At 46.5% G+C, this 72,089-nt stretch overlaps 1 protein-coding gene across 1 annotated transcript; it reads left to right on the top strand.

Moving 5' to 3' along the window:
- The first annotated feature begins 1,969 nt into the window (after positions 1–1,969).
- Positions 1,970–49,690, top strand: LOC310797065 (pyrin domain-containing protein 1-like). The gene is made up of 3 exons (XM_083659351.1): positions 1,970–2,090; positions 24,931–25,209; positions 49,124–49,690. The coding sequence occupies exons 2-3, from the start codon at positions 24,957–24,959 to the stop codon at positions 49,228–49,230; spliced, it is 360 nt and encodes a 119-aa protein (XP_083515477.1). The 5' UTR covers positions 1,970–2,090; positions 24,931–24,956; the 3' UTR covers positions 49,231–49,690.
- Positions 49,691–72,089: the final 22,399 nt, after the last annotated feature.

Here is a 72,089-nt window from a genome sequence, read left to right on the forward strand (position 1 = left end):
GGAATGTAGAGGGGTGTAGTCACGACCAGGGTTCCAGTTATAGTCAGATAGCTATGGGGTCCCCTTAAGTCGGTGGCCAAAGGGGGCCACCGAGAAAAAATTGGGACTTTTTTTTCTCAAATTGTGGCCGTTTGAAGCCAGATTTAGAGGAATGTCTCATTTTAAATTAACATTCAGTTTAGACTGTTGTGTGATGTGATACAAAAATGTATCTGCTGTTTGAAAGTGAAAGTAGGCTATGCTCTCTGTTCCCCGTCTACTCCAGTTTCTTAGACGGGAGGCCATCCGTTTCCATAGCGAGATTGAGTCAAACGTATATTTGAGGCCTTCTAATCTTGACATTGAACTTCCCTTTTCCTTACAGCCTTGACGTGGAACTTCCCTTTTCTTTAAAATTGACCTGATCATTTCTCTAAATTCTAACTTTCTCTAAAAGTTCAGTAGACAGTCACATGGTTTTTCTAATTTGACAACCATGACCAAATAAGCTGTGTTTCCTCTTCTTATCATTTGTGTATAATATCAATAATTTCATGCTTGTGGTTAGAGTTCCTCTCTTGATAGAAATATATAGCATCAAAACGTTTTTTTTTTGAAAAACTGAAAACATGTTTCTTATTTAGCCTATTTATCTAGTTAACATAAATAATACTAATTCTTACATCGAAAAATGTGTTATTTGGAAAAAAAAAAAAAAAAAAGTTATATTTGTGGGGGTCCCACAGGTGTTCTGGACTATGGGGTCCCAGACTCTATCTATGGGGTCCAAGACCCCATAGGTCCCCCCATAACTCGAACCCTGGTCACGACGCACCCCTCTTACAGCTAAGCCCCTCTTATGTTTCCTGCAGCTATTGTCCTTCATGTTGTCCTCCTTTTCCTACCACCTTTTATTAGTGTACACGCCTGACCAGATGAACATTGTTTTTATATTTTGTACTTTGACACTGTAGCCTACCTTTTTTGAGCGCCATTTTATTGTACTTCAGCCCCGTCAAAAAAAAGCCCACATCCTCCGGCCACTTGAAAGGCTGTGGCAGATATAGCTGTCCCTTGTTGAAGTGCCTAAAGTGTGCTTTTGATTGCTTTAGATGAAGTTAATAATCACGTGTGAAATTACTGTGGAGTGCAAGCATTGCCCCCCTCCCCCCTTCAACTTTCCATAGTAGGAAGCTAAATACCCAAGAGGTTCTTAAATCACGTGTGAAAATTGCAGTCATATTTTGTAGTGTGGTTTCCTTCTTTTTTTGGCCATTGTTCTGGACAAATTCTGACCACTAGCTGGTTTTGCCATCTCCCTCGGGAGCCTGGGCCTCTCCCCAGTCAAGTGACTTGTCTCATTATTCCCCCGTAGCTTCCTTGGAGGTGTTCGGAACACGGACAGAGTGGACAGAGGACACTGTGGGACCTACCGGTACTACACTTGGACTGTGGGCTGGGGTTTTTAACATTTTCTATTTTGTAATAAAGATTATTGTGTATCCTGCTCCTGGTGTCCTGTCTGATGGTTCTGGTTGGCTCCCCACTTGTATAGCTCATGTTTGTAACACCTGTTGGCCACTGGTCACATTCTTCCTGAAAGTTTCAGCCCGATCGCGCGTAGAATGGCATGCATAGCTGTGGCCGATCAAAATTCTGCTCTGTGTTTTGGGGAATTTTTGACCATGTTGATCAATTCTCAAGTGATCAAAATGGCTAAATCTACCACCAGATCTGTGCAACAAATGGGATCAACCCCACCATTTAATATGAAATCATAGACTTTATATGACATCATAGACTTTCAGCACGCCAAAGCTCACTGACTCCAGAGTCTCTGCATGTTGTGGAATGTGGCCACACCTCAAAAGGCAGGTCTTTCCATGCCTTTATTATTTGGCCTTTGCCCATTATGGGCATGGTTAGAGAATGTTGTTGCACATCATCTACTGTAACTGCCACGCCCCCTGTTCACTTCCTCTTTTCTGCATCTTAAAGCTGTAGGCGATCTGACAACAGGCACAGACTGACTGAAAACTCTGTCTATGTTCTCTTCATTAAAACCAGGGCAGATGTCCATCCCATCTCTATAGGCCTCTAGAGAATGTCAGGTAAGATCTGTGCAATTAATGAGTGTATAATGTTGCTATTCTTATTATATGTTTTTCTTATTGTATTTATGGGAGAGAAAAATAAAAGGACCCACTGACTGCCCCCCTGCAGCTACTGTGGCCAGACAGAAGATTTGGAGACATTAATTTGCAGGCAATCAAATGCATTTGCACTGTAAAATGTTTTTTTATGCCTAGAATAATATGTCTGAAACTTAGAATTATCTTTTCATTGTTTTCTCTCATAAGTGCTTCAAGCCAAGTTTGAAGAAGCTAAAGACTCAAACCAATGATTCAGTGACCTTTACAGGAAGCTTGACCGTGTTTTGAATTTGAATTATTTTGTTTTGGACAAGGGATGTTTGCACATACAAGGAAACCGACTTGGTGTGGTTGGTGCACAAGTTACTGTCTGGCGGAAACATCATATCTCAAAAACAGCTATTTTTCACACGCAAAAAAACATTCAGATTTTAACATAGTGTAATAATGCCAATAGTGTAATGGTGCCCTCTGGTGGCCATGTGCTACACAGGTTTTTTAGTTCATGGAGTGGTACCTGATCTTCTGCTATCTGTTGTGTTAGCTCCAGTCATCAAAGATAAAGTGAGGAAGCTGAAGAGCTCAGATAATTATAGGCCAATATCTCTGGCCAGTTTCATGTCCAAAGTGTTGGAGAGACTTATTTTGAGTAGACGAGAGGTTCATCCTGTCTACTGACAACCAATTTAGTTTTAAACTGATGGCACGGATCTATGTATTTTTGCACTTAAGGAAATTGTAGATAAATATAATAGGCAAAACTCTACAATATTCATTTGTTTTATTGATGCTTCAAAAGCATTTGAATGTATTAATCATGAGAAACTATTTGTAAAATTAACTAAAAGTGGGGTCCCTAGTTTTTTAGTTAGAATTCTGGCGTATTGGTATGCGCATCAGACAATGAGAGTGAAATGGGGGAATGTGACATCTGCTCCCTTCCATGTGTCCAACTCTGTTCGCCAGGGTGTTATTCTGTCTCCTGCACTTTTTAACTTTTATATGAATGCCTTATCTGTGTTCTTAAATGCATGTGGTACAGGCTGTAGGGTTGGGGACTTGTTAGTCAACCACCTTATGTATGCAGATGACCTGGTCATCCTTAGTCCATGTAGTGCTGGTCTCCAACAGCTTCTGAGAATATGTTCACAGTATGGTGCTGATTCTGATATAATATATAATGCTAAAAAGAGTAAGATCATGATTGTCAGAAGTAGAGAAGACAGGCATTCAACCTTTCCTGACTTCTATCTTGCTGGCACTTCACTCAGTGTGTGCAGTGAGATCACTGGGTCATATTATCTCAGATGACCTGTCTGATGACAAGGACATCTTTAGACAGCGTCAGAAACTGTATGCTCAAGCGAACATGCTGTGTCGCAAGTTCAGCATGTGCTCTGTACCGGTGAATATCTCACTTTTTAAAGCATACTGTACACCTTTGTATACTGCCCACCTGTGGTGTCGTTTTAAACAAAGCAGCATCAGAAAGCTCACAGTGGCTTATAATGACAGCATGAGGCTGCTGTTGAGAGCTTCAAGAAGCTCTAGCGCGAGTCTGTTTGTTAGTATCGGTGTACCTACCTGCTCTGCTGTCCTGTGGAATCTAATGTTTAAATGTATGTGTAGGGCATCTGTCAGAAAATTACCTCATTGCTGTCCTGACTATCCCTGTACGCAGTTCTGTCAGATTCTTTTCCAGACTGTGGAACCATTGGCGAACATGTCTGTATGTTAAGCATTGAGCATTGTGGAAGGCCTTGCTTGTTTTCATCTTGTTATTTTATTTTTATTTTGTACTGTGCTGTTTTTACTATTTTTATGTGATATGGATCTCCCTGGGTCTGAATTAAAGAATTGAATTGAATTAAATAACAACTTTAATAACACGTAATATAACATATTTTGCTGGGCCAAAAAATACCTGAAACTTTCACAGGTTATTTTCTACCTACTAAATCTTAAATCCATTTATGAAAATGTCAGGAACTCTGTGAACTCGGTTTTGTTATTCTTGTGTGGCCTGCTTCCTCCTGGTCACTTACAGGCTGTGTGTAAAGGCTGCTGAGATGTTTGGAAAAGCTGATCTTCTGGTTGCACATCTTTGTGCTCAGTGTCTGGCCATTATACAGTATGTCAGTACAGTCGTTGGTTTGTCTACACATTGCTATTAATAGCTGTGCCAGGCAGCTTTCATGTCAGTGGCACAGCTCAGTGATTAGGACCCTCTCTAATTGATGACAATAGGTTTTGGTGTCTCAACATTTCATCCTATAGACCGTTATTCGCATGCAGTCTTATTTCAGACAATGACTACTAGACAGTAAAGTATAGCTTTTGTTATTATTGTCTGTATAGTCCTTGTGTACTGTTTCCCCCACCTGTTGCATATCTTCCCTCGTTAGTCTGTCTTTCCCCCCCACCTGTTGCCCATGTTCCCTCGTTAGTCTGCCTTTCCCCCCCACCTGTAGCCTATGTTCCCTCATTAGTCTGCCTTTCCCCCCCACCTGTAGCCTATGTTCCCTCGTTAGTCTGCCTTTCCCCCCCACCTGTAGCCTATGTTCCCTCGTTAGTCTGCCTTTCCCCCCCACCTGTAGCCTATGTTCCCTCGTTAGTCTGCCTTTCCCCCCCACCTGTAGCCTATGTTCTCTCGTTAGTCTGCCTTTCCCCCCCACCTGTAGCCTATGTTCCCTCGTTAGTCTGCCTTTTCCCCCCACCTGTTGCCTATGTTCCCTCGTTAGTCTGCCTTTTCCCCCCACCTGTTGCCTATGTTCTCTCGTTAGTCTGCCTTTCCCCCCCACCTGTAGCCTATGTTCCCTCGTTAGTCTGCCTTTTCCCCCCACCTGTTGCCTATGTTCCCTCGTTAGTCTGCCTTTTCCCCCCACCTGTTGCCTATGTTCTCTCGTTAGTCTGCCTTTCCCCCCCACCTGTAGCCTATGTTCCCTCATTAGTCTGCCTTTTCCCCCCACCTGTTGCCTATGTTCCCTCGTTAGTCTGCCTTTCCCCCCCACCTGTTGCCTATGTTCCCTCGTTAGTCTGCCTTTTCCCCCCACCTGTTGCCTATGTTCCCTCATTAGTCTGCCTTTTCCCCCCACCTGTTGCCTATGTTCCCTCATTAGTCTGCCTTTTCCCCCCACCTGTTGCCTATGTTCCCTCATTAGTCTGCCTTTCCCCCCCACCTGTTGCCTATGTTCCCTCATTAGTCTGCCTTTTCCCCCCACCTGTTGCATATGTTCCCTCGTTAGTCTGCCTTTTCCCCCCACCTGTTGCCTATGTTCCCTCGTTAGTCTGCCTTTTCCCCCCACCTGTTGCCTATGTTCCCTCATTAGTCTGCCTTTTCCCCCCACCTGTTGCCTATGTTCTCTCGTTAGTCTGCCTTTTCCCCCCACCTGTAGCCTATGTTCCCTCATTAGTCTGCCTTTTCGCCCCACCTGTTGCCTATGTTCCCTCGTTAGTCTGCCTTTTCCCCCACCTGTTGCCTATGTTCTCTCGTTAGTCTGCCTTTTCGCCCCACCTGTTGCCTATGTTCCCTCGTTAGTCTGCCTTTTCCCCCACCTGTTGCCTATGTTCCCTCGTTAGTCTGCCTTTTCCCCCACCTGTTGCCCATGTTCCCTCGTTAGTCTGCCTTTTTCCCCCACCTGTTGCCAATGTTCCCTCCTTAGTCTGCCTTTTCCCCCCACCTGTTCCCAATGTTCCCTCGTTAGTCTGCCTTTTCCTCCCACCTGTTGCCGATGTTAACTCGTTAGTCTGCCTTTTCTCCCCACCTGTTGCCCATGTTCCCTCGTTAGTCTGAATTTTCCCCCCACCTTTTGCCCATGTTCCCTCGTTTGTCTGCCTTTCCCCCCCACCTGTTGCCCATGTTCCCTCGTTAGTCTGCCTTTCCCCCCACCTGTTGCCTATGTTCCCTCGTTAGTTTGCCTTTTCCCCCACCTGTTGCCCATGTTCCCTCGTTAGTCTGCCTTTTCCCCCCTTCTGTTACCAATGCTCCCTCGTTAGTCTGCCTTTCCCCCCCACCTGTTGCCAATGTTCCATTGTTAGTCTGCCTTTTCTTCCCACCTGTTGCCGATGTTAACTCGTTAGTCTGCCTTTTCCCCCCACCTGTTGCACATGTTCCCTCATTAGTCTGCCTTTTCCCCCCACCTGTTGCTTATGTTCCCTCATTAGTCTGCCTTTCCCCCCCACCTGTAGCCTATGTTCCCTCGTTAGTCTGCCTTTCCCCCCCCACCTGTAGCCTATGTTCTCTCGTTAGTCTGCCTTTTCGCCCCACCTGTTGCCTATGTTCCCTCGTTAGTCTGCCTTTTCCCCCACCTGTTGCCCATGTTCCCTCGTTAGTCTGCCTTTTTCCCCAGCTGTTGCCCATGTTCCCTCGTTAGTCTGCCTTTTTCCCCCACCTGTTGCCAATGTTCCCTCCTTAGTCTGCCTTTTCCTCCCACCTGTTCCCAATGTTCCCTCGTTAGTCTGCCTTTTCCTCCCACCTGTTGCCGATGTTAACTCGTTAGTCTGCCTTTTCTCCCCACCTGTTGCCCATGTTCCCTCGTTAGTCTGAATTTTCCCCCCACCTTTTGCCCATGTTCCCTCGTTTGTCTGCCTTTCCCCCCCACCTGTTGCCCATGTTCCCTCGTTAGTCTGCCTTTCCCCCCCACCTGTTGCCTATGTTCCCTCGTTAGTTTGCCTTTTCCCCCACCTGTTGCCCATGTTCCCTCGTTAGTCTGCCTTTTCCCCCCTTCTGTTACCAATGCTCCCTCGTTAGTCTGCCTTTCCCCCCCACCTGTTGCCAATGTTCCATTGTTAGTCTGCCTTTTCTTCCCACCTGTTGCCGATGTTAACTCGTTAGTCTGCCTTTTCCCCCCACCTGTTGCACATGTTCCCTCGTTAGTCTGCCTTTTCCCCCCAACTGTTGACTATGTTCCCTCATTAGTCTGCCCTTTTCCCCCACCTGTTGCCAATGTTCCCTCGTTAGTCTGCCTTTTCCCACCACCTGTTGACTATGTTCTCTCGTTAGTCTGCCTTTTCCCACCACCTGTTGACTATGTTCCCTCGTTAGTCTGCCTTTTCCCACCACCTGTTGACTATGTTCCCTCATTAGTCTGCCTTTTTCCCCACCTCTTGCCAATGTTCCCTCGTTAGGGTTAGGGTTGACATAAGGCGCAGCCATCCTATAATAGTGTAGTTAGTATAGCACATGAGGTTACTATTCCTAGCCCCCCCCCCCCTCCAACTAGTAATAGTAATCTAATTTTCATCCCCCTCATTAATGAGTCATCTCACGATCCTGGCGTAAGCAGTATCAAAGCCGCTCTCCTCAATGTTAGATCCCTATCCAATAAATCTCTTCTGATCAATGACCTAATCATCAGCCACAAACTGGACCTAATGTTCCTCACTGAAACCTGGCTGGATTTGAATACTCGTATGGCTGTTTTGACTGAGACTGCTCCCGTGGGCTACAGCTTTGTTGACACTCCCAGGGCTGGAAAGAGGGGAGGGGGTGTCGCAATCATTTTCTCTGATTTGTTTCAATGTAAGCAGGTGACATTTGGAGACTTCCCCTCATTTGAATACCTTGCTGCTAATTTGAAATGTTCTACTACCATCTTGCTGTTGAATATCTATAGGCCCCCTAAATACTCTACTAGCTTTCTCTCTGAATTTGCTGATCTGCTCCCGCTCATCTTCATTGATTATGACTGTATAGCTATTGCCGGGGACTTCAATGTCCATATTGATAACCCCAATAACAATTTTGCCAACGATTTGAACTGTTTACTTGACACCTTTGATTTGTGCCAACTTGTTTCTGGGCCCACTCACAGCAAGGGTCACACCTTGGATTTGGTCATTACTAAGGGCTTCAAGTCCTCCTCTGTGTCGACCGTTGATGTTGCACTGTTTGATCACTTCTGCATCTTTTTCGAAATGGAGATCTCCCATGAGATCATAAATAGGTCACGTACCGTTAGAAAGCGACACATCAACGCAGGCACCAGCACACTGTTTATGGAAAAACTTTCCTTATCCCCCCCCACATCAGCCTCTGTCAATGACATCCTCGATAACTTCAACTCAGCTATCCTGTCTGCCATTGATAGCGTGGCACCTGTAAGGTCAAGCACGCTGTCTGGCAAGGCTAAAGCACCCTGGCGAAACTCTCCATCCGTTAGATGTAAAAAAAAACAGATCCGTAGGAAAGCGGAACGTATGTGGCGGAAAACTGGTCTTCATATTCACTTTGAAATCTATAAAGAAAGCCTCCAATCCTACAACCTCGAACTGAAAAGCTCGAGGCAATCGTTCTTTTCTAACATCATTAGCAAAAATGTGAACAATGCACGTGCTTTATTTTCCACCGTTGACAGACTGACCAACCCACCCCACAGTGTACCACCTGAGCTTCTCTCCACTGTCAAGTGTAATGAGTTTGCCGCCTTTTTTACGGACAAAATTGCTAATATCAGGCTGGCTATTACCAGTGGCTCCACGCTAGCAAATGCTGGGGCTTCATCCTTTCCACCGATCCTTAGCCTGTTAAAATTGTCCCAGTTTGATACTATTGACCCCAAGCTTTTGGAAGAAACCGTGCGAGGCCTTAAATCATCGTCATGCTGCCTCGACATCCTTCCAACGAGCTTTTTTAAGAACGTTTATAACTGCCTTTCGTCGGACCTACTTACCTATAGTTAATACTTCTCTCCTGACCGGCACCTTTCCTGAGTCACTGAAAACTGCAGTTGTCAAACCCCTATTAAAAAAGCGTAGCCTAGATGCTTCCATTCTCAATAACTACAGACCAGTATCTAATCTCCCCTTTATAGGTAAAATAATTGAAAAGGTTGTCTATCAGCAACTCAACAAATTACTAACCTCAAACGCACTTCTAGATAAGCACCAATCAGGCTTCCGCCAGCATCACAGCACAGAAACCGCAGGACTTGACCGGTCTTGAGTACCTCATCTCCAGCATCGCTTCCCGGACAGTTACCTTGGTCTAGCCATGGCCAAATTCAACATGATTTACATGTATTTTATTTTAGCTTTTATCACCATGACTTCCCCACCCGATATGCATTTAAATGATCTGTATGTCCCTGCGCATTTGCCTAGCGATAAAACGGACACTGTCAGTCAAGGTAACTCTAACTTTACTACGGTTGGTCTGTTTAATTTACTCATAGTAGATCACATAAGATCCGTTTTTCCTCCTGCTCTACTGGTGTTAAAATCTTTTATCCTGCATGAATCTATGTCTGTTGAAACATGTAATGCTAAGGTTAAACGTCCAAAAAACGGTATTAAAAATGCCTTAACCCGATCAGCAATTTTATTACTCCTTTTAGTATCTGGTAACATCAATGTTAATCCTGGCCCCGTAGCTCAGATGGAGAGCCCAACCCATCCTTCTTCCCAAATCCCCCCACCCCCGGCTGACAGTTTGTCCATGTCTTTGGACGGGCTGTGGTCGGCTCGGGGGTTGCATATTATACACCTCAATGTTAGGAGTCTAGTAAACAAAATTGATGAAATTAGGCTGCTCTTTGCGAGCAACAAGGCCCATATTATTTCGTTCTCTGAAACGTGGCTGGATAGCTCCATAAACGATTCAGAGATCGAAATTAAAAGTTATACAATTATAAGGAAAGACAGAAACAGGAGAGGGGGGGGGGGGTGTGCGGGTACATGCGATCGGACATTTGTTTTAATGTGAGGTCGGATCTAGAATGTGCCCATTTAGAGGCGGTTTGGCTGGACATTTTAATGCCTAAAACCAAGCCCCTTTTAGTCGGGATTTTATACCGTCCACCGTCCCAGTCAGCCTTTTATGAGTATCTGGAGGAGTCATTTTCCAACGCTATTGACCACGGTAAACGCGAAACAATTCTCATTGGAGATTTGAACACAGATATGCTTAAACATGACTCCTCTAGCTTCAAAGCCCTTAAGGCGTTTTGTAAACTTTTTAGTCTACATCAATTCATTTCCCAGTTTACTAGAGTGTCCCCCACGTCAAATACCATTATTGATCTTGTGCTTACTTCTGACAAGTCCAATATTTCCAACAGTGGTGTAATCGAGTATGGCATAAGTGATCATTCACTCATTTATTGTACACGCAAAACTCAGAGACCAGTAATAAACTGCCACCATACGGTCAAAATTAGATCCACGAGGAACTATAATAAGGAGTCCTTAGAACACGAGCTTGGAAAATCGGACTTGTCACAGGTGCTCAATATGTCAGCGGCAGAGGATGCATGGTGCCTGTTTAAGATTACATTTTTAGGGGTCATTAACCGGCTGGCCCCGGTCAAATCGGTCAGGTTTAAAACTGAACCCTGGATAAATGCAGATATCATCGAAGCCATTAAGGTTAGAAATGATAGCCTGCAGAAATTCAAGATTATAAAAGATGAAGCCTCCTTCGGCCTATTTAAAAAACACCGAAATGAAGTAAATAGGCTAATCAAAAAGGCAAAATTAGAGTACTATAATGAGGTAATTGCAGAGAATAAGGATGATCCCCAAAAGCTCTGGAAATCCTTAAATCAATTGGGCTATAATAACAAACTTAAAACTAGATCTCTTAACGTGAACTTAAACTCGAAAGGCACCTTAACATCTGATAAATCCCTTGTCGCTGGCATCTTCAATCGCTTCTTTACAACCATTGCGAGCACCTTGGTTAGTAAATTACCCTCCCACTCTGGACGGTATGGTAAAGACCACATTGAGAGTTTTTACTCAAACTTAGGAGTTCGGCCGGACGACTTCCAGTTTCAGGAGGTGTCAGAGGAGGTGGTGCTGTTGAAGCTCAGGGCCCTCAAGCCGTCTAAAGCTACAGGTATTGACAACATCCCAAGCAGGTTCATCCGAGATGCAGCTGATTTGATTTCACCGTATATTACTCATATAATCAATCTGTCTATTAAAGAAGGTCATGTCCCCCATGATTTCAAACAAGCCAGGGTAATCCCCCTTCATAAAAAAGGAAGTAAACTTGAACCAGGAAACTATCGCCCAGTCTCAATCCTCTCCTCCATCTCTAAGTTAATGGAAAGAGTCATTTTTGAACAAATAGACAGTTATCTTGCATCTCGGGAGCTCCTGTTTAAATTTCAGTCTCGGTTCAGAAAATCTCATTCAACTGACACCTGTTTGCTCTTTCTAACCGATCACATCAGAAAGGAAGTTGACGCTGGCAAATACTGTGGTATGGTCATGCTGGACCTACAAAATGTCGGGATCGGTGTTAGACATGTGGATCTATTCGCGGGTAGTTGAGGGCCACGGGAAACTTGGTAGGTCTTGAGAAGCTGGGGTGTTGTGGAACTTGATGGCTGGGGCTGCACAGTTCGAGGTTTGGGAACGGTCGCAGAGATTGCAGAAGTTGCAGGTTGCAGAAGTTGCAGGTTGCAGAGGTTGCTGTGATCCTTGATGTGAGTTTATGAATCACTCGCCAAGACCTGCAGGAGCAGGCCCTTATAGACCCGAATATGACATCACCTGTGTTATGACATCACCAGCGAAAGGCATGAAAGACACTTATGAATCATGACATCATCAGTGATCGATGACATCATAGTAGGAATGACGACGTCAAAGTAGGAATGATGACGTCATCCTAACAGTACCCTCCCCTCAACGGACGCCACCTGGCGTCCAATGAGGCCATCAAGGATGGCATCTGGGAGACAAAAAATCTGCAGGTTCTGGTGGAGGTGCTCCTCCGCAGGTGGTCAGACGCAGGTGGTTAGGCCCCAAAGGGGGCGCAGGAGAGTGAGGTGCTCTTCAGCAGGTGGTTAGATGCAGGTGGTTAGACCCCAAAGGGGGTGTAAGAGAGTGAGGTGCTCTTCAGCAGGTGGTTAGATGCAGGTGGTCAGACCCCAAAGGGGGTGTAGGACAGTGGAGGTGCTCCCCCCTAATACTGGATATCGAAGCCATAGATGGACCGATACGTAGACAGAACTTCTACCGGGTCCGGTGGATCCTCTGGGGCCGGCCATCCCCTGGGGCACGATCCAAACACGGGAGGCTGGAGACCATCAAAAGGGTCAAATGCCGCCGTCTCCGAAGGCAGAGCCACAGGGGGATCTGACTCAGCGAGGCCTGCCCTCCCGACCTGTAGTTTGGGGAGGTCACCCACCGTCTCCTCCTTTAACCCTTGTGTGGTGTTCGGGTCTGTGGGACCCGTTTTCATTTTTTATTAAAAGAAAAATGATACAATTAATTAATTTTTCAAACTGAGACTCACTGACTTTGGCTCATTTTCTGTGAAGAACATATATCAGAATACATATTTAATGACCACACACCATACACCCCCCCTACACATTTCTATTACATATAAGATGTTCGGGTCCACTGGACCCGGGGCTAATAGAAGTGTGGAAATTGATGTTCTGTGTACCAGACACACACCCACACACGCACACGCACACACACACACCCACACACACACACACACACACACACACACACACAGCAGGCCTAGACAGGAGGAGGACAGAGTGTAGGTACACAGAACATCAGAGGGTCAAATGTGCGAGAAAATGAGAGCAGACAGTGTTGACAAACAATGTTGCAACCTTGTGTGGGAACCGCAGGTGCAGAAACACAAAAGAAGCAGTTCCCACACAAGGTTGCAACATTGTTTGTTGTCTGCTCTCATTTCATTTTTGTCTGCTCTCATTTTCTCGCACATTTGACCCTCTGTCTTGCGGGAATCTTTATTTTCTCACACTCTATCTGCTACAAATTGGAGGCGGGACACTATAATTATAGCTTTGCCAGTGTGGTTTCTTATCACAACCGATCAAGATGGCCAAAAGGTACTCTGCGCAGAGGGCCCTGCAATTGATTTTGGAAGAGAGAGAAGTTTTTGATGATGATGTAGAGGGAGAGGATTCAGAAGAAGAGGTTTCAGAATTTGAGGATCACATTTCTGAAAATTCTGAGTCTGACAGTGAAGTTATAAATGTGACCTAACAAAGGTAAAGGGCAAATATTAACCATATATATTGTTTATACTGCTTGTAATTGGGATAAGGTAAACATCTGTTCAGTATTTTAACATAAAAGTGTTTGATTGTGAGGCATTAAAAGCCACAAAATGCAACGGGTCCATCAGACCCACAAACACTGGCTGAGTAACAACAATATGAACATTACACAAGGGTTAAACGCCTCTTATTTCTTCTTGCTCTTGACCGAGGGCTGACGACACTACGGGAACCTCCCAGCATGAAGCTGGAACCTACGTGTGGGTCAAGGACAGGAATTGGCTGCTGCTGGGGTACGGGTTCAGACTCGGCGAGGGGAAGGTCCACAGGTTGTGCCTCAGGTACGGGTTCAGACTCGGCGAGGGGCAGGTCCACAGGTTGTGCCTCAGGTTGTGCCTCAGGGCCAGCAGACTCGGAGGCCCCCTGCGGGGGGACGGAGCCGATCTGCAGGCAGCGATTGAACTTCCCAATGAGACGATCGACAGTCCTCTCCAACTCGTTAACCCTCTTGGAGACACACTGCCACTCCTGGGTCCTGCAGGGAACGCTACCCAACCGTACAGATTTTTCGGCTGGACACGTAGAGTCTTGATCCACTGAGAGTACCACGGGCCGGCGAGCGGTGGGACCACTTACTGGACGCCGGGAACAGGAGGAGAGGTAATGCCCGGCTCGACCACAGTACAGGCAGCTCCGGGTGTCCAAACAGCGCTGCCTCTCCTCTGGTGTGGCGCGAACCCTGCCGGTCAGATCACGGTACAGATGGCTGCTGGGACTCAAATGTGGCTGCCCCTGCTCTGGGATGACGCGAACTCCCCCCCAGAATATGCCCTTAGCAGCTGGAGGCGGCCGAGAGGCAGAGCTAGAAGCAACGGCCGCTGTGGACGGGGGAGTAGCAGGTCTGGAAACCTCCGGAACGGCGGTGCGCTCGGAAGCTGGGGCAGGAGGGGCAGAAGGCTGCGGAATGGCACCCTGGGGGCCTAGCCCGTCGAGACGACCTAGCCGGCCAATCAAGAGGGCGTGCCGATCAGCGGCTTTGGAAGCCAGAGCCTGGATTGCTTTTTCCTGCTGGGCGTGCCGATCAGTGGAACTTGATGGCTGGGGCTGCACAGTTCGAGGTTTGGGAACGGTCGCAGAGATTGCAGAAGTTGCAGGTTGCAGAGGTTGCTGTGATCCTTGATGTGAGTTTATGAATCACTGGCCAAGACCTGCAGGAGCAGGCCCTTATAGACCCGAATATGACATCACCTGTGTTATGACATCACCAGCGAAAGGCATGAAAGACACTTATGAATCGTGACATCATCAGTGATCGATGACATCATAGTAGGAATGACGACGTCAAAGTAGGAATGATGACGTCATCCTAACAGTACCCTCCCCTCAACGGACGCCACCTGGCGTCCAATGAGGCCATCAAGGATGGCATCTGGGAGACAAAAAATCTGCAGGTTCTGGTGGAGGAGCTCCCCCCTAATACTGGATATCGAAGCCATAGATGGACCGATACGTAGACAGAACTTCTACCGGGTCCGGTGGATCCTCTGGGGCCGGCCATCCCCCAGGGCACGATCCAAACACGGGAGGCTGGAGACCATCAAAAGGATCAAATGCCGCCGTCTCCGAAGGCAGAGCCACAGGGGGATCTGACTCAGCGAGGCCTGCCCTCCCGACCTGTAGTTTGGGGAGGTCACCCACCGTCTCCTCCTTTAAACGCCTCTTATTTCTTCTTGCTCTTGACCGAGGGCTGACGACACTACGGGAACCTCCCAGCATGAAGCTGGAACCTACGTGTGGGTCAAGGACAGGAATTGGCTGCTGCTGGGGTACGGGTTCAGACTCGGTGAGGGGAAGGTCCACAGGTTGTGCCTCAGGTACGGGTTCAGACTCGGCGAGGGGCAGGTCCACAGGTTGTGCCTCAGGTTGTGCCTCAGGGCCAGCAGACTCGGAGGCCCCCTGCGGGGGGACGGAGCCGATCTGCAGGCAGCGATTGAACTTCCCAATGAGACGATCGACAGTCCTCTCCAACTCGTTAACCCTCTTGGAGACACACTGCCACTCCTGGGTCCTGCAGGGAACGCTACCCAACCGTACAGATTTTTCGGCTGGACACGTAGAGTCTTGATCCACTGAGAGTACCACGGGCCGGCGAGCGGTGGGACCACTTACTGGACGCCGGGAGCAGGAGGAGAGGTAATGCCCGGCTCGACCACAGTACAGGCAGCTCCGGGTGTCCAAACGGCGCTGCCTCTCCTCTGGTGTGATGCGAACCCTGCCGGTCAGATCACGGTACAGATGGCTGCTGGGACTCAAATGTGGCTGCCCCTGCTCTGGGATGACGCGAACTCCCCCCCAGAATATGCCCTTAGCAGCTGGAGGCGGCCGAGAGGCAGAGCTAGAAGCAACGGCCGCTGTGGACGGGGGAGTAGCAGGTCTGGAAACCTCCGGAACGGCGGTGCGCTCGGAAGCTGGGGCAGGAGGGGCAGAAGGCTGCGGAATGGCACCCTGGGGGCCTAGCCCGTCGAGACGATCTAGCCGGCCAATCAAGAGGGCGTGCCGATCAGCGGCTTCGGAAGCCAGAGCCTGGATTGCTTTTTCCTGCTGGGCGTGCCGATCAGTGGCTTCGAAAGCCAGAGCCTGGATTGCTTTTTCCTGGTGGGCAATCAGGCGTCTTGACTCAAGTGCGAGGTCTTGCAGAGGCTGCGGGGTGACACCCTGGGGGTTTAGCCCGCTGAGATGATCTAGCCGTTTTACCAGGAGGGCGTACCGATCCTCGGCCTTGGAAGCCAGGGCCAGGTGGGCCTTGTTTGCTTCTTCCTGTCTGTCGAGTAGTTCCTGAAAATGGAGCGTTTGCTGCATTTGCTGCCGTTGTGCCTCCGTGAGTACCACACCCAGGCCGGAAACAAGCTCTGCGGTCTGTGTTTGTCGGGACTGCCACGATGACATCGCTGCCAGCAAGGTCTCCAAGGTGAGAAGACCCCTCATTGATTCGCCTGGTGGTTCACCTGAAGCGGCCGGCGGGAAAACTGGCGTCTCAGGGTCTTCCTCCTTGATTGGGGGGAGAAATTTGCCCGCTAAATCCATTTCTGAGTGATTCATACTGTCGGGATCGGTGTTAGACATGTGGATCTATTCGCGGGTAGTTGAGGGCCACGGGAAACTTGGTATGTCTTGAGAAGCTGGGGTGTTGTGGAACTTGATGGCTGGGGCTGCACAGTTCGAGGTTTGGGAACGGTCGCAGAGATTGCAGAAGTTGCAGGTTGCAGAAGTTGCAGGTTGCAGAGGTTGCTGTGATCCTTGATGTGAGTTTATGAATCACTCGCCAAGACCTGCAGGAGCAGGCCCTTATAGACCCGAATATGACATCACCTGTGTTATGACATCACCAGCGAAAGGCATGAAAGACACTTATGAATCATGACATCATCAGTGATCGATGACATCATAGTAGGAATGACGACGTCAAAGTAGGAATGATGACGTCATCCTAACACAAAAAGCATTTGACACCGTTAACCATGATTTTCTTCTGTGTAAGCTCGGGGCTCTGGGCTTCAACAGCACTTCCCTCAACTGGGTTAGGTCCTACCTGGAGGGTAGGGAGCAGGTGGTGGACGTAAATGGAACGATGTCATGTCCCCTCCCCCTGACGTGTGGGGTCCCCCAGGGAAGTATTTTAGGGCCTTTATTCTTTTTAATTTATATTAACGATATGCAATCGGCCTGTGATTGCAACCTGTTCCTTTTCGCGGACGACTCCGCCCTCTTGTTCTCGCACAAGGACAAGGGGGAGATCGAAAGGAAATTGAGCAGTGAGCTTCACAGTGTTAGTGAGTGGCTCTCGGATAACAAATTATCACTTCATCTGGGGAAAACGGAGGCCATTTTATTTGGGTCAAATTTTAATTTAAAAAAGTCCCCCGAGTTTAAAATCATGGTTGGTGACGTAGTTGTTAACACCAAGGAGGAGATTACGTACCTTGGCTGCATTTTAGATAACAAACTTTCAGGAGAAAGCATGGCCTCAAAAGTGATTTCCAAAGTTAGTCAAAGAACCAAATTCCTAGCCAGAATTTCTTCTTTCATTGACAAGAGCGCCCTTGAAACCTTGGCAAATGCTCTGATTCAATGTCACTTTGACTATGCTTGCTCCTCCTGGTTCACGGGAATCACCATCAAACTCAAAAACAGGCTTCAGACCTCCCAAAATTAATTCGGGTTATTCTGAAGCTTCATCCCAGAGTCCATCTCCTCCCCTCCCACTTCCATAGCCTCAGGTGGCTCAGAGTGGAGGAGAGGGTTTCCCAAATCAAATTGTGCATGGTTTTTAGGATTTTTAAACGGGAGGCTCCTCGTTACCTCGCTGACTACTTTTGTAAAGTCAGTGAGGTACATGGCTACTCCACAAGAGGAAGCACCTCCAACATTGTTCCCCCCAAATTTAAAACCCTAAAGGGTAAATGCACCTTTTCCTACTCAGCAGCTATTTTATGGAACAAACTCCCTGAGAGTATTAAGACACTTAACTCCAGGTTCTCTTTTAAGCTTGCCTTGAAAAAATGGCTGGTTGGCTCCCAAATGTGGTCCTAAACCTTTTATTTTCCTTTTCTTATGTCCCCTGAATAGGCGGGGCTTTTAAATCCCTAGGTAGGTTCCTGTTTTTAGTATATGAGCTGGTCTCTATCTTATTATTTATTGATTGATGCATTTTTATTAGGTATCTAATTAACCATTCAAGGTTTTTGAGTTTTTGATTTGAATGTTAAATGTTATCATCTGTTTGTGTATGTTCTTGTCCGCGCACACACGCGCTCATACCTGCATACAGATTCACTCGTCTTGTCCCACACACAAGGACCACAATGGAAACAAGCCCTCGGGCTTTATTGTGTTTTATTCCTTTTGAGCAATATGTTGATGTTGTGTTTGTCTTGTACATACCTGCTATTATTGTTTCAATAAAGTTATCAATCAATCAATCAAAACCAAAATCATAAACGACATCAGAATGAACACAGACACAGGCCAAAGTACAGTTCTAGTACTACTGGATCTGAGTGCGGCATTCGATACCATCGATCACGCACTTGACAGGCTAGAGAACTGGGTTGGGCTCTCGGGCGCGGTCCTAACCTGGTTCAGGTCCTACCTCCGCGACAGAAAATACTTTGTGTCCATGGGCAACAACAAATCGGCCATAACTAGTATGACCTGTGGGGTGCCGCAGGGATCTATAATGGGGCCTGTTCTCTTCAACCTCTACATGCTCCCTCTCGGCCTAATTATGCAGAAAAACAATGTGGCCTATCACAGCTATGCTGACGACACGCAATTCTCTCTTCAGCTGACTACTCTCCAATAGACTCGCTCTGCCGGTGCATTGACCAAATAAATGTCTGGATGAATCAAAACTTCCTGCAGTTGAATGGAGACAAAACGGAGGTGATCGTTTTCGGACCAGAAAAGCAGAGGCTCAGAATTGCCGCGCTCCTCGAGTCGCGATCCTTGAAGCCCAAGGACCAAGTCAGGAATCTTGGTGTTATTATCAATTCCGACCTGACCTTTAACTCCCACATTAAGTCTATTAGGAAATCAGCCTTCTATAATTTAAAAAATATAGCAAGAATTAGGGGCTACATGTCCAGACAAGATTTAGAAAAATTAATCCATGCCTTTATCTCTAGTAGGTTGGACTATTGCAATAGCATTTTCTCCGGCCTCACTAAAAAATAACTTGGACAACTCCAGTTCATCCAAAATGCTGCGGCTAGAGTTTTAACCAGGACTAGGAAAGCTGATCACATCACTCCAGCTCTTAGGTCCTTACACTGGCTTCCAGTATCCTATAGAATAGATTTCTAGATATTGTTGTTAGTATATAAATCGCTAAATGGCCTTGGTCCAAGTTACATCGCCGACTTGCTCCCACGCTACGAGCCGTCTAGACCTCGCAGGTCTGCAGGGTCCGGCCTATTAGATGTTCCTAGGATCAACTCCAAACACGGAAAAGCCGCTTTTGGCCACTATGCCCCCACTAGCTGGAATAAACTTCCTAAAGACCTCAGGTATGCCCCGACATTACTTGCCTTCAAGAATAGACTTAAGACCCTGTTGTTCTCAGTCGCCTTTGACTGTTAATCAGCTCTTCCACTGCCACTTTTAACTTTGACTCATGTTTATGGTTAGGGTTAGGGCTAACCCTAACCCTAACCCTTTTCTACGTAGCCTACTCAAATATGCTTATACATGAATATTTCCCAGGGGTTAAAGGCTGCATTACAGTAAAGTGATGCCATTTTCTGAATTTACCAGACTGTTCTAGCTGGTCTATTAGTTGCCTTTACATGGGCTACTTTGTCATGTTATCCACTGAGGTGTACTGAGATGTCATGTGTACCTGTTCAACCAACAAAAGTATCTATCTATCTATATATTCGAATAGAAGACCAGGGGCCAAATGTATAGTGTTAATTTGGGCGTAGAGCTTTTTGGGCTTAGACAGATTTCTACACATACAGTACATGCACAGAGTTTTATACATTTGGCCCCAGAAGTGGTGGTGGTTGATAGGGAAAGTCCCATCAAATCTGTCAAATTTATTTTCTAATCTAATATTAGAAAATACATTTGCCAGATTTGATATGATGGCTCATTTGAAATGCTGTAAATGAAATAAATGAATGAAATAGATCAACTTAATTTGAGATCTTAAATTCAGAAAGTCCAGTTTCAAGGATTTTCTAAGTGGTTTCCAGGACCTTATCATGACCTACCCCAGATCATAACACACCACCATGCACATTTACAGCCCACTCCAACCGGAGGTGGTTTCCAGACTTTACAAGTAGTTTCCAGGACATTCCAGGTGGTTTCCAGGACTTTCAAGGTGGGTTCCATGACCTTCCCATGACCTTACCTGCATCATAACACACTGCCATACAAATTTACAAACCAAATTTAACTTGGGGAAGTGGTTTCCAGTGCTTTCCAGGTCGTTTCCAGGACTTTCCAGGTGGTTTAAAGGACTTTCCAGGTGGTTTCCATGACATTGCCATTACCTTCCCAGGATTATAACACAGTGCCATACAAAATTTCAGCCCAATCCCACCTGGTGTGTGGGCATGCACATGCAGACAACTTCAAGAAAATATGTTTATGTCTCAGAATTAACGTCAAACTTTGAGGCCGTTTTTCTCAAAAACACAGTTTGGAAACAGTCGCGACATAAAGGGGTGTATCTCCCTCAATTGTTGGACTACAAATATAATTTTGATATCCCCAGAAAGCTGAGATTCTCCTCTTTCCAACAGTGTATACAACTCAAAATGTGTTTTGGGGTCAATGTGACTGATTTTGTCAGAGCAGGTCACATATGCTCCCGTGAGGTGGGGATGCGTTTAGCTGCTGCCGAGCGGGGGTGAAAAACTCGGCATAACACCTGGGAACTGGCACAAGGTAGACTGCTATCTTTCCTGCCTTAAGGCATTGCCAAACAGATGCGCAACCACACATAGGGATATCACCTGTACCAAAATAGGGCTCAAGATGTTTATTGTCACTCGATGTACAAGTACACACGTGTGAAATTTTGAGCTGTGTTGTGTTCCATTACATGTTATCATCATCATCATCATAATTGCCTCACCATCATCATCATCATCATTATCATCATCATCGTATTACAAATCTGTTGTCTGTGCATGTCTATAAACTATAAATGGAATATAAATAGAATATTGCGTCTTACCCTTCAATATTACAAGTCTCTTTTCTGTGCATGTACAGTATATTGCTGTTGCCCATAAATAGAATGTTGCATTTTGCACAGCGGTTTGAGAGTCATTATTGGGTGGTTTTATTTATTATTTAGGAGTCTGGTGGCTTGGGGGATGAAGCTGTTTCTCAGCCTGCTTGTCAGCCTGAAAATCTCCGTAAACATCGGCGCGGCCTGGGGTCCTTCAGGCTAGAGCGAGGTGCTCGGCGCAGGTGAATGACGTGCAGCGCACAGGCCTCCTTGAGGCATCCTCCCTGCCCATGGTACGGCATGGTAGGATTGCCTTTTTCCGCAGGAGGTTCTGGTGAGACGAAGGAGGTGCCCGGCCTGGAATCACCCCACAGGGCCTTAGACCTCCATGCACCGAAGGTCTTGCAATACTGCGGTGTAGCACTAAACTCTATTGCAGCGGATTGGGCGTGATCAACCCTTCTGTGGGCAACGTTGCAGACAGAGTAGGAAGTCTGATCCGTGAGTGGCTGCTTCTGGGATGCGGGTCGGGGTCGTAATCGGCCTCGGCTGGGTCTACTGGGCGAGGGTGTATGATGTTGTCAGACCCGAAACACCCCACGACCCCAGTCAACATCACTGATGACGCGTCCCAGCGCATGCTGTAGCATGTATACTGAAACCTCAGAGTTTTTGGGGTTCTGTATCTCCTCCCTGATGGTAGCAGGGAGAACATGTTGTTGAGTGGGTGGGTTGAGTCTTTGATTATTTTCATGGCCCTCTTGAGGCAGCTCCCGTACCAGGAGGTGAAGCAGCCGCTCAACAGGCTCTCGATGGTGCCTCTGTAGAAGTCTATGAATATCTTGGGTCGCAGGCCGATCCTCTTTAGTCGCCTGAGGCCGTGCAGGCATTGTTGGGCCTTTTTGGGAACAGAGGTGGTGTGGCTGGTCCAGGTTATGTCCCGGTGGATGTTGACACCTATAGCTACTTGAAGCTGTCCACTCTCTCTACCTCTGTGCTGTAGATGGTGACCGGGCGGTGCCCCCCCCCCCCTCCTGTAGTCTATAATAACCTCCTTGGTATACTGATTTTCAGTGGGGAGGAGGTGTGGTCATCTGCGTTCAGCACCTGCTGTCGGTCTGTGAGGAAGTCTAATACATCAGATCTGCAATTAGGCCCCGCCCCCTTTTAGGGCGAAAACACAAGCCTCTCCCCGTTGACTTTAATGTAAAAGCACTACCCCAGAAAATTATAGAAAAATAACAGAATCAATCTCGTTTATTAATGACCCTAAAACACCATGACATGACAATATATTACAACTCGCCTGGCCAAAGAATGGGCAAGATACATCGAAAATATTACCTTGACCTAAAATCATGTGACAAATGTCTCATATTTACATTACAGCCCCAGCTGGTCGGCATAGCGACCACACACCTGCCCTCCGCCCATAGCCAAAGAAGGCTTAAATCCATACACGGACCTTATAAACTGGTTAGGAAATCCTGTTGCCTCTATATCATATGACCTACATGGGCAATGAGACCATCGGCCAGGAGAATGGATATCAATTTGTTGTTATTTATCCTACATGCATACGCTACGGGGAGAAGGGAAGTGGTAGAGATGTAACGGTATGAAAATTTCGCATCACGATTATTGTGACCAAAATTATCACGGTATCCGTAAAAAAATTATGAAAATGTTCAAACAGTACTGAGAGACTCATTGAAATCATTTTACAACATTTTATATTGAAAACTCAGACCGAAAAAGGATTGATACATGCACTGAAATCATTTCTCCAAGGCTGCACATTTGCATCTGGGAGACTGTTGCCAACTTTGATTGATGATGGACAGTATTTACCATGTTTTTCAAAGCACTGTAATTACGGTAATCACGGTACCACGGTTTTAATGATAATGAAATTTTGAAACGGTACAGTTATCGTAAAGAATTGTATCACGGTTATCATTAAAACCGGTTATCATTACATCCCTAGCTACACACAACTACAAGGGGTTCCAGAGCAGCAGGATTTTTCTCTCTCAAAACAATTGAAAACCATCATGTTAAGGCTGAGCAAGGAGATCGATTTTATTTCACCAGAGCCGGAGGCAGCAACACAAAAGACTGATGGAAATACCAAGAGAATTGGCGGAAACCGTGGTGGTGAGTAGGTCAGAGACTGGTCATGAGTTACATGATTTTAGATGGGTCAAAGTAATATTTCTGATGTATCTTGCCCATTCTATGGCCAGGTGAGTTGTAATGTATTGTCATGTCATGGTGTTTTAAGGTAATTAATAAACAAGATATATTCTGTTATTTTTCTATATTTTTTCTTGGTTGTGCTATTTTACATTAAAATCAATGGGGAGAGCCTTGTGTTTTCCCCCTAAAAGGGGGCGGGAACATGTGGCGCCTACAAAATGACGTATATCCAGTCACATATCGGTGTGTTCACGCTAGGGGTGGGACAAAATATCGATACTCACGGTATCGCGATATTTCCACTTGCGATACGTTATCGATACACTGGCACCAAGTATCGATATGTTTATTAAATTTTTTTTTTTTTTTTTTTTTAATAAACAGGCTAAAATATTATGCTGTGTGTGGTAGTTAAAACATAGTTTCAAGTTGACGTTTATTTATGTTTGTAGTTGAAACAAAAACATAAATACTGTAGGCTACATGAATGGAAATGTTTGCTCATTAATATCTACTTTTAGAAATTATATAGGTAGGTAATATAGGTTTTCTTGTTTTAATAATAATAATAAAAAGACTTAATGTGTAACTTTTCCTCCGTGGTATCGAAAATGGTATGAGTGAGTGAGTGAACTCTGAGAGAGTTCATGTCAATTCTGCTAATAAATACATAATACCTGCTTCTTGCCTTTTAGGGGTATTTTTTTCTCTTCAGTTACACAGGTATCGTGATGTATCGTCTTCCAATATATCGATTATCGCAGTATCGCTGTATCGTGATAATATCGGTATCGGGGGCCAAGTATCATGACGATATCGTATCGTGAGCTACTCAGCGATTCCCACCCCTAGTTCACGCCTAGTTCTTTGAGTTTCCTGACCAGCCTGGAGGGCACGATGGTGTTGAGCGCTGAGCTGTAGTCCACGAACGTTCTCACGTAGGTGACCTTTCCCTTCAGGTGGGAAAGGGCCATGTGTAGCACAAGGGCTATGGTGTCACTGTCAGCTGTGCTCCTGTTGGCACGGTATGTGAATTGCAGGGGGTCGTGGGGGGGGGGGGGGGGGGGCAGGAGCAGGATGCATCTGGTGAAAAAAATCCTTCAGCTTTGAGTGACCATCACGAGTGCGTCTGACAGCTCGTGGAGCTCGGGGCAAAGCTGCTCATTGCAGCGCTTTGAGGCACCAGGCTGGAGCTGTTTTATGGAGCTTTTTCTTGAAGGCAGATTGTTGCTTTTCTCTGCTTGCTGGTTTTGGTGGACAATAACCGTTGTTTCGGGGAAAGGGTTAATGGTACAAGTTATCAGACACGCTCACAGTCACACATCAGATTGTTTATTCCACGTCTGAAAAGCGAATCAGGAAAGACTGCTTTTTCCTTCTACGCTCCTGATAAATGTAACAGGCTCACAGACTCGCTGGAGCGATTTGTCTCTATAGAGTCGTTCAGAGTACTTGAAGATATGTTATAAGGATTGATCTTGTTTTCTTCATGTTTTTTATCTTGTGATCTATTTGTACTGTAATTTTGTATTTTGTGTTGTTGATGTCTAAATGCACTGTAACAGGGCATCCTTGTAAATGAGAGCTTGCTCTCAAGGGCTTTCCCTGTATAAAGGTTAAATAAAATTAAAAAAGTATATATATATATATATTTTTGGGTAGTCATGAGATTATTTTTGAGATAGGGAAATAAAGTAGTTTCTTATGTAAATTTGTCAGATTTATCATGTCCTGTAAAGGAGGTCACGTGACCTCACTCTTCAGTTTTGAGTGGTCATGAGCCAAAAAGCCACCAGGACACCCCATGAGTGAAGAAATGACATAACTGTCCTTTGAGTTGAAAATATCCTCTGATTTGCAGGGAGCAACAAGGATCATCCTTGAAGGATGGCAGCCAACAAGTTGCGAAAAGTTTTGGACGATTTGGACGATGAAGAGTTCAAGACATTCAAGTGGCTCCTGCAGCAGGCGGACATTCTGGAAGGCTTCCCAGTCATCCGAAAGAGCCGACTATGTAATGCAGACAGGCTGGACACAGTGGATCTGATGGTCCAGACCTACCATGAAAACTCTCTGGAGGTGACCAAGAGAGTTTTGAGGAAGATGCAGAAGAATGATCTAGTGCAGAGTTTGTCAAAAGGTAAGTCATAGGAAGAGGAAAGTGCGGACAGGTAACAAACATAGACCGTTTGGTCACATGCGTAAATTAAGTATACTACTGTATATTATAGGAACAATAGCATGAACTGCCTATCTTGCTTGCAGATAGATGTGTGAGGGGGGAGTCCCCTAACGGGAGATATATGTGTCACGGGCAATGCCCACCTTGGTTAAAGACACTAGAGTAAAAATACTCTTTGATCCCCCAAATGGCACACACACACACACACACAACAGGCCAGAGTCAGGTATTTATAAAAAGATATATACGTTATTACAAAAATGAATTAGAAACAGCATGATAAATAACAATACATTCTTATACAGTTTCCCTCCCAAAGAACCCACTGATCAGACACTAGAGTGGTAGCCCCCGCCACCAGGGCACTGTAGTTCAGGTGAGAGTTAACCCCTCCCTCTCCCTATGGCCAAGAGTATTAATGGTGAAAGGCAATCACTGCAAAGGGTCACGGGGTGACAGCACACGGCACACTTATGAAAAACTCACAGCAAGGTCTGCAAAGACCAAAATGTACTCACAGCAAATCTAAGAAAACCACTACAGGGTGGGTAAGGATTTCACACAATACAACTAAGGAAATCACTATGGGAATGTTTCTTCCAAAACACACTGTGAAAACACACTGGGACTCTATGGATTAAAGGGGAAAACTGCTAATAAAACTGAGCGAGTGCTACTGGCCGGCTGCAATACACATAGAGCTTCACAGTGCTCAAATGGTAGTTGGACTGTACAAGATTAAAGATTTGAGGTCCGCTCTCGGTCGGAGGCGTCCGGCCGAGAGAATTAAAAACGGTTTGTCCACCTCACCCCTTCCCAATGGACACAGTCTGATACAAGCGTTCAGTCCAGCAAAAGCGTCCTTGGTGACGTGAGGCAGGTCCACTGGTCACGGGGGAAGACACTTGGCCTGCGCAGTCCGTCCGATCCGGCTCAGGCACTGACGGGACACAGCAAAGCTTGAATCAATAAAAAAAGCACTTTTCAACAGGGCGAACACAAGTAGGCTACTATAGGCAGATGGCCATTCAACTTTCCTTTTCACAGGAAATAGCGAGCGTTGTATGTAGGCTATGTTGGTGGGTCCGATGATCCACAGGTCCGAGTCTGCGGGCTCTCTTGACTCCCAATCAGGCGACGATGACGGGTCCGGGGGCAGCGTGGGTCCAGCTGACGAAACACAACACACAGGTATCAGTGGCTGATTACAATAAGGTAGCAGACTCACTCACACAGCGATGGCAGGCGTCCTACTTTCCTTTATCAGGAAATTAGCGGGCGTTGTATGTTGTGCTCTCGGTGGTTCAGCTTCTCTCCACTGGCCGGTCAGGTGTCGATCGGGCCCTCGCCTCGTCCATCTGCCAGAGGTCTGCTCTCTCCCGTCCGTCCAGTGCCTTTCTGCTCGGCCTCTCCAAACACCAGGTTTAAATCCTGCCGTGTCGCCGCCGCCAGCCAATCAGCTGGCCAGCTCAGCACACAGCAGGTGTGCCCACTGCAATCAGCTGATGTGCGGCACCTTGCCCACTGTAATCAGCTGACGCGCTGCACCTGGGAACAATCTTGTGACACTCTTTTCCTCCCCCCCCCCCAGTCCATCCAAACCCAGCCCATGTAAACTCAAGTCACTGCCCACATTACAGGTAAACAATCCCAGTCAATTCACATCATAAATCAGAATGATAACACAGAAGCAGGAGCCCTATTGGTGACATTTCCCCCCCCCCCCTTTAGCGGTGGTCGTCCCGACCATCCCCTTAGTCCCGATACCTTTGGGGTTGCACACCAAGATTACTCCGATGTGACCGTCGCACAGGCTCCTGTCCCTCGTCTGGCCCACCCCCCACCTGAGGCTCAGGTTCCAACGGAACTAGGACCTGATTTGGTTAAACAACTTGGTTGGGTTCAGGCACCGGGTCAGGAATGGCAGGCTCTACAGCGACTCGGGGGGCCAACGGTACTACAGGGGCAAAAGGCAACAAAAATACAGGTTGGTTAGGCTGAGAATCAATTCCGGGGGTACACACCTCGGGCTCAGTTTGTCCAATCCACAGTCCTGCAGGGCAGGGTCGCAGGTTGTTGCGGTGCATCGTCTGGACTGGTCCTTCCTTTCCCTCGGGCCGGATGCTGTACACAGGGTGGCCCGGCCGTATCTGCGCAAGGATAGTATATGGAGACGGCACCCAATGGGGTGCCAACTTGCCCCGGGCTCTCCGCCTGAAATTCCTGATCAGTACCCTTTCCCCAGGCAACAGGGGAAGTGCACAAGTCTTTTTGTCATACCGAGCTCGGTCCCATTCCTGCCGTTGTTGGGTGTGGGCTCGCACTCTTCTATAGGCTTCAACCAGCGTCCGGTGATGAGTGCCGACCCACCCCTCCAGCGTCCCCTTCTCCTGTGGGGGGACAACATCTAAGCACAGATCAACAGGCAATCGAGCATGCCGGCCAAAAAGTACAAAGTAGGGCGTCAGACCAGTGCTACAATGTACAGTGTTGTTGTATGCCTGTACCAATGCTGGCAACTTCTCCCTCCACCATACCTGCACATCCTCAGCGAGCGAGCCCAGCAGAGACAACAAGGTGCGATTGAAGCGTTCACAGGCACCATTACCTTGTGGATGGTACGGGGTGGTACGGCTCTTTATGCAGCCATAAAGTCCACAGAGCTGGTGCATCAACTCAGATTCAAAAGCCCCCCCACGGTCCGACAAGTACCGCTCCGGACAGCCGAACGGCTGAATGAGAGATGTCCATAACGCCTTAGCAGTCGTCTGGGCGGTCTGGTCCTTGGTAGGCACAGCCACGGCGTACCTAGAAAACAGGTCGGTCATGACAAGGACATATGGGTGAGTGTCTGCTGCCCTTCCCAAGGACAAATAATCCAGGGCCACAACCTCCCAAGGGTAGCTAGACGTGATCGGTTGGAGGGGAGCTCTCACCTCGGGACCAGCCTTCCCTACGATGCACTGAGGGCATTCTGCTGTCCAGGATTTGATATCCTTACCCATCCGTAGCCAGTAAAACCGGCGGCGCAGCATGCTCAGGACCTTCTCGCTGTTAGCATGTCCCGCCGCTTGGTGGTAGTCCTCCCAGAGCCCCCGAGCACACTGGGCTGGGACAACCACCTGAAACGCCAGCTGGCCAGTGTCCAGTTCCTGGATGCAGCGGCCCAGGATTCCTCCACGTAGCTCCAACCGATCCCACTCTGGTAACCACTGGCACACCTGGGGAGACACAGACTGTCGCAGCTGAGCAATGGTTAACCCCTCACTTTTAAGTTTGCTCACCTGGCTCAGGTCTGGGTCCTTCTGCTGCTGCTCTTGCCATGACTTCGAGTTGAACTCTGGATCAGGCTGCAACCCCACCCCTCCTGGGCCTTCCTGTTCTGGGGGCGCCGCCTGAACCGCTGCAACCTTCACCTCCCCCGGGAGCCGGGACAGGACATCCGCGTTCCGATTTGCTGTACCTGGTCGATATTTTACTGTGAAGGTGAAGTCAGCCAGCTGAGCCACACAACGTTGTTCAACCGCTCCCAGCTTGGCTGTCCCTAGGTGTACCAACTGGTTATTGTCTGTAAAGATTGTAAAATCAGCGCCCCACAGGTAGTGTTTAAATTTCTCTGTGACCGCCCAGAATAAAGCCAGCAGCTCTAACTTGAATGAGCTATAGTTCCGATCGTTCTTTTCATTGGAGTTTAGGCTCCGACTGGCATACGCAATCACCCGCTCCTTCCCCCCTTGTACCTGTGACAGCACGGCGCCCAACCCCTCTAAGCTGGCATCTGTGTACAACAGGAACGGCAGGCCAAAGTCAGCGTAGGCCAGCACTGGAGCCTGTATCAAAGCACGTTTAAGCTCCTCGAATGCATGCTGGCACTTGGGGGACCACTGAATTTTGGCTGCTTTATTCCCCGCAGTACCCTGCTGGAGGGCGTTGAGGGGCGCTGCCACACCAGAAAAGGCAGGGATGAAGCGGCGGTAATATCCCGCAAATCCCATAAAGGACCTGAGTTGCGTGACTGTCTGGGGGACTGGCCAATCGTGTACCACTGCGGTCTTGTCCGGGTCCGTGGCCACCCCCTTCTTACTGACCACATGTCCAAGGTACTTGACTTCCTTCTGGAACAAGTGACACTTGAGGGGCTGCAACTTCAGTCCATGTCTGTACAGCCTCTCAAACACTTGCTCCAGATGGTGAAGATGGCTGTTGAAGCAGGGTGAGTACACGATGACATCGTCCAGGTAGATCAACAAAAAGTCATTTACCTGTCCCCCCAAACAGCGCTGCATGAGCCGCTGGAAGGTGGCTGGGGCATTGCACAGGCCGAAGGGCATCCGCTCGAACTGGTACAGGCCCACTGGTGTCGTAAAGGCCGTCTTCTCCTGGTCCCGCGGATCCACCTCGACCTGCCAATACCCGCTAGCCAGATCGAGCGTGGAGTACCAGGCGGACTCCTTAAGGTGTGTGAGGGACTCCTCAATCCTGGGTAGAGGGAAGGCATCTTTATGAGTGACAGCATTAAGTTTACGATAATCCACACAAAAACGCCAGGATCCATCTTTTTTTCTTACCAGCACTACAGGCGAAGCCCAAGGGCTGGCACTTTCCCTTACCACTCCACTGTCCAACATACCTTTCAACAGGGCTCTCAGCTCACCGTAATGATTTGGTGGGACCGGCCTGTGTCTCTGACGCACTGGCGGCGCGTCACCTGTAGGGATCTGGTGTAGGACAGCGTTCGTGTGACCAAAATCATCGTCATTGGCAGCAAAAACCTGGGTCCATTTCTGCAGCAACTCTGTTAGCTGCTGCTGTTCATCCCGGGTCAATTGGTCCCCCTGTAAGGACAGGGCTGGATGCTCCAGCGGCGGGTTGTTACCTGGGGCTGGGGCGCCTTCTACTCTCCTCACCACTACCTCCACTTCAGACGGGCCAGTGGAGGTCAGCACCAGCTCTTCCTGGGTCCGTACTGCCTGGGGATCCACCTGGGACACCGTAGCGAGGGCATGACACTGGGGGAGCTCTATGGAGAAAAGATGAGGGTTACACACTCGAACTGGTACCCTCCCTCCTCTTACCCTACTCAGCGTTCTGGCCACACGCCACTCCTGGTCTTCGCTTTGGAGGTTCTCCACCATGACACAGCAGTCTGACCTGGCGACCGCCTGAGGCACCTGGGTCCAGATTATCATTTCAGTCTCTGGGGGGAGCACTACGGGAGCCTGACGGGGCAATTTTGCGACCCCATGCAGCTCAATGTCAGGTTCAGCCAGGACCACCCGCCGACAAACAGCGAAAGCCTTTGCCCAAGCCGCACTAACAGTAGAGGGCAGCGAAGATTTAAAGGCTGCCTCCCCAGGGTGGCCATCCTGGAAAAGGCTCCGCCAACAGTCCCCAATAATGTTCATCCCCAATATGCCACAATCAGAGTTCAGGCACGAGTCTTCAACGACCACCACCCCTTTTCCCATTACCTTCACCCCATTGATCTCAAAGTCCAAGAGCGCGTAACCGATATATGGAATCTTGAGTCCATTTGCCGCCTTCAGCGTGAGCCAGGGAATCTCTCCTTGGACCAGTCCTTCTCCAAAATACCGTTGAAACAAGGAATAGCTGAACAGTGTAACTTGTGAACCAGTATCTAAGACACAAGGAATATTTTTACCTTGTGCCATGATGTCCACTTTTGGGCACGTCCCGATCAATGAGGGCTTTATTGGGGGTGTGGTCTGGGTCCCCTCCTCGACTGCTTGCCCTACAGCAACCGAGGAGACTAAAAATCCGGGGGTCCATTGCGTCGCCTGGGGCAGAACCGGCGAGTGTGGCCTGCTTGCCCACACTCCAAGCATATGGGCCGGCCTTGGGGGTCCCACTGAAATCGATCTCTAGGTGACTCAGGGGGTGGTCTACGGGACCTCTGCTGAAATGAGGGACCCGCTTGTTGACTATGGGCCCATACAGGTTGTTCCGCTGGCCCCAGGGAAAGGTTGGCTATTTGAACCCGCATTTCCGCTGCAAGAGAATTTCCTAATGTGGAGATCTGGTCCTTGAGGTCCTTTCGGAGCTCCGCCCGCAGGGACTCCAACAATGTCTCTATATCTGGGGAAGATGGGAGCACTGACGAGTGTGTGGGCAGGGCAGACGGGTGAGCCTGTGGGGCTGCCGCTGGGCGTGTAGGCATGGCTGGTGGGAGTGTCTGTGAGGGCCCGGTGTTGTAGGCGCGGCAGGTACGCGACTCTGCCCAATCTTTCATCTGCTCCTTCTCCAGGATTTTCGCCTCGGTGCAGATGGCAGCGAAAGTCATACCTGACGTGCGACGGAGGAGGCGCTTCAGCTCCTGTTTCATAGAACTCTCTTGTAGTCCCCTGATGAACTGTGTCCTCAGTAGTTCCTCGGCCTCTGCGTCTTGTGGTCCTTCTGCTTGCCACCTGTGATAGAGCTCACGGAAACGGAGAATAAAAACCCCCATCTCCTCCTCTGCGCCCTTCCTGCACTCATAGAACTGAGCCCTCAGTGTGGCCAAAGATTGGCTGCTGCCATACAATGAAGTCAAAAAATCCAATATTTTCGTGTCAGTGTCTCGCTCATTTAGGGGGACCAGCAGCATTTCACGTTTAGCCTCCCCTCCCAGGGCGCTCAATATAAAGTCTACTTTTTGTGCCGTTTGGAGACCTTGAGCCCGTATGAACATTTCAATTTTAGCCCGCCATTCTCCAACCTTCTCCTGAGCCTTTCCTTCAAATGTAGGGAGCCACGGCCCACCCATGTACCATGGTATCATAACATGATTAACAATATTTGGAGCAGCGTTAGAGGGGTCAGCAACACTCTCTGTACCATCAACAGACATGTTGAGCGTGTGTGTAGGGGGATCCTGCCGAACTACGCCAAAAAGTGTCACGGGCAATGCCCACCTTGGTTAAAGACACTTGAGTAAAAATACTCTTTGATCCCCCAAATGGCACACACACACACACACACACACACAACAGGCCGGAGTCAGGTATTTATAAAAAGATATATACTTTATTACAAAAATGAATTAGAAACAGCATGATAAATAACAATACATTCTTATACAGTTTCCCTCCCAAAGAACCCACTGATCAGACACTAGAGTGGTAGCCCCCGCCACCAGGGCACTGTAGTTCAGGTGAGAGTTAACCCCTCCCTCTCCCTATGGCCAAGAGTATTAATGGTGAAAGGCAATCACTGCAAAGGGTCACGGGGTGACAGCACACGGCACACTTATGAAAAACTCACAGCAAGGTCTGCAAAGACCAAAATGTACTCACAGCAAATCTAAGAAAACCACTACAGGGTGGGTAAGGATTTCACACAATACAACTAAGGAAATCACTATGGGAATGTTTCTTCCAAAACACACTGTGAAAACACACTGGGACTCTATGGATTAAAGGGGAAAACTGCTAATAAAACTGAGCGAGTGCTACTGGCCGGCTGCAATACACATAGAGCTTCACAGTGCTCAAATGGTAGTTGGACTGTACAAGATTGAAGATTTGAGGTCCGCTCTCGGTCGGAGGCGTCCGGCCGAGAGAATTAAAAACGGTTTGTCCACCTCACCCCTTCCCAATGGACACAGTCTGATACAAGCGTTCAGTCCAGCAAAAGCGTCCTTCGTGACGTGAGGCGGGTCCACTGGTCACGGGGGAAGACACTTGGCCTGCGCAGTCCGTCCGATCCGGCTCAGGCACTGACGGGACACAGCAAAGCTTGAATCAATAAAAAAAGCGCTTTTCAACAGGGGGAACACAAGTAGGCTACTATAGGCAGACGGCCATTCAACTTTCCTTTTCACAGGAAATAGCGAGCGTTGTATGTAGGCTATGTTGGTGGGTCCGATGATCCACAGGTCCGAGTCTGCGGGCTCTCTTGACTCCCAATCAGGCGACGATGACGGGTCCGGGGGCAGCGTGGGTCCAGCTGACGAAACACAACACACAGGTATCAGTGGCTGATTACAATAAGGTAGCAGACTCACTCACACAGCGATGGCAGGCGTCCCACAGAGAAATCAAAGTACAGGAATGTACCTAAAAAGGTACAAAGGCTTCGTCGCCCCAGCGGTACCCTGGTAGAGTACAGGACTGTACCTTTAACATTGGTACATTGTTGTACCTTCTTGTTTGTACCTCTTAAAGAGCATTTCTGTACCCCTAGTGGCAACATTGTACCTTCTTGTTTGTACCTCTAAAAGAGCATTTCTGTACCCCTAGTGGCAGAACTGTACCTTCTTGTTTGTACCTCTAAAAGAGCATTTCTGTACCCCTAGTGGCATAACTGTACCTTCTTGTTTGTACCTCTAAAAGAGCATTTCTGTACCCCTAGTGGCATAACTGTACCTTCTTGTTTGTACCTCTAAAAGAGCATTTCTGTACCCCTAGTGGCAGAACTGTACTTTCTTGTTTGTACCTCTAAAAGAGCATTTCTGTACCCCTAGTGGCATAACTGTACCTTCTTGTTTGTACCTCTAAAAGAGCATTTCTGTACCACTAGTGGCAGAACTGTACTTTCGTGTTTGTACCTTTAAAATAGCATTTCTGTACCACTAGTGGCAACAATGTACCTTCATGTCCTAGTACAAATATGTACCCATGGGAAAGGTACAGAATTGGTACCTAATGAGGCAAAAACATCAAATTAATTCAGAGACAAAAACAATCAAGATTCAATCACTTTATTTTTCCCCAATTTGGCAATTGGTTGTGCAATACTTAAAGTGCAACATGTACTTAAGTTGAACTCAGTGCAAATAGTACAAACTTTTAGTTGTTTAACACTTGAAGAACTGGAAGCATTTTAAATGCAAAACACAGTGCATGTTTCATAAATTTAAAAAAGGCTGTAAAACTGTATAAAACAATCTATTAACAAAAAATACAATAAACATGCAGAATGTGTACAATTCCTCCAGCGCTTAAACACAACACGGAAGCATCGAGCCCGTTGAGCCGTTCATTAATCAGTCTTGCATTGCAAAACACTCAAGAAGTTCTACACATCCAGCTATCCTGCACAAAACTAAGAATTCCTTTCAAAAACTTGCAAGCATCTATACAAGATGTTTCAAACCAACATACAAATGATCATCCACTGTATATGTGTCAAGTGACGTGTGCTCCAATTCGTCTCCAGGTTTGAGCAAAATCCATTCACTGTCTACTTTTACACGATATGCATGAAAATGCGAGTCAAAGGACAATGGAAGCAACATTTTACTGCAAAGCACCCACATGGTATCAATGTTAAGAATGTATTTGATCTGTCCAAACACAGGAATTTTTTCAACATGTAAAAGGTCTAATGTCAATACATCTCTAACAGCATACTTGATGTTGGCTACAGTTATTTCAGAGACACGTTGACTTACTTTGCCCTCTAATTCTACATCTCTGAAGTTAAAGTTACCATTTATTTTTAGAGCAGTCTGAAGATCAATGGGTAGAGACAAAAATGGTATGCTGACACTTTTACCAGGCACCTTTTCAAAATCACCCAAGATGTTGACAGGTGAAAATTCCCAACATTGTTTGAGCTGGTGACGATCGCTTAGTGTCGCAGATATGTTAACAAAATTTCGAGTGTTCTTAGTCAGGTTCTTAAAATATTGATGTTTTCCTTCGAATCTCATACACCAAAGAGAACGGAGAGGACCATACATTAACATAAGTCTTGGATAATGTATAAGAAAATGACATTTAGGTGTCAGAACAGTTCAAAATACCTCTGTCATCTCAGAAAGGAATTCATGAACAAGTAATTGTAGACATGCTAGTTCATCTTTCCGCACCTTAGCTGCCATGACAATATCTGCAATACCTCGACATAATAAAAACACATGCCAGTATCTGCTGCCAGGAGGAACACGGTGCCCCATTATAAAAGGCAACAATCTGAAAAGACACCATTTTTGAGTAGCTGTTCCTACAATCCCTGAAGTTTGGAGAAGTCGTTCAGACAACAGCACAGGCTTATTGGCCTTGTCATTCTGACCTATAGAGAATTTTTGAAGCTCTTCATTTAGCTCAGTTATAGTTATATGCTTTTGTCTATGTGCTTCGCAAATAACATGCTTCATTGTCAGTGGAACAACTCCCTCTAACATATCATGCATGATGTCTGGGGGCAAAGACTTGGTCACATCAAAATAATCTAGTGCATCAAATGAACTAGTGCCATTTACACCATACAAAGCTGCACTTTCCTTGTTCTGCTGGAAACACTGGAGATGGTATTGGTAGACTTCAGTCGTTCTCAGAACAAAATTATCTTCCTGGAATTTGTGATTGATTTCCGCATGAGTTGCCATACAGTTACGACAAATTCGACCTGAGTTAAAACACATGCGGAAGCCACCAATCATATGAGCTGAGAGATTGTCAGCTGAAAAAGTAGCTAAAGCAGCATAAACTCTGTGGTCTGTTCCACAGACACTTAAAATAAAGCCTTCAGTTGAAAGACGTTTTAGGTCATCTATTATTGGTTTTAATACGACGTCCATACCACATTGTTTCATGTGTGAATAACGAACCAGCAGAGCTAAGTGAATGTGCTTAAGTTGAGATCGATACTTTCCACTCAAATTTCCAATCGTGTAGTAAAAAGCACATATCTTATACTTCGTTCTTTTAGGGCCAAGAGGATTCACAAGTTCCAGTTCATCCTCGAATAAATGTATCCTTAAAGCATCTGGATGGTCTCTGAAAAACAAATGCTCCTTAAAATAAAGACCATCTCTATAATCCGTCAAAAGCTCTTCATCTATGACCTGGTTATTTTCAGATAGTATTTGATCCCAGACATCTTCATGAGAACAGTATTTCTTTAAAACTTCAGAGATGGGAACATAGGAATAGGATCCTATTTTTTGCCCAGAAGAGCCTCTCAATGTGTAGTGTACAGGTTCTGTATAGTTCAACTTGGCCTTACAGTGTTCTTTAATCATATGTGGAGAACGAACTGCCTCATAAGCTTTATCAAAGAAATCTGATGAGTGCAAAACCTGCTGAAGTTCAGGACAATTTGAAATGTCAAAACCACTTTTTTCAAGATGATAAGAAATAAACGAATCATAGTTTTCTTTGAAAAAACAAAAGAGAAATTTGACGGGGTCCGGGCGCTAGTCCGAACTCCCACTAGTCCGACCTACACTGCCATAAATTCGGCTCTGTCAACCAAGCTTTAATCACATGTAAATCAATGCCATGGGAAGCGCAAACAGCCGCAGACAATAGGCGCTGTTTCACACACACACACACACACACACACACACACACACACACACACACACACACACACACACACACACACACACACACACACACACACAGCCCAGCCCAACTCAACTCAGCCCAGAGGCCTGTACTACGAAGCTAGTTTAATGCCTTATCCGAGTAAGTTTGAGTTTAAACCTGGTTTAGCCGTACTACAAAGCAAGTTAACTTTCAATCACCATGGCAACTGACGCTGCAAAGCTAACCTGGTCGCGACCAGGTTAGCTTCAGAGGATAAGATCAAAATCCATGACAGACCCATATAATCGGCTCTCTGGAGTCACTCACCGTTCATATAAGATCGCCATATGAAAAATAGATTGCAGTCAACTGAGAATATAACAAGAAAAACATTTGTGGCTCTGTAGGCTACATAATTAAATTAAGCCTACTTACCACTTTATGTCTTAACAGCTCAACGATGCGTGGAGGTGCATATCATGAATGGACCCTCAAATGGAGTGAGGGTGATATTCTCCTACATGCCAGAAAAGCCTATACATATAATATAGATATGGGATAAATATGGATAGCCCCAGCAGTTTTCTCTTTTATAGTAGGCTATTAGGCTTTATACTAGGCTATTTTATATATGAATTATTCGATCAGTGCAACCACACACATGAGTGATAGAGATCATTATTCATTGAGCATGCGTTTCTAAATCTATGGTCTAAATAGGCTTACAGATTGTGGAAATGTATAGACTGAGATTACACATTTACATGTGTTTCTGCTGCCTGTATCAATGCAGCTGTATCAATCGCTGATCAAAGTAAATCAAATGACTGATGTGAATACAAGCTGCTGCCTTAGACAGCCCTTCAGCAGACTATCCAACGCGGATTTTCATTCTGACATTAAATCGCGGATACATTAAATATCCGCTAAAACTCTGATCATGCACTGCGCTTCATTGAGGAAATGGGTGTGGAAATGGGTGTGGGCGTGGATAAACTCAGCTGTTCATATTGTGATTGGCTAGCGCACCTCTTTCGCGTGGACGCGCGCCTGTGCACGAGCGAAAAACGTGCGCGTGCACAGGCAGATCCCAGGTCCACTTACCTAGTAAAAAACCAGCGTCGTAGTATCAGTTAACTAGATAGCTTTGATCCTGTTCAGTCAAACCAGATCAAAGGGACTTATCGCGGATCTGTTAAACTAGTTTCGTAGTACAGGGCTCAGCTGACATGTACCTTTTGAGTTAACTCTGTCCCTAAAAATAAAAAAACAATAAAAGAAAGCCACCCCCATGTTCTATTATTATTATTATTATTATTATTATTATTATTATTATTATTATTATTATTATTATTATTATTGTTGTAAGTTGTTATTATTATTACTATTATATTTGTTGTTGTTCTTATTATATTATTGGTATTGTTATATGGTTATTATTTGTACGTTATTAATAATATTATTATTAATATTATTTTTATTATTGTGTTATTAGTATTATCGTTATCATTATTATTAACATTGTTATTGTTATTATTTTTACGTTATTATTATTATTATTATTATTATTATTATTATGTTTTTATTCTTATTATGATTCTTATTATCGTTTATTATGTCGCGGGTCCACGTGTGTGTGTGTGTGTGTGTGTGTGTGTGTGTGTGTGTGTGTGTGTGTATGTAACAATCTGTATGTACATTGCTCGCCATGACCGTGACATTGTGTTGGATGCAATAGCCTACAACAGATTTGTGTCATGAGTGCTGTCTAATCTGTTCCTTGTTTGCCCTGTGTGGTGTGATTAGGCTGGGTTCCTGAGAGACCAGGTGTGTGGCATGAGCAATCAAGCAGTTCCGCCCACAATCAGGCACCTATATATACTGGGCTGGGACTCCTGTTCGTTGCTCGGGTATTGTCTGTTAGTGTGCGGCCATCTCGCCACTAACTTAGGTCAGTTCGGTTCTTTGTTATTTTGGAAGCTTTTTCTGTTTTTCGACTTTTGCTGATTCGCTCTCTCTCTCTCTCCACCAGTCTGCTTGAACGTGCCTGTCTACCATCTGTCTGCTGCCCGCCTGTGCCTCATGGGAACCTGTTGCTCTACTTACTCACGCCTCGTCAGGACACCCCTGTTGCGTTGTTACGCACACCATTGACGTTTAACTTTTGGCCTTCGTGCCTATATTTTGGATTTTGAAAACCTTATTAAAAGACAATCTCAGTTTTGGCATCAACTTGTGTCCGTGTCTCTTGGGTTCTTCTGTCTGTCGTGACAGAATACCCGAGCCACAACAATGAACCCAGCAGATGCGGAGACACTTCGCCAAGCTCTTACCAACCAGGGGGCACTGATCGGGCAGCACGACCAGGCACTAAGAGAGGTCCTAGACGGTATGAGAGAATTAAATGTGAGTTTGACTCGTTTACGGAGTGAGATGCCTGCTCCAAGTAGTGCGGCTACCCATCAGGACCAAGAGAACTGGGGAACTAACGGTGTGCAAAATGAGAGTGGCTTACCTGGGAATCACCATGAGACCCGTGCGCCGATGCCGGAGCGTTATGGCGGAGACCTCGGCACCTGTGGCTCCTTTCTCCTCCAGTGTGCATTGGTGTTCGAGCTTCAACCCAGGGCGTATCTTACGGATCGTTCCCGCATAGCCTTCCTTATCGGCAGCCTAAAGGGGAGGGCGCTGGACTGGGCCCGGCCTGTGTGGGAGAATCAACTCCGTGATTGTCGCTCGTACAATGCCTTCACCGACAGCATGAGGAGCGTTTTTGATCATCCCGTTAAGGGAAACGAGGCCTCCAAACGACTCATGTCGCTTCGCCAGGGGTTCCGTAGCGTGGCAGAATATGCAATTGAATTTCGCTCCCTCGCGGCGGAGAGCGAGTGGAATGACGAGCCACTCCAACAGGTATTTATATGCGGGCTTAACGAGTCCCTGAAGGATGAGTTGGCGGCTCGAGAGGGGACAAATGATTTAAATTCCCTCATTACTCTGTCCATTCGTCTGGATAACAGGCTCCGTGAACGTCGGAGGGAGAGATCAAGCGGCCGCTCCACTTTTTCCCCTCGCCGTTCTCCTACACGGGAGTCGGCTATTTTTTCATTTCCGTCTCGTGCTCCGAGAACCTCCGGAGATGCCCGACAGCTTCCGGAGATGCCCGAGTCTGAGCCCATGCAAATGGGAAAGCTGCGCATTGCAAATCGGAGACGCGATAATTCCTGTTTTTACTGCGGAAGATCAGGGCATTATATAAATGATTGTGCAATGCGTCCGGGAAACGACCAGGCTCCTCTGTAAAAGGGAGGTTACAGATGGGCCAGACCTCTTGTCACTCCTCTTCTCCACTACCACAGCTACAAACTTCTATAATTTGGAAAGGTAAAGTTCATTCTTTTCCTGCTTATATTGACTCTGGGGCGGGTGAAAGTTTTATGGATTTTTCTGTGGTAGAACTGCTTAACCTCACCCTTGTTGATGTAGAGACTCCTACAGAGGTGAATGCTGTTAATGGAGAACTGTTATTTACTGTAACTAAGAAGACTGTGCCTGTGGCCCTCCACCTGTCTGGTAATCATCAGGAGATGATCAGTTTTCTGGTAGGAGAGCTTTCTGGCACCCGGTTGCTTCTGGGCCTTCCTTGGTTATTGAAACATAACCCTCACATTGACTGGGGAGCAGGTATTATAAGGAGTTGGAGCTCTTTTTGTCATGCAAATTGTCTAAAATCTGCTTTGGTCTCTGATGCTGTTTGTTTGCCCTCTCCTTCTCCTCCACCGGACCTAACGTTAGTACCTGCTGTGTATCATAACCTGGGGGAGGTTTTCAGCAAGCATCGAGCTCTCTCTCTTCCACCTCATCGACCATATGACTGTGCCGTAAGACTTAAGCCTGACGCTACTTTGCCTGGTAGTCGGTTGTATAACCTTTCCCGTCCTGAACGTGTGGCTATGGAGGAATACATCCAGACATCACTAGCGGCTGGGTTGATCCGTCCTTCTTCGTCACCAGTGGGAGCAGGTTTTTTCTTTGTAGCTAAGAAGGATGGTAGCCTACGGCCCTGCATTGACTTCAGGGGGTTGAATGATATCACCATCAAGAACCGGTATCCTCTTCCCCTCATCAGCTCGGCTGGGGAACCACTACATGGGGCTACTATCTTCACTAAGTTGGATCTACGCAACGCCTACCATCTGGTGCGTATCCATGAAGGAGATGAGTGGAAGACGGCATTCAACACTCCCAGCGGCCATTTTGAATATCTGGTAATGCCTTTCGGGCTCACCAATGCCCCGGCTGTGTTCCAAGCTATGGTTAATGATGTTTTGAGGGACATGTTAAACAAATTTGTGTTTGTTTATTTAGATGACATTCTGATTTTCTCTAAGAACCTTCATGACCATGTCCAGCATGTCCGCCAGGTATTACAGAGACTATTGGAGAACCAACTGTTCGTGAAGGCAGAGAAGTGTGAGTTTCACGTGCCATCCACCACGTACCTGGGGTTCGTCATCGCCGAGGGGGAGCTGCGCATGGATCCTGCTAAAGTGTGTGCTGTGGCGGATTGGCCCGAACCTACTACACGCAAACAACTGCAAAGGTTTCTGGGCTTCGCCAATTTCTATCGGCGCTTCGTAGGTAACTACAGTCACTTTTCTGCTCCTCTGACTGCTCTAACTTCCACTGCTTCCCCGTTCCAGTGGTCTCCTGAAGCGGCTGCTGCCTTCAGAGACCTTAAGGCACGCTTTACCTCTGCTCCTGTCCTGATCCAACCTGATGACTCTCGTCCGTTTGTTGTGGAGGTGGACGCTTCTGACGTAGGTATTGGAGCAGTTCTGTCACAGCGGTCAGTTACTGACCAGAAGCTCCATCCCTGTGCTTTTTTTTCTCACAAACTAGAACCACATGAGAGAAACTATGATGTGGGAAACCGAGAACTGCTGGCAGTGGTTATGGCTCTGGAGGAATGGCGGCACTGGCTGGAGGGCGCAGAACAACCATTTGTGGTGTGGACGGACCATAAGAACTTGGCGTACCTCAAGACCGCCAGACGTCTAAATTCTCGTCAAGCCAGGTGGGCACTTTTTTTTAACCGGTTTCAGTTCACCTTGACGTATCGACCTGGGTCCAAGAACACCAAGGCCGACGCTCTGTCCCGCCTGTATGCTGCAGAAGAGGAGAAAGCACCAATAGAGACCATCTTGCCCTCCTCCTGCGTCATAGCTACACTGACTTGGGCAGTTGAGTCCGCCATCCTGGAGGCTCAACGCATACAACCTGACCCTGGTACAGGTCCTCCGGATCGTCTGTTTGTTCCCGATGCTGTGCGTTCCACGGTTCTCCAGTGGTCCCATGCTTCCCGTGTCAGCAGCCACCCGGGTCAGAATCGCACCGTGGAGATCCTGAGACGTCATTTTTGGTGGCCCACATTGGAGTTGGATGCTCGCAGCTTCGTAGCAGCCTGCCCAGTATGCGCACAGAACAAATCATCTAACAGACCGAGTTCTGGACTTCTACGCCCCCTGCCTGTACCCCGGCGTCCCTGGTCCCATATAGCACTGGATTTTGTTACTGGTCTTCCACCATCTGAAGGTAATACAGTCATTCTCACCATCATTGACCGTTTTTCAAAGACTGCTCACTGTGTTGCTCTTCCCAAGCTTCCTTCTGCCAAAGAGACCGGGGACCTCCTTGTGCGGCATGTGTTCCGGTTACATGGCATCCCAGCAGACATAGTCTCAGACCGTGGACCTCAGTTCACATCCAAGGTATGGCAGGCTTTTTGTACCGCTCTGGGGGCTACTGTCAGTTTGTCTTCTGGATTTCATCCCCAGACCAATGGCCAGGTGGAACGTTGGAACCAGGAATTGGAGACGACCTTGCGGTGTTTGGCCTCTTCACAACATTCTACCTGGGCATCACAACTAGTATGGGCAGAATATGCTCATAACTCCGCGGTCAGCACAGCCACGGGTATGTCGCCTTTCCAATGTTCTTTAGGCTATCAGCCTCCATTGTTCCCCGCACAGGAGGGAGACATTGCTGTCCCGTCGGTGCAGGCGCACATTCGCCGCTGTCGAAGAACCTGGAGGACTGCCCGTGCTTCTCTGTTGAGAACGTCAAATCGCTACCGTGAGCAGGCTGACCGACGTCGCACCCCGGCCCCGGCATACCGCACCGGACAGAAGGTTTGGCTCTCTACGGCGAATCTGCCCCTGCGAACTGAGTCACGTAAGCTCTCTCCCAAGTTCATTGGCCCCTTTGTCATCGAGAAGATTATTAACCCCGCCGTGGTACGTTTGAAGCTTCCCCGGACCCTCCGTGTGCATCCATCTTTTCATGTGTCACATATCAAACCTGTTGCCTCTAGCACTCTGTCCACACCCGTCCCACCCCCCCCTCCTCCTAGGATGCTGGATGGTGGGCCTGTGTATACGGTTCGCCGCCTCCTTGATGTTCGTCGTCGGGGTCGTGGACTACAATACTTGGTGGACTGGGAGGGGTATGGTCCAGAGGAACGATGCTGGGTTCCTCGACGCCACATATGTGACGCTGGACTCATTCGGGATTTCCGTCTACAGTTCCCTGGTCGACCTGTGGGGGCGCCTGGAGGCGCCCGTAGAGGGAGGGGTACTGTCATGAGTGCTGTCTAATCTGTTCCTTGTTTGCCCTGTGTGGTGTGATTAGGCTGGGTTCCTGAGAGACCAGGTGTGTGGCATGAGCAATCAAGCAGTTCCGCCCACAATCAGGCACCTATATATACTGGGCTGGGACTCCTGTTCGTTGCTCGGGTATTGTCTGTTAGTGTGCGGCCATCTCGCCACTAACTTAGGTCAGTTCGGTTCTTTGTTATTTTGGAAGCTTTTTCTGTTTTTCGACTTTTGCTGATTCGCTCTCTCTCTCTCTCCACCAGTCTGCTTGAACGTGCCTGTCTACCATCTGTCTGCTGCCCGCCTGTGCCTCATGGGAACCTGTTGCTCTACTTACTCACGCCTCGTCAGGACACCCCTGTTGCGTTGTTACGCACACCATTGACGTTTAACTTTTGGCCTTCGTGCCTATATTTTGGATTTTGAAAACCTTATTAAAAGACAATCTCAGTTTTGGCATCAACTTGTGTCCGTGTCTCTTGGGTTCTTCTGTCTGTCGTGACAGATTTGACCATCTAGTGGAGCAATAATCATCCAAGAATGGTACTTACCAGAATGGTCCAATTATACTTGCAATGCCTTTGCCTGCATTCCCAAACCCGATGTTGTTTTATGTTGACAACAGTCAGACAGCACCCTGCCGAACTCATACACAGCGCAAGTGTGTATGCACCTCTCCATGGCACGGAGATCTTATTACGCACACGTTCGGTTTACATCAATCATACTAAATGGCAGCAAATCCAGACAAGATTGCACGTTTTCCCTTTGTGAGCTAAAATCTGTATATTGCTGCATGTTCTTGTCTGCATGTTGCATTTGGATTCAACCTAAACATGTTATGTGTATTGATCTTCAAATTGCGGGGCATTCTGTGCGCAAAATGGAGCACGCATGAAGAAACTGCACGGCCGTATTGTGAGAATTCTCGCAGCGACAGAGAAGTCCTCTGCAGGTTGTAAAGCTTATTATTATGTTCGTTTATTTAGCCATTAATTGTCATCATTTCAGCATAAATATGGTTAACCTATACCTCAGTTGATTTGCCATTTAAGGAAGTGTATTTAATGGGCAGCTTTCATTTATTTGTCTGAAGTCTTTATCGGCATCATCTCAAAGCTCACAACACGCAACAAGGGATTTCTTTCTCAGATGTAGGCTACAGGTAACACAAGGCTAATATTATTACATTTGCCATTCAGTTTAAAGTAAAGCAAATATTCTCATCTTGTGAAGTAGGCTATAAGTCCGTTCTGAAAGCGAGTTGAATGCCCGCCGCATGTCAATAGCTGTCAACAGCTGCAGTCTCTCTCATTGTTGTCAATATAGACCCGCTTCAGAAAATATAGGCTATAAAGTTTGACTGACTGCACGTCTCATCTCTGGCTTGTTGCAGGTAGGCAACTTCTTAATTTAGATTATCTTTCAAGTTATTTAATTTCACGTTCTTGGAGGCAAATAGACATTTAATGTAGGCCCGCCAGTGTCTTTCTTTAGGCATCATTAAACGGGAATATATGACAAACTCAGTTCTCAAAGTTTGTGAGGAGTTCATTCACTATAATAAAATACGTTTGTTGGACGATTGGATAATAGCTTTTGTTTTTTTGTGTTTTATTGTTTAATCTTAATGGGTCTGCAAACCCGAACTGAATTAATTAATTAAAGAAGGAGCAGTGTGCCTGCAGCTCGCTCCCTTTAGACCGCAGTGAATAGTTAAAAAATTATTTGGAAATCAAAAAATGATTTAAAATTAAGATTTCGTTTGCTAAAAAATTATACAATAATATGTTATGTATTTAAGAAATGATTAATCTATCTTTTTTCAATAGGCTACATTTTGACTGGGCCGATAAATATTCTATAAAGCCAGAATTCTGGAATGTTGCCAGCTCAATTGGTCGGCCAGAAAAAATGCTAGCGGAATCCCTGCTCGGGGGTCTGTGTGCAGGTGGGATGAGGCAGTCTTTTAGTCCTGTACATAGTTCTCTCTCTCTTTTACATTTACCCTGAATTCTCAACGAATCTGTTCATGTCACCATTAGCAGCTATCGGTGCTTGGATGCATGCAGCCGAAAATGATTGATCTACATTTCAGCACTCCTGCTGATGGACAGCGACAGCTGGGAAAGGATGTTCTCCAGTGGAGGAGAGGTGCGGCCTGTCTGTGGAATATTGGGTGGTCGAGGGTATAGGTCGGACTAGCGGGAGGTCGGAATAGAGAGAGGTCGGAATAGAGAGAGGTCGAAATAGAGAGAGGTCGAACCAGCGGGAGGTCGGAACAGCGACATGGAACCGCCCGCGAACCACTGTTTGAGAAACACTGGTGTAGAGGAAATTCAAATTAATTCAAGATATCAATTGTTAAACAAGTCAGCGAGCGCAACTAAAGTGGTTTCTTGTTGACGTTGACACATCTGTGTTGGTCTTTTCACCTGTTTTTTTCATTTACAGACAATACAAGAAATAAACTCCAAGATAGACTCATTTCACATTAAATGTAAAGGATATCATCCAAAAGCATCATTTTTACATCAGCAACATGCAAACCTGGCCATGTTTCTTTGAACGGCAGTCCCTGAAGTCGCCTGTGCAGGTACACGGACAGAATTCTGCCCTGGGGGTTCCTGGCGTGTGTCCTGCGACCCCTCCATGTTGCCATTAGCTGACCTTGACTGTGCAGTGTTGGGTCCCGGGACTTAATTTACAATACATTTAACATAATTAATTACATAATGTAATCAATGTTACAGGCTAAATGAAGTGGTGAGCTAAAAACATACATCAGAACACAATACGGTATGTTGTTCCAAATACAGGATTCATAGACATTACAAAAGGAAATTCAAGGACTTTTTCAAGCACTACTTTTTTTTCTTTTTCAAGGACTTCACGCAAATCAAATAATTGATTTTCAAATTTGGCACAAAAGGGGCATCACATTTGCATTATATAAAATTGTGTTAATTCAATCTTGTGAATGGGACAGGAAAATATTTGTCTAATGATTGCTTTGACTTTGCTCATACCTCAGTAAGCACCTTTTGTCTTTTTAACACCAGCTTTGGGCAAAATATAAGACATGACGTCACTGACAGACAGTGTTATGTGGTTCATGTGGAATTCTAGGACTTTTAACTTTTAGTTAGTTTAAAAAAGGGGCAATTTTCAAGGTATTCCAGGACTTGAATTGTTTTTCTCAAAAGCCAAGCTCTTCAAGCACCTTGGCAGAACCCTGCAAATAAAGCTCAATCTAACATTATAGACCCCTTATACGACTACGTCACACTGACATCACGCAGTGTCGATGCGCAAGACGGAGGCAGAAAGACAGACTCCGCGCAGCCCTGGCAAGTAGTTTTCCACTGGCTGGAAAACTAGACGAGCTAGACATGTCTTCGTGTTGTGCAGTGGGATGCCAGAATTGGAAAGCTATTGTAGCAGAGTATTTGGGTCCACCTATCCACACTTGGTTAATAAAATAATAAACGATAGAGCCAGGCTGTAAGGTTATAACAAGCTTCTCCCCACATATCCTGTTCTACGGCAACTCGAGGGAACATACACATCCTTGCACACACGCAATAGAACACAACACTGAACAGTCCGTTACACTATCAAGCAAGGACTAAAGTTTTACCGAATCCCGTCAACTCATACTGCTTTTAATGCTAACCGTAGGCGACGCCTACGGTTAGCATGTCTTTGGTTGCAAGCCGAAAGAGGAAATCATTAAAAATGCCCGACTTTGCAGTGCTCACTCATTTCATATCATGTAAACTGTAGCTGTAGGCTGCTAGTAACAGTCACATCGCTCGGTTAGTTAACAACCAAGTAACATTAAATAATGTCATTATTGAGTTTAACTGATTGGAACGAGGACATCATTAAAAATGCCCGACTTTGTAGTGCTAATTTCATAATCAGGTAAGCTGCCTGTAGCTGCAAGTAATGTTACATAATGTCATTATTGAGTTGTGTGCATTATCAACATAACAATATATCTTTGCAAGTTACAGAATAATTATCTACGCTATCCCCAGTTATAAAGGAATGCACGATATGTACTGCTGGTCACTCTAGGCTTGGCCAATTGACAGCACCAGTGCGTATGGTCCAACGTTAATTTCGATGCATAACATTGCTTATCACTAGGCGATAAGCTGTGGTAGTAAGCCGAGAACTGCATTTTAAAACTAAAATCTAACTGTGTGTCGCAGATGGGCACAGAGCAGTCCTGACAGCGCGGCTTTTACACAGCTCTCTGTGTCTGTCAACGCTGGGCTCACAGCTTTATGATGCACGCGCAGCTCCAATGTAGACAGCTGTATAAGGGGTCTATACAGCAGGTAAACCACTCATGTCGTCTAGTGCTGGCAAGCACTAGACGACATGTGCAGCAACTAATGAGGTAAGCACTAGACGACATGAGGTAGCAACTAACTCATACATACCGTTTGGCGCGGGATTATTTAATGTTCTTCTCAGCATTGCAACCAAATTAATTGCAACATTACGCAATTCGTCCTAGAGGAATGGGAAGAAATCTGATTGAGACAAACGGTGCGACAAATAAACAACTGTGAAATCTAATCTAAAAATAAGACAATAGTTCACCTCTTTTGCGTCCGACATTTTCTCCAGAGAAGGGAGACGGTGTGTAAATCAAGACCTGGGGGCACATAAAAAAAACAAGATTAACAATAACTGTTAAAACACTTAACGTTAGCTAGACTGTTGTCACATTAAGTTAGTCGCTTTAACGCGAGTTGGTACGTTAGCCGAAATTAGCAACAGGACCAGACTGATTGATAACTTTTCTCTGAAACACGCTATGATGGAGGCATCACACTAGTAGAACCTTACCTATGGAAAATTAACAGTAGCACAAGCAACCAACCTGGCTTAAATCAGCCAGTTAGGTAGCTAAAATAAGAGGTAGCATGAGCCGAGCGAACGTTAGCTACGTTATGTTAGCCGTTTACGACAGCTAGCCTATCTAACGTTAGTTGCAAACCAATATGCAATGTTACTTAACAAAACTAGCTAACATAATCTCGCAAATATAATTTTGCTCACTTAGCGTACCCCATGGATGGCGCCTTCTCTCTCCGTCTCCGTCCGTTCAAGGCTGGCTAGTGGCTGGCTAGCTGCCTGCCTGGCACTGGGTCTGACTGAGCAGCATACAAAACGTGTTGTATGCTTGGGGCTTATATCCGTGCTGACTCTCCAAGCTTCCTGCCTGTGGTGGAAGCTGTCATCAAGTTAGAAGGGCCTTGTTTACAAGAGAACTAACAAATAAATTTTCTTTATTTTTGTCGTCATTATTATCAACCATTAATCCCCCTGGCATGTTTGTGATTGTGAAAATTTAGATTCAACTGGTAGCCTAATAGCCAAAGTATTCTGGATACCAGTGTAAGGCTCCTTGGTACAATAAAGTTTTTTTTTTTTTTTTTAAGGGGGTGGGTCGGCGTTGAAAGTGGCCAATCATTAGAGGGCCAGAGGCCTGCCTTGGTTTCCGCCCACAATTGTCAAAAGTCCAAGGCGAGCTCGTAGAAAACAACCAGGGGGGGGGGGGGCAACAGCAGTCTACGCGCTCGTGTTGGAGTTTACTCCAATGCGAGCGCGTAGAACTTGACCACGGGGGCGGAGAGAGAGAGAGAGAGAGAGAGAGAGAGAGAGAGGGTCTGCGCGCGCAGAGCTCAGCAAAATACGCTCTATGCTTTTCTGTCCTCGCTCGTGCAGTGTTTGTGTGCGCGGGATGTCAGATTGCGCGAGTGTGAGTATGTATTTGCGCGTGTGAAACAATATAATACGCTCGTGCCATTTTGATATAATTCTGTCTCCATATGTGTGTTATTGTGTGATCAACTGATATGTGAGGGTGTGAGCTGTAAAAAAAAAAAAAACGTTTTCTCTAGTTTTGTAAATGACTAAGTGATGTTTATTTTCATATAACAGGCAATCATCTGTTGAAGATGAAGAGGAGGATTGGGAGCCTGTCAAGCAGCCAAGATTGGAGGACGAGCTGGACAGTGAGGAGGAGCTCCCTGTCCATTCCCAGATAGGTTTTGCTGGCAGCAGACGACCCAGGCAATGAGGGAGGGCGAGAGGAAGAGGATGGGGGAGAGGGCGAGGAAGAGGCAGCAGTCAAGCAGGCACATCAACCAGCATGCCTGAAGAGAGGTGGAATGATGTCAATGATCCAGACATAACACCGCCACAGCCAACTTTCAGACCGGCCAATCCACCAGGACCCCGGCTCATAAATACAGCTACACACAGCCCCTCCAGCTCTTCCAGCTTTTTTTCACAAACTCTATTTTACAGACAATAGTTCAAAACATATGATGTCATAACATGATTTATGACATCACTGATGTCACAATCCCTATTATGATATCACTGATGATGTCACCATGCCTGACAATATTGATGATTTCACAATGTCTCTTATGACATCTTAGTATCTGTTTCAAATCTTCAGTGTTGATACTTTTGACAACCCTAGTCTGAATAAAAACGGCTTTTCTACCATAGCACTTGTACTGACTCCGTTGTATGCACAAACTTTAGTTTCACAAAGGGGAAAATGCAGCATAATATGTTTATGATTCAGTTACTCTATGTGTAACCTTTCATTAGAGCCCAAGATTATGACTGTACGTTGAAGCGTTATAACATTTTTATCATAGGAATGTGACTGTGGATACCAAGTGTGCTTTTGGAGTCTCCAAATGTACTTTCTTGAAAAGCGCCTAAAAATATCATTACAAAAACATGTGTAAAACACTCATTTCCTGTGGTATCAAATTTGGCAAAATAATTCAGACGAAAACTAAAAAAACGTTTATTTCAGTGTGGTCAAACCTCTGTAACTCTATGACAGTAGCACGTAGAGTAATTCTGACTGTTGTGGAAGAAATTCTGAGGTGTTTCCTTTCAAAAGAGGCCAAAACTATGCATCAGCTACAAATGGTTCAAGAATAGCTTTCAATTTACTTTGGGTATGCATTGGATAGGCGTTTTTTGCAAATTTGGCAGGAATCTTAAGAGGGTAATTATGTGTGTCAATTATGTTCTTATCACCATTCAATCAAAGAGTACAACTTGAAGTGTAAATGTCGCATTTTGGCACTTACATCCCATCGCGATCTTGTCCATAACACCAACATGTTATGATAGCCTATTGTAGCGGTGTCCACCCGCTATGCCGACCACCCGCAATGCCGACCTTAGGTTTAGGCGTGGGGGGTGGGAGAGGTTAGGTTTTGGGTTAGGGTCTGGGGGAGGTTAGGTTCTCTATCGTTATCGGGGTTTACCCTCCAATACAGAGATATGAATATATCTTGTATGGGAAGCTGATTACAAATGGAATCAGGTGACGTGAATAATTACTTTAAGACAATCCACCTGTGGACGTGGTTACACCCAAGCCTATAAAGCCCCTGTTAACCACGCCTACTTCGACTTTTTCGATTTCACTTGTGAGCAGCGTGACGTGCTCGGTAACGAAAAAGAAAGACGATCAAAATAGAAGCTGGGGACTATCTCACAGAGACAGCCTTGCCGCTTACCTTCGGGTAAGAGAGGGGAAGATTGCCGCTCGTGGTGGCTGTTGCTGAGGTGGATTAAGCAGACGCACAAACTCGGCACTGACACATTGGCTCCAGGTTGCTGGAGTCTTCCGTGTCGGGGGCGCTAGGGCCGGGCTCTCGGTTCCGTAACAGGACGAGGAGGGCAGGTCCGTGGGTTTGTGGCAGTCGGTCCCCATAAATCACAACATCCTCGGCGCCGGACATATTGCCTCCAGGTTCCTGGAGGTTAACGTGTCCCTACGGCGTTAGGTCCTGTTTCTCTGTCCGTAACAGGGCATGAAAGCAGGGCTGCGAGAGTTGTGGACTATCGCTCCCTCCCCCTCTATGTCCACGTCTGTCTGGCATTGCGGGCATTAAAGACAGTACACACACTAGAAAAAGTGAATGCTGGAAAGTGGGTGACAACTCCAAAGTGCCGCTGAAGCGGTGCGGAGTTTCCGCATTGTCATTCGCGAAGGCGGGCGTGTCAAGCTAGCGCAGTCCTGCACTTCCTTCCGATTTCACAATAAGATTGGAATAAATAAATAAATAAATAAATATGGCCATATAAATATGGCCTATGAGCCATATCTGTGTGGCATGTGGAGTACAATTGCCTGTTCAAGATGGGCATGATGTATGTGTGTACTGTTTGGGAGAGGAACATGCCACTGAAGCATTTACTGATCCCTCCTCTTGTATAGAGTGCAGTATTTTCCCAACTCGATCCCTGGAGGCTCGACTTTGGGTGTTTAAGGGCAAGTGCAGACAGGTTGCTGTAGCACCCCCGCTGCACCCGAGGTAGTGAAGCGCCTCAGAGTGGGGGGGGAGTGGGGGGTATCCCTCAGGGGATCCCCACCCCTCTCTCACAGTTAGGTCTTTTTTACCTGATGACAGGATCAGGGTTGACGACACTGATGACCAGGAAGATGTCGATGTCGACATTGAGGGGTTATCGGAAGATGAAGGGGGGGTCAGAGAGGGGGGCGCCATAGAGAGCGCCATAGAGGGCGAATCGTTCAATGAACGGAAAAGATTCAGGGATCTGATGGGCTGAAGTCCCAAGGCTTGGGAAGCCCTTTCGATCAGATCCCTGAATCTTTTCCGTTCATTGAACGATTCGCCCTCTATGCCCCTCCCCCCTCACGTTTTGATGATGAAAGCGATGCACCAGGTCCAGAGGTGCCATTTAAGGTGCCTCTCCTCCCAGAAGTGGAGAACCTGATGCAGGGTTTGCAACCCCCATGGCTACTTTCGCCGGTTCTTCTGCTAGCAGACGGCTGCTGCTATGCAGGATGGGGAGAAGATGGGCTGTGGGGCGTTGCCGCGACTGGACCAGTCCTCTTTTGTTTCCGGCCAGCCCAGCGCTGGGGCCGGTTACGCCAACAGGGGACTGTAAAATGATGGACGCCGCACTGTCTAAAGTGCATAGGCCCATAGCAGTTCTGGCAAGGCTGGCTAACACGGGCTCCATACTAGCCCTGTATCAGAGAAAGCTAGTACGTCAGCTGAACACAGAGGCTGATGCGGGTCTCATTGCTGAGATACAGCTAGTGTCATCGGTCTTATCTCAGCTGATGAAGGAGCAGGTGTCGACTGCCGGGAGGGGTGTGTCTACACTCTGGGTGGCTAGACGCCAGCTGTGGCTGTCCCGGTCCAGGTTGCGAAAAGAGGACCACGCGGCCCTTTTGAGACTGCCGGTCGCGCCGCCAGCCATGTTTGGTCTTGGGGCGACGGCTATGTTGCAGCAGGCACAGGAAGCCAGCCGTTGTGCTAAAGAGGTTTCTGGTGTACTGACCCCCGTGTGGCACAAACAGTCTGGCGGCAGGAAGGAGGCCCCTGCACCGACACAGAGGTCAGGCTGGGCCGCACCGACACAGAGGTCAGGCTGGGGCCCAGATGACCTGAGGACCACTCTGATTGCACGTCGTGGACACGACAGCGCAGTCAGAGGTATGGCCAGGGGCAGGAGAGGCAGAGGCCGTAACAGGTCGAGGCCTCTGCCTTCCTCCTGACGTCACCTTACGTCCAGCCTGCCTCCAGCTAGTCCAGGAGCGTCTTGTAACGTGGAAGGCACTGCCGGCGAGTCCCTGGGTGGTTTCAACCATGACCCAGGGCTATCGTATTCAGTTTGCTCGTCGTCCTCCGACCTCGAGGACCCCGACAGTCTTCACGGTTGTGAGCGGCGAGCACAAGGCAGTGCCTCAAGCCGAGGTTTCCACCCTGTTGGAGAAAGGAGCCATCAGGGAGGTGCCTCAGGGCAGAAAACAGGCTGGGTTTTACTCCCGCTATTTTCTCATCCCCAAGAAGGATGGGAGACTACGCCCCATTTTAGATCTCAGGGGTCTCAACAAACATCTCAGGCGTCTGCCTTGCAAGATGCTGACCATCCCGAGGGTGCGACAGTCCATCTGCAGACGGGAATGGTTTGTCACCATAGACCTAAAGGATGCCTACTTCCAAATTCCGATCTGGGAAGGGCATTGGCGGTTCCTCAGGTTCGCTTTCGACGGCAAGGAGTACGAGTTCCGGGTCCTGCCGTTCGGAATCTCCTTGGCGCCCTGCACTTTTACCAGGTGCATGGATGCCATTTTGTCGCCTCTGCGACAGAAGGGGATACGAATCCTGAATTATCTGGACGACTGGCTCCTGTGCACACGCTCAGAAGTTCAGTGTCGGGCTCATTTGGCCATCCTCCTGGAGCATGTGCAGCAGCTGGGTCTGCTGCTTAATCCAGAGAAGTGCAGGCTGGAGCCTTCACAGAAGACGCAGTTTCTGGGCCTAGTGGTGGACTCCCAGGCTGCGTTGGTGTCGCTGACGCAGGAGAGGCAGCTGTCCATCAGCTCTTGCCTCTCCCAGTTCAGGCTGGGAGCGGGAGTCACATGGAGGCTGTGTCTCCGCCTTTTGGGCCTGATGGCGTCTTCAGTCCAGGCTGTCCCGTTGGCCCTCCTACACATGCGGCCAGTGCAAAGGCTCCTTCTAGGCTTGGGGCTGAGCCCCAGGAGTCGCCTAAATTCCACAGTAATCGTCACCAGGCGATTGCGGGCAGCTCTCCATTGGTGGGAGGACAGTGTGAATCTCAGCAGAGGAAGTCTGCTTGGGCAGGTTACGCATCGTCATTTAATAATGACAGATGCGTCACTGACAGGTTGGGGGGCAGTGTACAGGGGACACGGTACCAGCGGTCGCTGGGGCAGGCCTCACACCACCCAGCACATCAACATGTTGGAGCTGACGGCAATACATCTGGCGCCGCCCCATTTCTGCCGTGTCTTCAGGGCCAACATGTCTTGGTGAAGACAGACAGCGTGGCAGCAGCTGCGTACATCAACAGGCAAGGGGGGCTGGTCTCCCCTCGCCTTAGCGAGCTGGCACACCGGCTTTGGCTTTGGGCAAACCCCAGGGTTCTCTTTCTGAGGGCGGTCCATTTGCCAGGGCTGGACAATCGTGCAGCAGATCAGCTGTCCAGGGGGGGTCCGGACCCAGGAGGGTGGCGGCTGCACCCTCAGGTGGTCACGGGGATTTGGCTCAGATATGGGCGAGCAGAGGTCGACCTGTTTGCATCACAGGAATCCACCCACTGTCGCCTGTTCTTCTCATTAGGGAAGGACAAACCTCCCCTCGGAGTGGACACTTTGGCTCACCCTTGGCCACGCGTCCTGCTGTACGCTTTCCCACCATTTGTGCTCCTTCCGGCCCTCTTACAGAGGGTGCGGTCGGAAGAAATGAGGCTGGTCCTGGTGGCCCCGTGTTGGCCACACATGACCTGGTTCTCGGACATCCCACCACTGCTCGACGGGACCCCATGGGAGCTCCCAGTGCGGCAGGACTTGCTGTCCCAGGCACAGGGTACTCTGCTCCACTCCTTTCTCCAAGGGCTCAAGCTCTGGGTAAATGGTAAATGGTAAATGGTCTGCATTTATATAGCGCTTTTATCCAAAGCGCTTTACAATGAGTAGATAGTCTACATTCACCCATTCATACACCGATGGCGGCAGGCTGCCACGCAGGGTGCCTACACACCATTGGGAGCAAGGAGGGTTAAGTGTCTTGCCCAAGGACACAGCGACAGCAGCTGGGAGGGAGCGGGGATCGAACCGCCAACCCTTGCGTCATTGGCCGACCCGCTCTACCTCCTGAGCTAAAGCCGCCCCAGCTTGGGTATGGCCCCTGAGGGGACCAAACTTTTAGCCATGGGGCTGCTGTCTCCTTCAGTGGTCGGGACATTACAAGAGGCTCGGGCGCCATCAACAAGAGCACTTTATGCATTCAGATGGAGAGCCTTTGCAGCCTGGTGCAGGGAGCACCAGTTTGACCCGCTGGCATGCGCTGCCCCGGCCGTGCTGCAGTTCCTGCAGGGGCTGTTGGATGCTGGGAAGTCGCTGCCCACCCTCAGGGGTATGGTGGCGGCGATAAAGGCAGCTCGGGTTGGGAGATATCGTTTGTCCAGAGAGGTAGACCAATTGATATCTCAGTTCCTCAAGGGCGCTAGGAGACGTGTCGGCCTACGGAGTAGGCCATCTCTCCCACCATGGGACTTGGAGCTGGTTCTAGCAGCGCTAGAAGCACCTCCGTTTGAGCCATTGGAGTCGGTGGACCTTAAGTGGCTGTCCCTGAAGTCTGCCCTTCTGTTGGCGCTGGCCACGGCCAAGAGGGTGGGAGAGCTACATGCTCTCTCAGTAGACGAAGGCCTGTGCAGGTTCTTGCCGGAAGGAACAGGGGTGGTCTTGAGACCAAACCCTGCGTTCCTTCCTAAGATCGTGTCTACCCCTCAGCCGAGCCAGACTATCAAACTCCGGTCCCTCTACTCTGCTCCGACAGAGGAAGGGGAGCGCAGGCACTCGCTGGTTTGCCCGGTCAGGCCACTGAGAGTGTATATGGACCGGACACAGGGCCATAGGTGGACCGACCAGTTGTTTGTCTGTTTTGGACCAGACCGACTGTGGCAGCCGCTGTCGAAGGCCCGTCTTTCCCACTGAATTGTAGAAGCCATCCAGCAGACGTATGTGGGGGCCGAGGCGCCTTTCCCTTCGGGGGTGAGGGCACACTCGACCCGAGGCATGGCTACGTCCTGGGTGGCGTGGCACGGGGCATCTCTCAGTGACATCTGCGAGGCAGCCACCTGGTCGGCCCCTTCCACATTTGCTCATTTTTACCAATTTAATGTGTCTGCAGGCACGTCGTTCGGCGAACGGGTGCTTGGTGTAGCCCGGCGGTAAGAGAGAAAAAAAATAAAAATAAAGACAGTTTTGGTTTTTTGGTTTCCCTGTCAGTCAGCTCAGTGTGGGCTGGTCTGAGTGGCCTCACCTCCCCCCTAGTTGAGCCTTTGCGACTTGCGGGGCCAACTAGCCCTCGGTAGCGTCTGGCGCCGGGGCTCTAACAAAGCGGCAGCATCCTGCGTCGGGCGGAGCTGGCCGACTTTGGGGGGGGCTGTAAATAGTGTACATTGTATATAATTGTTGACACACTTAATGATTTTGTAGAGCACTGTTGGTGGTGGTGACATCTCATTCGAAACTACCACGATCCATCCTCCTGGATGGGGGGGGCTGGTGCTGCTCTATCCCTCACGGTGTGTCTTACAGCGGTTCCCATACAAGATATATTCATATCTCTGTATTGGAGGGTAAACCCCGATAACGATAGAGAACGTAAGGTTACATGATGTAACCATGGTTCTATGAGTAGAGGGGTTTACCCTCCAGCAGAGGCCGCTCGGGATTCGTTCAATCGAAACTTTAGTCGAAGTAGGCGTGGTTAACAGGGGCTTTATAGGCTTGGGTGTAACCACGTCCACAGGTGGATTGTCTTAAAGTAATTATTCACGTCACCTGATTCCATTTGTAATCAGCTTCCCATACAAGATATATTCATATCTCTGTATTGGAGGGTAAACCCCTCTACTCAGACAACCATGGTTACATCATGTAACCTTACGTTTGGCATGGGGGCTGGGAGAGGTTAGCTCCAGCCGGTCCACCGACACGCTGCATGTCGCCTCGCTCATGAGCTGGTTCTGCTTCTGGGCTGTCGGCACTGCGGCCTATCAGCACATAGACCATTGTAGCCTAGATTTTTTCTTTTCATACCATTGACATTATTTATGCAGTTTTGAAGATAAAGCAAGGAACAATGAAAACAATAGCCTATGTTCATCTTGCCTTTTATTGGGCCTATATGATTTTATTTCATTTATATATTTGTAGATCATAATTAGGCCTACAACTTTCACCTAATCATTTTCACTTTGATAGGCTATGGCGTATCAGCATGTGTTGTCTATTGGGCTGTTGTTGCAAATGAACTATGCATAGAAATAAAAAAATAAATACCGTAAATGACCATTAACAGCCCATTCATGACCACATTTAAATAATTAATCGCAGACATTAAAATTCCAGTGTTGGCTGGTAGACTATGATTTTTACAATGTTCTAAACATTTCCAATGACTTGAGGCAGGGAGGTGCACGGGGAAAAATAGACTTTATTGACACAGGAGAGACAAATGATATCAAAATGTAATTTGTACAGTACTGTTTATTGTTTTTATAAAATGTTGAACTTTATACATAGCGCAAAAAAAAGAAGAGAGATCAAAACCAGGTGTGTGTGTTTGCTTGTATTAATGGGAAAATGGTTGAGGCCGAAGCCATTACAGTTATCCCCTCTGGACCACCCCCATTCCTTATTTCCATTTCAAGAAGTTGGCAACCCTATTCATTGCAATCAATGAGTGCGTTTACTGCAGGGGCGTATCTACGGGTGGGCCTGGGTAGGCACAGGCCCACCCACTTCTTGCCCTGGCCCACCCAAAAAAAAAAAAAAAAAAAAATTAATTGGTTGTTTTCTAGAGGCAAACTTGCTGCTGCCTTGCTAGCTAATGGTTTTGTAGCTTAAAAACGCAGGGCACATCATCTCCAGAGTCTAATGCATGACAACTTCATGACATCTAGGAATTTTGCGCGTCATGCGTCAATTTCGTCATGCAATTGCCCCACCAATTTTATCCAGGCCCACCCAATTTGATCCAGGCCCACCCATAATTGAATTTCTGCCTACGCCCCTGGTTTACTGTACATGGACACAATAAATGAATAACTGAGGATAATCAGGTAACTGGCAATAATCTGATATCCGTGTTTATACTTAGTAAATAGCGGGAACTCAACTCAAAGTCTGTGAGTGGACATATCGGCGGCAATGAATAAACCTGATGACTCAGCAGTAACCTGCGTGTGTTAATCGGTTTTCTCATAAACTGTAATGGCCTTTATCCGGTAAAGGATGCCGTTTGCTGATGACATCATCAATGATGTCAAAATGCAATTGCTAAATAATTGCACTAATAAACAGGCAAATACAATAAGTGGCCCTGCTGCTTGGCTAGCCTGGCCACTACTAATAATGGCAAATACAATAAGTGGCATTGCCGCTTCACTGGCACGGCCCTAATAATGGCAAATACAATAAGTGGCCCTGCTGCTTCGCTGGCCCAGCCACTAATAATGGCAAATACAATAAGTGGCCCTGCCGCTTAAGTGGACTGGCCACTAATAATAATAGCGGTGATTTATGGGGTCCAAGCACCCGGTGGGGGATATATGTGACATATAAACACCAAATAGTGCACATTTAGTCAGAGTTTATATGTGCACAAGTGAACCAAGTTTGGTTGAGTTCCGGTGACCTGGGGGTTAATTGTGACTTCTACAACAGCATGAGTGAATACTGGATTCTGATTGGCTAGCAACAGTGGTAAATAGGCCAACAATCTACAGTTCGGCTCCAACCGCAGTATCACTCCGCTCCCTGATGCTGACTCCGCTCCCTGTGCTGACTCCGCCCACTGTTAGCCTGTCAGTCTGCAAATCTCTAACAAGGAAATGGCCGATCTCTAACAAGGAAATGTCCGATTTCGTAGTAACGTTTGATTTACTGGGTGGATTGAGTTTTGAGCAGTGGTTAGATGAAGATGAAGGTGAAGTGAACAAAGAACGACATGGTGAAATTGGGGAGAGAGAACTGGCTGAGCTTGAGTTGTCACGAGTTCGGACTAGCGGGAGGTCGGACTAGCGGGAGGTCGGACTAGCGCCCGGACCCCGAACCTGGGACTGTCAAACAAACAAACGCCCTCTGCCGTCACCAGATATCAACACACCACCACCAAAACGGGCTGCTTTAGATAACTGTTTAAATAACTGTACTTTTACAGGCAATGTATCAATAACTGTGAATCCCGTTAAGGAATAGGTTAGTTGTTTTTTGGCTCAAAGGCAACTAAATGTTTAGTGCAATCATTGATCTTGTGTATGGAACTATATTCTGTGGCGGAAGGATAAATGTATTCTGAAACCAGTAATGATTTTAAATAAATGAATTGGATGTTACAATTGTGTATTTTTTATATTATTTGGTAGCTGTTGTAGAAAACAAATTTACCACTCGAGGTCGGGGTTTGTGGCCACATTTACCACTGGTACAGGGTTTATAGCACTCGGCTTCGCCTCGTGCCACAACCCTGTACCAGTGGTAAATGTGGCCACAACCCCCTCCCTCTCGTGGTAAATTTGTTAAATACAGACCCCAAATAGTGCAAATATAGTCAACAAGGGTTATGGAAACCAGTTTGGCATTGATCTGACAAATGGTTGTTGAGATAAACCGGATTTTGTGTTTGCCAATAGGTGCCCCAAATTCGGCACTGCACTCCATCAGGTCCCCCCAAGCACACTCCCCAAGTTTGACATCGATCAGACAAATGGTTATTGAGATAAACCGCTTTTTGTGTTTGCCAAAAGGTGCCGCTATTCCAAATTGCACTAAATTCAGGAGTGTACTACATCAGGTATCCCCCCCCCCCCAAGCGCACTCCCCAAATTTGAAGTCGACAAACGGTGCTTGAGATAAACCGCTTTTTGTGTTTGCCAGTAGGTGGCGCTATGCCGACTCTGTGTGTATGGGGGGGGGGGTTCTGTGTGTGTGTGGGATCGTCACGAGAGTGACAACCCGATGTCACTTTCGTGACACAAGACATGACAGACACCACCACCCACCAGCCCATCCACCTATCCAATTGTATTATTATAGGAAGGAAGTTGTGGACTAGTGATGTCATTTGTGCATGAATTACATCACTGGTCCACACCTTAACTCAAATAAACTCTCAACTAGAAAAGTGCACTCGGTGGAGTGCAGATCTCCGACAGGACCATGTTTTCCCCCAAGCTGACCCATAGACCATGGGCTCTATCTTGCCCTTAGATGTGCGTTTATGGCTTGGCCCGGCACTATTTGTGGGCGTGGTCAGGCGCATTCCCAAATTGTTCCTTGGCCTAAACAGCAGAATCCACGGCGCTAACCATTTAACCAGGCCTTTTTAAGCGTAGAATTATTCAGAAGTGTTGGATTGGTGGTCTCCAGTAAACCAAGGTCCCGATCCACCGAGATACTCCAGTCCGGGGTCCTCTCGCCATTCCGAAGTGTCGGCATTCCGATCATTGACTTTTATGCTTTCGGAGAGGCGGCCCTTTTTATCTCCAAAAAAGGTTTCGCCATTGCGAAAGATATTAGGTCCGCCTTTCCGACATACAGTGGTCTACAGATCTATAAGCGTGTTTTACCGCGGTGTGGCAGTAATTCTGTCTAACGGTAGAATGTGGTATCATAGTGGGGCACTAGAGGGCAGTAGCGCACAACTACCTACAAGCGGCGAGACCAGCAGGGCCTCTCCTGCTGGTCTCGCCACACTGGTCTAAGCAGAGGCAGAACGCAGCAGAGAAGACGCCATAAGCTCCCGGAAGTTTTTTTACAATTTAAAGTTTTATTTCATCACTAAATTAATTTCTGATGACTTTTGATGCCTACAAGCAGGGTAGTAGGTTTCAATAAGTGCTACTTTACGAACATTTATGGCGAAAAATGGCAAAAAGCTCCAGAGCACAATTGGCTGCAGCTGAGCTTTTTATTTGTGTATTAGCCTACTGCAGGCGGCCTCTGAGACATCGTGACAGATTATTATTATATAAATAGTGGTTTCCAAATGAAGCTCAAAACTGCTCCGTGTGCGTCAGCCAACATGTTGCTGGATTGCTGGATTGAAAGGCTCATGGCTCTGATCTGATTTCATGTCTGCTTCGCACAGCAAAAACATTTAATAAGCATTTTTGGACGCGAGCGTCGTCCCGCTTCCCAGTATTGGACATCGCTAGGTAGGGTATCTGGATCTGGTTGCGTTCATGTCTTTGATTTAACGTTTACACAGCGTTTGTGAAGATTCATTGGCAGAACCGCAAATTCCAAGTAGCGTCAAGTCAGGCAGTATAAAACGAAAACTTCCGCGTATAACCTTCGCAATAATGGCAATTAAATAAAGTAAATGCATGTGTCATGTTTTTTTGTGTGTGTTTCGAAAGATACAGAACGGAGATAAACTGGAAGAATATCTGCTCCCTTCGAAAAGTCAATTTTAACCCATAGTGAGTCGACATTCAGATTTTTTGTTACTAAGTAATACAACATTTATTTTATTTTGAAGGTAAAAACGTCTAGCTTCCTGTATTCTGTATAATTCTAGTAGGATTGATGCATTTTAGGACTGAACATAGCAAAGACCTGTTTTGTTTGTAGTGCTTGCGACTCGAGGAAATCGATGCATCTGGGCGTGAGTTGTAGGGTTGTTTAATTAATTACTTACTAACGTTATGCGCAAACGATTATATGCCGTGAACGTTAGGCAGTTATCGCCCATTATGTATTTTTAGTTTTCACAACTCCCTATTGTGTGGTCATGCCCAAATTCCCCCACCCCCGCCGCCCGCCTCCTCTCTACTTTACAAACTCTGCGGAGGTGCTACTCATGTGAGAATGCAACATGCCTCATGTGTGAATGGGTACACTTCACGTATCATCCCCTGCAGGCTCAGTGGGGAGCAACCCTCACCTGATCCAGGGTTCATGTGTGAAAATAGCTACACAGTAGCGCTGTGCGCTCGCCGCACAGCGGTGAGTGTGTTCGCCGAGCAACGCGCGAACACACACACACACACACACACACGCACGCACGCACACACACACACACATTTTTCTGCTGCAGAAATGCCAAGCCTTACAGACATGATATTTACATAATAATGGTACATTTCACCATATAGCCTTCACTATTTTATATATAGCCTATTGTAATATAGGCTACTGTATTCTCATCGGGACTGCCCCCCCAGACTGCCCCCGTTCCTTTATTTACATTTCAATAGGTTGGCCACATGAGACAATAGACAGGGTCTATAGCGTCTAATAGGGGTGAAACATTCCACCCTCCATCCCCCTCCCCCAATTCCAGTGTCCCTGCAGAGCGTGGATTCTCGCTCCAGAACAGAATCAAGCCTCAGCGAAGCAAAAGTCACAAGGCTGATGCGGATTGCAAGTTGTGGAAAGGGTTTGGAGGCCTTCAACTTTGCACATGCAGCGGAGCAGTTCAATGCAGTGAAGTCCCGACGCAAATAAATGCCAAACGAAAACGGGCAGAACCGAGCCGCCAGCCACTTTATTAAAAATTTTTTTTACAAGTGATTCTTCATTTATTAGTTTTCAAGTTATTTAATTTCACGTTCTAGATACATTCTAGGCATGCCAGACAGTGCATGTATTTACTTAGGTGCCCAATAATGCTGCTATATTTGTTTAATTTATTGTTGCTTGCTGAGTTTGCACTTTGCAGTTAGGCCAAATGCCTTTAATAGGCTACATTTATGATGAGCAGCAGTAGGTCAAAAACTGTTCAATTGGAGTTGATTTATGAATAAAATACATTTGTTGGATTATTGTATCATAGCCTTTGTTTTGTGTGTTTTATTGCTGTTTAAATGTTATTTCTGAACTAAATTCAAACCTGAACCGAATTAATTAATGAATTAACGAGTGGTGAGGCTCAAGGCTCTTTCCCTTTGCACTGCACGCACAGACCGCGCACTGCGCGCAGACCACGGTCTAATTATTTTGAAACATTAAACAATTGAAAACGGTAATGTTTTCCACAGAACTTAAGAAATATGGTGAGAGAGCAGTCAAGCACTGATTGATCACTATGGCACAGAGAAGGAGACGAATAATGGCACAGTGCAACCCCTCATTTGCACCTCGGATGCTCAGCAAGATGCAGGCCCGATGATGACAGCACTCCGTGGATACGGCGGGTTGGAATTCCATACGGCCTGTGAAATACTCATCAAGGAATTCAGAGAAATGTATCCTGACTGGGCGAAGCTGGCAAAGATTGCCAGCACAATTCCAGTCTCCATGTCCCTGCAGAGCGTGGATTCTCACTCCAGAACAGAATCAAAACAGCCATGAGAAGCGCCTCAGCGAAGCAAAAGTCACAAGGCTGATGCGGATCGCAAGTTGTGGAAAGGGTTTGGAGGCCTTCAACTTTGCACATGCAGCGGAGCAGTTCAATGCATTGAAGTCCCGATGCAAATAAATGCCAAACTAAAACGGGCAGAACCGAGCAGCCAGCCACTTTATTAAAACAATTTTTTACAAGTGATTCTTCATTTATTAGTTTTCAAGTTATTTAATTTCACATTCTAGAGACATTCTAGGCATGCCAGACAGTGCATGTATTTACTTAGGTGCCCAATAATGCTGCTATATTTGTTTAATTTATTGTTGCTTGCTGAGTTTGCAGTTAGGCCAAAGGCCTTTAATAGGCTACATTTATGATGAGCAGCAGTATTGTATCATAGCCTTTGTTTTGTGTGTTTTATTGCTGTTTAAATGTTATTTCTGAACTAAATTCAAACCTGAACCGAATTAATTAATTAACGAGTGGTGAGGCTCACGGCTCTTTCCCTTTGCACTGCACGCACAGACCGCGCACTGCGGGCAGACCACGGTCTAATTATTTTGAAACATTAAAACATATTTTATAATGAAGATTTTGTTTGCTAAAAAATATGTTATGTATTACAAAAACAAACCTGAACCGAATTAATTAATGAATTAATGAGTGGTGAGGCTCACGGCTCTTTCCCTTTGCACTGCACGCACAGACCGCGCACTGCGCGCAGACCACGGTCTAATTATTTTGAAACATTAAAACATATTTTAAAATTAAGATTTTGTTTGCTAAAAATATGTTATGTATTATAAAAATGATTACATCGATTTTTCTTTCAATAAATTTTGACTGGGCCGGTAAATATTCCATAAAGCCGGAATTCGGGAATCTTGCTGGCTGCATGGGCCGGCCAGCAAAAACCCTAGTGGAATCGCTGGTGTGTGCATCTTGTAGCCTGTATACTGTATCTTTTCACAAGGCCCTATCTCATTCTCCCGCCACACATATCAAGGAACAATGTGTTGTAACTTAGTGTTATTCTAATATAATAACTCCAAGCGCGGGTGGTTGTTGAGCTCTCGACACTGCTAGTATAATTATGTCACGGAGCCTCCGTGACATAATTATACTAGCAGTGACGGAGGCAGACTTGATATCAACATAGGCTTTACTGTGGAACATACATACTACCGGCATGAGTCATTGATGCAAGAGTAATCACTTCAACAGCCTGACATAACAGAGCACAGAGTGCTCGATCAAATCCACCACACAATGAGTCAATAACTCTGTTTAAATGAAACTATAAGCCTCTAGTCCATGACTTTTCCTAAAAACTTATTTTTAGGCTATAAATATGTAGGCTATAAACATCCACGAGCGGTGAGATTGTGCGCACCAGTACGCTTTTAAATCCAATTTGTGTGATGTCGCAAGTTGGCAAAAAGAGGATCATAAAAGGGTGAACTTGTATTTTCTATAAAATAAAATAATAACTTTTATTGTCCTCGCTTTTCTCTGCTTCCTCAGCCTGCTGCAATTTCATGACATTGTACTGTGTGTGTGATTACGTGATGGAAAAAAAAGAGGAAAAAGTCAGCACACTAAAGCTCCCTTTATGTGCATTTATTTAGCACCTATAGGATGTGATAAATAAATGCACATAAGGTCGGAAAAAGCATCCCCGAACATCCCGTCAATGAAACTGGCCCGGCAACACTTAATCTCAAGGATGCTCACAGATGACACCTGGTGGTCAATGGTGCAACTACACCTCCCTTGGTTTTAATGCCGACGCGCGTCAATACACAGCTTGCGGTAAGGCACGTTTATTGATGTGTCTACCACTGTAGTTTCTTGAGTTATTTATCCTACAGGGGTGGGAGAGGTTAGGTTCTGGGGGAGGTTAGGTTTAGGCGTGGGGGGTGGGAGAGGAGTTTAGGGTTAGGGTCTGGAGGAGGTTAGGTTTAGGCATGGGGGGTGGGAGAGGTTAGGTTTAGACGTGGGGCCTGGGAGAGGTTAGCTCCAGCCGGTCCCCCGGGTTAGGGTTAGGGTTCTTTCACAATGGCGAGACAGATCGCCATTCCGACAATTTTGTCGGAATGCCGGTATTTCGGAGCGCTGACATTTCGGAATGCCGGAGTGTCCCCCTCCAGTCCGGTAACTCCGGTTGCGGCTGCATGCTTCATGCTAATTTGGATATCTCAGCGCATCACAGATAAAACGATTCAACCTACAGGCAAATACAGATCTGTTCAGCAGTATATAATTTTAACTATCAGTGACATTCCTGATACCATCCACTTCCATGATCTTTATATGTTGTAAACACATACCTTTCACAATAGTGAAACAAGCACCCCCACTCAGCTCATTTAGGGCAGGCTTAGTTTTATAACTTGTAGACTACCTACTGCTCCTGCACATCACAGCACAGGCTAAAATGATGCAACATTAAAATAGCCTACATTATGTAAAGTCATGGGATAAATGTGTTTTTATTGAGAAAGTACATGTGAAGTCTTGTTGGAGCGGACATCACAGTACAACCATGTTACGGTTGTCACTCGACTATAACATGTATTTGCGACGGATAAGACCTGGATTACATGTATGTTTCACATAGGGTTGTGTTTGGATTTTTATGTTTTATTTTGTCCAATATTGAAATGTTCTAGAATTGCATGTTGCGTTAACATAAATATTATTTCTATCTACCACTTAGCCTACTTAGGCTGATTTGGTTGCTTTTTCTTGTCAAAATGTATTAAGCCTCAATGCATGCTGGGAGAGAAACAAATGTATGTCTGTGTGTGGCGTTTGGTAGTGGAGCCGGCGCACTGAATAAGGCCTGGTTTTGAAAAGCGTTAACCTCAAAATTAACGCCAGTTGGGAAGATCGCTTTAGGCTGGTACTTAAGGCTGAAATGCCTATTCTGGCACTGCATCACGCCTCTTTAGCGTAAAGCACATTTCGGGCGTAAAAACATGACGCCATCTTCCCGAGTCAGCGGTAGGCAGGCGTAAAGCATGTTTTTTTTGCGTTTAAGGCCAGTTTAGCGCCTAAGGCCAGGGGGAGAATAGAGCCCCACCTGTGTGATGAGACATGGCCTGAATGCAATGTGTTAGTGAGTGTTCTCATACTGTGATTGTCTGCTTTTATTTTAGTGTTTTGTTTATGTATTCGCAATGGGTTTATTGTCAAGTTTTTTATTGTGTCTTTGTGTTTGAATAATTGTGTAGTTTTTTGTATTAGGGGATGCGGTTACACGATGAAGGGTGGGATTGGGGTTTCTCAAGGGCAGTCTGACTGAGTGTATTCCTGTGTATATGTTTTCATAACACTGGGCCAAATAACCAGTCTCTATTTATAGAGCGCCAAAGTGAAACGTCACTTCCTGCTTCAGCACTGTACCAGAGAGTTTCACCCCCCATTTATTTTCCCATAGACATTTCGTAAAATGCTTCTAAAAATAGTTTTACTTGGTCAATTTCAGATATATTTAGAAACAGGAGAGACCACATAACATTTAACTCGGACCAAAACATAAAAAACTGCAGATTTGAAGAAAATATTTTTTCGATGTTGTTTTTTAAAGTTTTGGTCTGAGTGAAATGTTCTATGGTCTCTCCCGATTCTGAATATATCTGAACCGTTTGGTTTGACCAAGTAAAAGTATTTTTGTAATCATTTTACGAAATGTCTATGGGAATGAAAATCTCTGGTACAGTGCTGAAGCATTAAGTAGGCAGTCACTTTGCCTCTCTATGTATTACTGTATTTGGAATTATTACTGTATTTGGAATTACTGTAATGTGATCGCAGGTAATATCCGCCTCCACAAATATATGTCCGAAACAGATTCCTCAATAGGCAATTTTTTCTATTATTATTCGTGTCCTTATAACGTCACGTCACGTCACATCACGTGACGTGTCACGTCACGTGATTTGTGGATTTATCTATTTATTGGTTTCTGATTGATTGTAGATTTATATATATATATATTGTAGTCATATCATTATTGTGTGTGTGTGTGTGTGTGTGTGTGTGTGTGTGCGTGTGTTTCAGTGTGAGGCATTGCTGTTGTCATCATGGCAGATAGATTTGGAAGTAGCATACGTCTGCGTCAGCTTTTTCCAGGACGGCGGTGCAGTAAAGCCATAACATTACAGGCCACATTTAGAGACAGAGGGAAACACATGCTACACTTGCTGAAGCAGCTGTAATATAACGTTAGCTAGGTAACGTGGTGTGGCTCTCATGACGGCGGGTGCTGTAAGAAGCAAAGTGGTTGCTGTCGTTAGTGAGGTGTGTTAAACCAGTCCATGTCCCGGTCAGAAAATTAGCCAGGGGCAGGCACGGAGTTAGTGGAGAGGGAGTTTTTGTCGGTTGTTGCAGCAGGCTACCTGCGGTGCACGTGTAAAGAGCTGATGACTGACCTGAGAGTGATGACTTTATTTTTTGTCCCAAGAAAGCAATGCAGGCGGTCTGCAGCTTCTCAGCAATGCACAAGGATTGCACAGACACACACGGATGATGATGACTTTCCCCACTGTAAAATGTGAGCAGTGTTTATGAAGAGGGGAGGGTTTGAATGTTGGATGTTTGTGTGGAGCATCGCTTGTAGCGCCGCCTCCTCTGCCTCGAGACTCAGCAATAGCTCCCCATAGCTCTGCCTCAGCCATAGTTCCGCCTCCTCTTCCTCCTGCATTGTAGGGTTTAATATTTTTCCCGAAAATGAACCATACCGGGAAATGGCAAATGAAGCCCTCTTTCCCGGGAATCCCGGGAAATTCGTTGTTTTTTTGTTTTTTTTATGCATCAAGGAGAAATATACCTATTAGTTCCCAACCTGACGAATGTATTATTTGGTGCCATTAATATTTATTAATTAAGGCAAAACATTGACATTTAAATAACTTTTTAGGCCGTTTTTAGGCTGTATGTAGGCTGTACCTATATGTATTAGGCTATATAGTGCCGTTAGGGTTTATATAGTAATTCACCAATCGCCTGGATTGGCGTCTGAATAAATCCTGTAGTAGCCTAGCCTAGGCTCAACATTTTCTTAGAGAGTTGTGGAAACTGCCGTGGAAGGAATGGAGCCGTAAACGCGTCGATCAACCCGTTTTCACGCTCTTTCACACACAAGATCAGTGCTGTCTGATACCTGGCACTGTGTGCTTTTGGATATGGGCAGCCGCGCTGCGCTCTGGGCACCGCTCCTCTTCCAGCTGTGCCCAGTCATAATCTCCATACCGCATACCGGAGCATGGCTTTATCAGACTATCTCCACCCCTCTGTGCACGGACATCGCCTACAACGAGACCATCATGCCCAACCTGGAGCACACGAACCGAGGACGCACGGCTGGGCTGATTGTCGTTTTCACCGCTGGTGAAGTTTGCACGGTATTCAATCGCCGTCTCGTAGGCTACTGCATTAATGGTCATGACACAATCCCCTCAAGCAAGTCAGAAGTGTAGAGAAAAGAAAAGAAACATCGTGGGCGGGCTTTGTGTTTATTAGGCTATGTGCAATAAGCTTTCAGTGTGTGTTCCACCGGTGCACAGCGCAGAAAGGCGCATGGCCAAAACACTCCAAAATAAAATCAGAAATGAATTCCACTCTGCAAAGGATATCAAATTTCAAATGACTGGCTATAGCATTGTTGTCAGAGAAGCTAGTATTAAAATCTGCCTGCAATACGTCGTTATTTAGTGCTATATAAATAGAAAATTGATTGATTGCTAGTTGGTTGATTGATTCACTTTGATGTCTCCGAAATGCATATAGGCCTACATCGTGATCATTTAATGACTTTACAATGCTTACAGTAGCCTAATATATTACATGTTCTTTTAAAACATAGGCTACATCATTTAAGAAAGTAAACTGTCAGCATATTTCTAAATATAGGCCTATTCCAATATGTTCTGCATGTAAAAATACAACAACATTTTTTCCCGGTTTCCCGTGATTCATTTTCCAGGAAACGGGAAATGGGTTGGATGGCATTTCCCGGGATTAAACCCTACTGCATTGACACAGCCAAGCCATAGAAGAGGAGGAACACACAGACAGACGCACAGACAGACGCGGCCAGAAACATGATCTCCTGGCGGAGATAATAACTGTTAAACTAAATGAATGCCTGCAAAACGGTTTACAGTTTTCTGATATGTGTGAGATTATGTGCAAAGTAAATCAGCATTGTGTGTCCTTGACCAAAACTCTTAACATCTCTTAACTCATTGAGTGCCATTGACGTCTAAAGACGTCAATTCAAATAGTAACGTAGAGTGCCATTGATGTCTAAAGACGTCAATTGCGTTTTTTGATGGTGGGACGTGGATCAAAGCCTGATGCATCTCCTGTAAAAATATTGGGGATGTTGAAGGTGTATAAGCTATTTTACGGACCCATTAGGTGGCGACAGTGCTCTCCAGATTAGAGAAAGGTGAGGAAAAAACAGAGAAGAAGCCGTGGGGAAACGGAAACCGATGCATGCTGGAGCTAACGTTAGCTGTGCCTGTGAACAGCAGCCAATCTGCTCCCACAATTGAGCCTTTCTGAGTCTGTTGCGATAGTTTCTCCATATGATTAGTTGCCAGAAAAGGAGCACCCGATACCAGCGTCTTTCTGAAAAGTAAAATTATTCTCAGCTGGGAGCGCTGGGAGCCGGTGCACAAAAACGGCGGAGCGCTGTGAAAATATACGCTGGGTGCAGCACACTTTGAAACGTGCAGCAGAAAGTTCAGAGCAGCAGAGAGCCACCACACTCCCACGGAGGAGGAGTTTGCAGTTGAAGGGGGTGGGGCACGCAGGGCACCATACAACACCGACCCAGACAGCAGGCTCGATGGACAGATTGGCAAACACAAGCTGGAATACCTGATGCCCACCAGCAGTAAATCAAGACCAGCAAGAAGGTGTAGGGTATGCGCACGCAGGGGCCAGCGCTGCTGGTTGCAGCTAAAAAATATTATTTTGCCATCAAAATTCCTTTGTTTTCGCTGTTTTATTGAAGGAAATTATTTTTGAGGTGTCACTACATCAGAAAATATTAGCTTCAGAGTCAGTGATGTGCTTGAAATGCTTCATTTCACAAAAGGCTCATTATCACAGGTTCTAGTTTGAAACATCTGTTTTTGGTGAAACCAACCTATATTCTACTGCTGATAACTAAAGAACGGAAAATTATATAAATACACTTTTTTTTGCTGATGATACAAGAGAGTCTCATCGTTCTTTGGGCGTGTTCAGTGTTTACATTTATTTATATTTACAATATCACACAATATTCTGTGGGTCTTGAGAAATCACTGAAAACGTTCTGAAAGGGCTGGCACTGGGAGCGTCCGTTTTCCAGAAATGGCTGGCAGCCAATGAGTTAACTAGTTGGCATTAATTAAACAAGAATAAGAATACATTTCAAATCACATCATCAACACTGTTACTATGTCACTCAAATTTCCATTACTGGCCCTTTAAAGTGCATAGAATTGAACTCCCTTCAACTAAATGCAAACCAAAAACCTACCAGCTAACAAGCTAACATGTAAAAACACAGACTCACCAATTTAACTTTCAGAAGTTTCATTCAACAGGTTTCAAAGATAACCTTGGACACGGTGGACATCTACAAGTCAGCAATAAAAGCTCAAACCCATTACACCTCAAGTTAAAATATTTCTCAAGTTCTTCCTAATTTACATCGAAAATAGAATGGATTCCTACTGGTACATTGCGCAAAACAAAAACAAAAAAAGATACTAGGCCTCTTTTTATAGGCTTTATGTTATGGGATCAGTATAGTCTCATATCTATTGACCTTGACCTTGACCTTTCACGAATGCACATGCTTTGTTTCGCAGTTGTATTTCGGACTCACTAATGCACACGATCTGTTTTACAAATGCACATTCTCTGGTTCGCAGTTGTATTTCGGACTCACTAATGCACACAATCTGTTTCACAAATGCACAGGCTCTGGTTCACAAATGTAATATTTATGCAAACTTGTAATATAAATTTGGAAATGCACACGCTCTGCTTCACAAATATTATTTTGAGGCACACTTGTAATATAAATTCACAGATCATGCGAATTGCTCAATGTGCATTTACAAACTGCTTCTCATTTGTGAACCTGTCTACATTTGTGAGAGAAATTTCTGCGCTGCCTTTTTGAGACTCGTCTAACGGGCAGGTCAACGAATGTCACCATTGGCTGATAAAGCTGTGTGATTCTGATTGACAGATTCATCAGCCAATCAGGTGTTTGCTTTCAGCCAATCATATGGCTCCTTACATTTTTTCCACACGTTCTCCACACACGGAGCTACTGTTATGTGCGCATGCGCACAGCGTTCAAACAATGGCGGGCAGAACACACAACAGCAACAGCATGGAGACTGAGAGCTTCTTTTAATACATCCATGATGGAGAGACTTAATCAACCTCAACCTGTAAGTAACACATTTATCTCATTATCCCCTCTAGTCATACCTTCCCCACGGTATCAGCTGTTTGTTTCCCCCGAGTGCCCAGGTCGCATAAGCAGGCTGTAGGTTATTGTTATTCAACGTGATAATGGCTGCTGCGAAGCCCCAGAACTTTACCCCCGTCGAAAAAGTCCGCGTTGTGGGAATATTTTTGCTACGTTAAAAGCACGGATGGCAAGGAAGATTAGAGGAGGAAGCTCAGCCAGTGACTGCCACACGAGGCAATACCACAAACATGATGCAAATCTGCGCGAACACCACCCGTCCTAATTTGGCAACATCTTGCTCATAGCAGATAGCCTACCGTTAAAGTCAGATAAACACTCTCATAGGCTATCTACCGAGGCAGATCACATGGCTAATGTTATACATTAACGTTACTTGACTGAGGTATGAACGTATTCCACTGAAGAGAAGTAATAATAAAATGATGAAAGACTTCTCCAAACTGAGGTACAAACTGTGTGTGCATAGTGAGTGACTGAAGCACAGAGAGGGAGGAGA

The sequence above is a fragment of the Poromitra crassiceps genome (genome assembly GCF_964638095.1).
Source record: "Poromitra crassiceps genome assembly, chromosome: 2".
Classification (NCBI taxonomy): Eukaryota; Metazoa; Chordata; class Actinopteri; order Beryciformes; family Melamphaidae; genus Poromitra; species Poromitra crassiceps.

Bases quoted from the DNA above. Each gene is read 5' to 3' on its own strand.
- LOC310797065 (XM_083659351.1), top strand. From the start codon at position 24,957: ATGGCAGCCAACAAGTTGCGAAAAGTTTTGGACGATTTGGACGATGAA. The intron at 25,210-49,123 runs GTAAGTCATAGG...TTCATATAACAG, and splicing joins AGTGCAGAGTTTGTCAAAAG to GCAATCATCTGTTGAAGATG.